The 72,089-nt window shown below is 36.0% G+C and overlaps 1 pseudogene; it reads right to left on the bottom strand.

The window, feature by feature from the left end:
* Positions 1–41,674: 41,674 nt before the first annotated feature.
* LOC123943637 lies at positions 41,675–57,906 on the bottom strand (annotated as a pseudogene).
* Between the last annotated feature and the right edge of the window lie 14,183 nt (positions 57,907–72,089).

Genomic DNA, 72,089 nt, shown 5'->3' with positions numbered 1-72,089 from the left:
TCTGCCTTCAGCTCAGGTCATGATCCCAGAGTTCTGGGATAAAGCCCATCAGGCTCCCTGCTCAGAGGGAAGCCTGCTTCTCCCTCTCCCATTCTCCCTGCTTGTGTTCCCTCTCTTGCTCGCTCTGTCTCTCTCTATCAAATAAATAAAAATCTTAAAAAAAAAAAAGGGCGTATCATTCTTCTGAGAGTTTCTGCAGAAAACTTTAGCAATTATTTCTTCTATGTCTCCCACTTATTCTTCAAAGAAGTCCTCTTCAAATTGTCTTTCTTTCCATGCAAGATAAAAGACATAGTATAATATATGTGGCTTTTGACTACAATCCTTATCTATAATTCTGAAATCTAAGAAGTTCTTTAAAAAATAAAGAAAAAAATGATGAACCTATCTATATCTCTTTTATACAGGTGTGTATGTCTTGCATATATATTTGGCAGCAATACTTGACTTAAATTAACATGATACTATTTATAATCTCTGTAACCTTTAAAAAATCCTACTTGGTGGGAATGTGCATACATCTTACTGTGAAATGTTGATAGGTAATAAGCATTGAGGGTGTTATATAATGTATACTATACAGTCTTTCTAAATTAAGAATTGAATTACGAAATATATAGGGTAGTTAATTTTATGTGGCAACTTGACTGGGCCATGGGGTGTCCAGATATTTGGCTAAATGTTATTTCCGGGTGTGTCTGTGAGGCTGTTTCTGGGTGAGATTAGCATTTGGCTCAGTAGACTGAGTAAAGCACAGAGCCCTTCCCAGTGTGAGTGGGCATCATGAAATCCTTTGAGGGTCTGAATAGAACAAAACAGTGGAGGAGGAGAGCATTGGTTGCCTTTGCCTGTCCATAAAACTGGGACCTCGGTCTTTTTCTGTGCTTGGACAGGAACTTAAGCCATTGGCTCCCCTGGTTCTCAGGCCTTCAGGCTTGAACTGGGACTATACCACCAGCTTTTCATAGCCTCCAGCTTGCTGATGACAGATGGTGGGATTTCTCAGCCTCCATAATTGTGTGAGCCAATTCTGTGTATTAAATATTTCCCTTTCTCTTTCTCTCTGTATAAATACATGTGATTTCCCATTTGTTCTGTTTCTTGGGAGAATCCTGACTAATACATCCTCTCTCCTCCAGACTTTCAGGAAAAAGGCTCTGCAGCTCCATAGTGGCCCTGTTTCTTCTTGGGATATTTGTTTTTTGCATCCTGATGGAATACTTCGTTTTGGTGTTGGATATCTATTATCTTACCATTTTGGCCAAAATGGCCACTTTAATATTTTGTTATCTATTGATGGACACCTTTCTTCAAGTTACTAGAATTGGATTCTATTTCTTTTAGTGGCGTTACCATGAGTAACAAAGGATGCAAAAGGACTAGTCTTTTTAAAAAGAATTTTATTTATTTATTTGACACAGAAAGAGAGATCACAAGTAGGCAGAGGCAGGCAGAGGGAGAGGGGGAAGCAGGCTCCCTGTTGAGCAGAGAGCCCAATGCAGGACTCAATCCCAGGACCCCGAGACCATGATCTGAGCTGAAGGCAGAGTCTTGACCCACTGAGCCACCCAGGTGCCCCTAAAAGGGCTAATCTTATTAGACATTGTGAAGATATGATTTATTTTCTCTCAGAAATTCTCTTAAGGGACCAATAAACTTCTTTGTAACTCCCTTACATCTTCACTTCTTTTTCCCTTGGACATGAAATATAAATTCTCTCGATTAGTTGGTCTTCCTAATTCCTAGTGGAAGTAAGTCATTGGGTTCACAGGACTCCTCAGACCTGCTTTGGGGGCCCAGGAAAGGGTGGTGGAAAAGGACCGAGCACTTTGTACAAGTCTCAGCATTCTTGAATGCACTGAATCTGGTGGATTTCTTCATCTAATCTGTTTCAGATAGTGGAATTGATGATTTTCCTCGAAGAAAGTACTGATACTGACCGTATGAAATACACAGATGTTTTGGACTTTTGTATATAACTTAAAGAATGCTTAAGCTTTTATCCCAACTTCTGTCTTCAGGTATCCACAGCCACTGTTTGTTTCATGAATTTAATTTTTATGCCTTTTCCCACTACCTAAAGCTAATGTTATATTTCAAATAGGAATAAAAGTAGATCCATACTTTTGTTGGAACTACTCACTGAACTTTGCAGACAGTTAACTTTTGCATTTTCATATCTTTTTTCAATAAAAAAATGGACCATATCTCCCATTATAACTTGAGTTATTTTGGAGTAGCTATTTGGATCTAAGTTTTCTTACTACCCTTCTTATATAACAGGTGTTTGCTATTTATTAGATGTAAATTTTATATATTTTGAGCTGTTCTAATTCATCTCACATAGAGAAAAGTGTCTTACTCCAAGGCACGTTCCCTTCTCTGCTGAGGCACACATCTGATGCTACGTTCTGCCTTATCTGTTCGGTTTAATTCTCTTTTTATTTTTAAAGAGGATTCTACAGCTTTCAGAGTACTTTGATGTAGGTCATTTCATTCAATCCTCATTTCTATAAGACCAGTTCACAGAGAAGAACAGGTACCAACCACTAAATAATTTGCATGAAGCCACAGAACTGCTCATTGTAAAGGCAAAACTAGAAGTCAGTGCTTTCCGTACCATTATGTAACTTTTCAAAGCATAATCTTTCATTATATCCCAAAGGATTCCTGTTCATTTTACTTTTTTGTCAGAGATCATGAAATTGATGATAAAGAAGTATGTTACTGTGATTTATTTTTATTTGATTTACAAATTTTTGTGTAGTTTTTTAAAATCAATACATTAGAGTACGTATTCTTTAAATATTTTCTCACTTGATTACTAATGGAGTTGAAATTTAAGTTTAATGCATATAGTAAACATGTAATTTCTTTTTAAACAAGTAGAATGGCTTTGTGAGAATCTTCAAATCATTCAGAGACTTATGTTTGAAAGTTAAGAGTCTAAATAAAAAGTTAAATAAGCTGTAACTTCCAAATTGGTCACAAGATGGCAGCAAATTCCTTTTTTTAATTTAAAAAATTGCCATCCTTTTTCCAGGTTGAAAAATTAAACTCATTGGTGTTTCCTGATGAGCTAGTTGAAGATTGAAAATACATATTTAACATCCCTTCCTCCGGCCAGAATTCTTCCTTTCACTGTCATTTGTAACAAAAACCTAACAGTTAAGTGTCGTGGAAACACTGGCAGCATTATTTATTTTGCTCCTCTCTTTTTGGGATGTATCTTCAACACTTACCATCAAGCAGATTCTTTATTTTTTATTTATTTAATGTCAAACAGATTACCCTCTCTCTCGCTCCTCTGTCCCTTTCATAAAAATTGTTTTTAATTGAGCTTTCCTGATTATTTGGTTAATACAGCAATTCCTGGTTTCTAGACTCCACAATGTATTCAAAATGTAACTAGTAAACATTACTACTCAAGGATTAAAAATTATTTATGATTATAGCACTGCCTTGATTCAACCCCTTATTGTCTCTAAAAATCAAGGGCTTTTGTCCTTTTGTTTTTCTGCAGCATTACTCCAAGCATTTTTCTCAACTCATTCTATCCATCTCAATTAAGGTAAGTCTTGTTGCTGGTACCAGCATGCAACTCATTTATTTCCATGTAATTTTTAGTGTACTCTGCTTTTCTACCACTTCTTTGCCATTTCCTCTCTTTCATACAAGTTTGTTGAAAACTTGCCTCCTTTTGAAAGTATTCCTTTTTCCAGACTAATTCAGTGTCATCTTACTGTCTTGTTTCCACCTTCCTAGAAGTAGCTACTTGCCAAATATACCTCTATCTGCATATAGCTTTGCATAGTATTTTACACTTTTTTGAAAACGTTAATTTTCAGATTTTATTTAATTTTTTTAAAGATTTTATTTATTTATTTGACAGAGAGAAATCACAAGCAGGCAGAGAGGCAAGCAGAGAGAGAGGAAGGGAAGCAGGCTCCCCGCTGAGCAGAGAGCCCGATGTGGGGCTCGATCCCAGGACCCTGAGATCATGACCTGAGCCGAAGGCAGAGGCTTAACCCACTGAGCCACCCAGGCGACCCTAATTTTCAGATTTTAAAGTTAGTATGATTTCATTCATCAGAGGCACCAGCCTGTTAGAGAATAAAGTGTAAAATGTCTATTGACTTCCACTTACTTTTTACTCTAATTTCATCTATAGTATACAGTGTAAGTTACTCGAGACTCCTTTTGATCTATTTATGTATATCAGAATAGGACACAGAAAGCTTGGCATAACATCACATTTTAATGATTAAATAGAGTTCTTAGTATCTGGGTTTTACTTTCCGCGTATGCAGGCATGAATATAATCCTGGTCACCAAATTTTGCCTTAAAAGTAAACTAACAGTATTTTGGGGGTGCCTGGGTGGCTCAGTGGTTTAAGCCGCTGCCTTCGGCTCAGGTCATGATCTCAGGGTCCTGGGATCGAGTCCCACATACAACTCTGTGCTCTGAAGGGAGCCTGCTTCCCTCTCACTCTCTCTGCCTGCCTCTCTGCCTACTTGTGATCTCTCTCTGTCAAATAAATAAATAAAATATTTAAAAAAAATAAAAAGTAAACTAACAGTATTTTATATTGTGACTTACTGACATTTGATATGAGTTAATGCATTAGTATCCTAGAGAGACATAGGAGTGTGAAAGATTAGCCTAATGATTCCACTACGGAAAACACATCCAAAGTTTCTACAAAAGGTACACTATGCTTGATCTAATCTCTGCAGAGAACATAGAGAAAATTCTCTAGCATTCCTCAATTAGTATGTCTGTTATAGCCCTCGACACATCACTGGCTAGATGTTCTTTGTTTTTGCCCAAGGCAGATGTTTCAGCTTATGTAATAGTGTGTTAGAATTTACCCAAGGCTAGATGTGGCTTTGCTTTATTACAATACCATATTTGATCCAATACCTTGACAACTGGCCTATTTTAATTCTAGGAACATTTAGAATTTTGTGATGGACAATGTTTCCCTCTTTGCTTCCTTTTTCCTTTTGCAATAGCAAACTTGGTTCACCCCTAGTAACTGAACAGCACAGTATGATATTGCTCTAGCATGTTAATTTTATCCTTAGACTTATTTTCTACCCAATTCTTCCTGTCTTTCTACCCCTAAACTTCCTCAATTATTTTTTTACTGTCTTCTCCCCCTTATATATGTTTTCTTTTCCTTTTTTTTTTTTTAAAGATTCTGTTTATTTGAGAGAGAGGGCACATGAGTGCACACATGGCGGGGGGGGGGGGCAAAAAGAGAGGGAGAAGCAAACTCCCCACTGAGCAGGGAGCCCAACTCAGATCTCCATCCCAGGACCCTGAGATCATGACCTGTACTGAAGGCAGACACTTAACCGACTAAGCCACCCATGCATCCTGTATGTTTTCTTTTCTTTACTGGAATATTGTGTTGTTGTTGTTTTTAATGATATAATTGATATATAACATACACTAGTTTCAGGTGTACAACATAATGATTCAGTATTTTTACATATTGCAAAATAATTACCACAGTAAGTTTAGTTGATATCCAACACCAAATGTAGTTATAATTTTGTTTTTCCTATGATGAGAACATCGAAGATCTACTCTTTTAGCAACTTTCAAATACACAATGCAGTAGTATTAACTATAGTTATCATGTTGTCCTGACATAATCATTGCTCTGATGTATTTTGTACGTATTTTATAACTGGAATTTTGTACTGTTTGATCACCTTCATCCCTTTCACCCACCCTATACCCTCTGGCTCTGGCACCCACCAATCTGTTCTCTGAATCTGTGAGCTCTGTTTTATTTGTCCACCTCCCCACCTTTTTTTCTTAGATTCCACATATAAGTGCAATAATGTGGTATTTGCTTTTTTTTTCCTATCTGACTTATTTTAGTTAGCTTAACTCACATTTACTTCACTCCAGTTCCATCCATATTGTTGCTAATGGCACAGTCTCATTATTTTTATGGATGAATAATATTCCATTGTGTGTGTGTGTGTGTGTGTGTATCACATTCTCTTTATGCATCAATCCATTACTAGACACTTAGGTTGTTTCCATGTCTTGGGATTGTAAATAATGCTGTAGTGAACATGGGGATGAAGCTATCTTTTCAAATTAGTGTTTTCATTTCCTTTAGGTAAATAAATACCCAGAGGGGGAACTGCTGAATCATATGGTAGTTTATTTTTAATTTTTTGAGAAACCTCCATAGGGTTTTCTATAGATGTCACCAATTTGTATTCCTACCAACAGAACACGAGGGTTCTCTTTTCTCCACATCCTCTCCAACTCTTGCTGTTTTTTGATGCTAGTCATTGTAGTAACAGGTGTCGAGGTGATATCTCATTGTGGTTTTGATTTACATTTTCCTTTGATTAGTGATGTGGAGCACCTTTTCATGTTTGACACCTGTTTGACATCTGTATATCTTCTCTGGGAAAATATCTACTCGGATTCCCTCTCCCTTTTTGAAATTGGATTTTTTTTTTTTATTTTTTGCTATTGAATTGTGTAAACTCTCTCTGTATTTCAGGTATTAATCTCTTATCAGATATATAATTTGCAAATATATTCTGCTATTTAATAGGTTTCCTTATTTCTGTTATTTTGATGATGCTTTCATTTGCTGTGCAGAAGCTTTTCAGTTGGATGTATTCCCATTTGTTTATTTTTGCTTTTGTTGCCCTTGCGTTCCATATCAAATCTAAAAATTCATCATCAAGACCAACATTAAGATTTCCCTTTATGTTTTCTTCTAGGAGTTTTATGGATTCAGGCCTTACATCCAAGTCCTTAATCTATTTTGACTTTATTTTTATGTGTGGTGTAAGACGGTGGTCCAGTATTGTCATACACAGACTCCATGATAAATTAATATTCCCCTGAGAATTGTATTTACTAAGTAAAAAGTGCCAGTTTGGGAAAAATTTCCTGCCTCTACAATCTCCCCAGACTACAGCATATAAATGAACACCCATCCTCAGACTTTTCTTCCTGGCAATGTGGCTGACTAGATAGTCTGAAAATTTCATGCTGAAAAACATAAAAAAAAAATTTATAATTTAGCTTGCAGGGTAGTTAGGGACCACAAGGGCTCAGAGCAAAAAAAAATGGAAAACCAAAATAATAAGCTGTTCTATGACAGAGATTGTCTTGTTGGTATTGCCCATCCCAAGGTGGTTTGGTTTTAGTAGCTTCACCAAAAGGGTCAAGGACTTCAGGTTAAATAAGGGGACACTTGGATCAAGCTTCTTAAATAAAACAATGCTAAATTCTTAACAAAAGAACTGATAAGAAAAAAAAATGACCTTATGGGAGAAGAAAACTTTTTTTATGTTTGAAAATAACACACTTCTATATGTCTCAAAGAAGAAATCATAATGGAAATTAGACATTGTAACTGGAATAAGGAAAACACAATATATGACAAGTTATGGGATATGGCTAAAACCATACTCAGGAAGTAATTTATTGCACAAAAAGGCTGAAAAATATGACCTCGGTGTCCAGCTTAAGAAGCTACGGAGAGAACAACAGAATAAATTCAAAGTAATATAAAGAAGTAAGACTGACAGAAAGAGAAGGCACAAATGAATAAATAACCAAGGTGACATAATCACACACAAAGCAGACATTAAAAAATATGGTGATCTTATTGACAATAATTTTGAAAAGTTGAGTGAAAGTCACAATTTATTAGGAAAATACAACTTGTCAAAGTCTGATTTAAACAATAGAAAACATGAAAAGATCTCTACTTACTTAACAAATTAAAATGGTATTTAAAACCTCGACCACTAATTAACCTATCTCCCATTCCTTTTCTCTCATATCAACAATGCAAGCTGGGTTCATAGGCAAGTTATATCAAGTATTCAAGTAGAAGATAACTTTTAACTCCATATTGTCATAAAAAGATTGTTTCAGAGACTGGAAGAAGAAAGAAGATTGCCCAACTTTTAAAATAGAACAGGTTGGGGTGCCTGGGTGGTGCAGCCAGTTAATCTTCTGACTCTCGATTTTGGTTCAAGTCATGATCTCAGGGTTGTCACATCGAGGCCGGCACTGAGCTCTGTGCTCAGTGTGGAGTCTGCTTCAGATTGGCTTTCTCTCCTCCAACCTTCATAATGTGCGTGTGCTCTCTATCTCAAATAAATTTTTGAAAAATAAAAAACAACAAAATAGAGCAGTTTAACTGAAGTATAATAAGCTGGTAAGTGAAAAATTACAAGCTAGACTGTTGGATCCACTTATAAGCAAAAAGCTCTTAAACCAATTAATGACCAAAACCCAAAATGTTTAAGAAATTGCATTATGCACATATGGGGTTTATTGCAGTAATGTGAGGGTGATATATTATCGGAAAAATCATTAATGCAATTCACTACATTAACAGATTAATGTAGAAAAATCACAGGGTTTTCTCAATAAAAACAAAAAAGTCAACAAAATCCAACTTTTTAAAAACGATTTATTTATTTAGAGAGAAAGCAAGAGAGCATGAGTGGGTGGGGCAGAGGGAGAGGGAGAGAGAATCTCAAGCAGATGAAACTGAGAGTGGAGTCTGACATGGGGCTCGGTCTCATGATTTGGAGATCATGACCTGAGCTGAAACAGACAGTTGGACCTCAACTGATGGCATCACCCAGGTGCCCCAAAATTCAGTGTTCTTTTATAATCAAACTACTTAGAAAAGTAGGAATAGAAGAAAACTTCCTTAATTGATGAAATCTTACTCAAAGCAGTGAAACATAAGAAACATTCAGGAAAATTCCCTTTAAAAACAGATATGAGAGAAGCATGTCTTATTTTGCATTGTGCTGACCAGCCCAGGAAGCCCAGAGATTAGAGTAAGAAAAGAGAAGATTGAAAAGGAAGAAACCACACTCTACATTTGAGCATAATAAGCAGCCCAAGAGCCTGTACAACTAAATTGTTAAAATAAGAAGAGATTTCCACAGGTTTATTACATATCAAATCCAGCAAAAAACATTTGAAAATGTAATTTTAAAAGAATAGCATTTAATAGCAACTAAAGTGTAAAGCAAAAGGAATAAATCTAACAAAAGATGTACAAGACTTTTATGGAGATAATTATAAAACTTTATTGAAAGTCATTAAAGAAGAACTAGATAAGTGGAGAGAGAGTGTGGTAGAAAGAGACAAAATACTAAAGATGTAAATTACCTCAATTTGTGTATAACTTCAAAGCATTATTCCAATAAAAATATCACTAATGTGGGGCGCCTGGGTGGCTCAATGGTTTAAGCCACTGCCTTCGGCTCAGGTCATGATCTCAGGGTCCTGGGATCGAGTCCCGCGTCGGGCTCTCTGCTCGGCAGGGAGCCTGCTTCCCTTTCACTCTCTCTGCCTGCCTCTCTGCCTACTTGTGATCTCTCTCTGTCAAATAAATAAATAAAATCTTTAAAAAAAATATCACTAATGTTTTCATGGAACTTGAGGTGATTCTAACATTGACTTAGAAGAACAAAGGGAAAAAAGCTAAGACAGCTATGGAAGAGAACATCTTGGGGGAAGTATCCACCAATATATGAAGACATTGTAAGGTGATTGCATTCAAGAAGAGGTGATGTTGGGGCACCTGGGTGGCTCAGTGGATTAAGCCTCTGCCTTCGGCTCAGGTCATGATCCCAGGGTCCTGGGATCGAGCCCCGCATCGGGCTCTCTGCTCCGCAGGGAGCCTGCTTCCTCCTCTCTCCCTGCCTGCCTCTCTGCCTACTTGTGATTTCTCTCTGTCAAATAAATAAAATATTTAAAAAAAAAAAAAAAGAAGAGGTGATGTTGACATGGGAATAGGATAATGGACCAATGGAGACAGATGGGAAGCCCAGATACAAAACTGTGTGTATAAAGTCGATATGTGAGAGACCAGGCTCTGCAAATCAGTGGGGAAGCATGAACTTTTTTTTATAAAAGACGCTTTGGGAAATAAATAGAATCTTATCTTTCATTACAAATAACAACAAAAAGAACAAATATTCTCTGTTGCATAAAGATCTAAATAGAACAAAACTTGAAGACTTCATGAGGCACATGAAGAAAGATGCCTCTTTATTTTATGATAATGAAGAATTTCTTTTAAAAAATTTTTCTGATTTTTTAAAATAGTTTAGTTAACATACACTATTATATTAGTTTCAGGTGTAAAGCATAGGGATTCAACAATTCTATACATGAGTCAGTGCTCATCAAGGTAAGTGTACTCTTAATCTCCTTCACCTATTTCACCCATCCACCTACCCACTTCCCCTCTGGCAACCATCTGTTCTTTATAATTAAGAGTCTGTTTTTTGGCTAGTCTCTTTTTTTCTTTGACCATATCTCTTGTTTCTTAAATTCCACGTATGACCAAAATCTTGATATTTGTCTTTCTCTGTTTTTTTTCCCCCACTTAGTGTTATACCCTCTACATCCATCCATGTTGTTGCAAATGGCAAGATTTCATTCTTTTTTTACAGCTGAGTAATACTCCATCATATATATGTACCACTTCTTTATCTGTTCATCTGTTGATGGACACTTGGGCTGCTTCCATAATTTGGCTGCTGTAAATAATGCTGAAATAAACATAGGGGTGAATTATCTTTTTGAATTCTTGCTTTCAGATTCTTCAGGTAAATACCCAGTAGTAAAATTACTGGATCATCCAGTCATTCTGTTTTTATTAAGGATCTTCCATACTGTTTTCTACAGTGAATGTACTAGTTTGTATTCCCACCAACCACGCCTGAGGGTTTCTTTTTCCCCACCTTCTCCCCAGCACTTGCTGTTTCTTGTGCTTTCAATTTTAGCCATTCTGACAGGTGTGAGGTGGTATCTCATTGTGGTTATGATTTGCATTTCCCTGATGATAAGTGATGCTGAGCATCTTTTCATGTCTGTTGGTCACTTGTATGTCTTCTTTGGAGGAATATTTGTTCATGTCTTCTGATCATTTTTTAATTGGATTGTCCATTTTTGGGATGTTGAGTTCTATAAGTTCTTTATATATTTTAGATACTAACCCTCCTTGGATATGTCCTTTGCGAATATCTTCTCTCATTCAATAGGTTGTATTTTAGTTCTCTTGATAGTTTCCTTTGCTGGCCAGAAGTTTTTTTATTTTGATATAATCCTAATAGTTTATTTTTGCTTTTGTTTTCCCTTGCCGCAAGAGGTGTATCTAGAAAAATGTCGCTATGGCCAATGTCAGAGATATTACTGCCTGTGCTCTCTTCTAGGATTTTTATGGTTTCAGGTCTCACATTTAGGTCCTTAATACATTTTGAGTTTATTTTTTGTGTATGGTATAAGAAAGTGGTCCACTTTCAATTCTTTTGCATGTAGCTGTCTATTTTTCTCCAGTTTTAACCTTTTGTTAAAGAGAATATATTTTTCCCATCGCATGTTCTTTCCTGCCGTGTGAAAGATTAAATAACCATACAATTGTGGGTTTATTTCTGCACTCTGTTCTGTTGATCCAAGTGTCTGTTTTGTGCCAGTACCATACTATTTTGATTACTACAGCTTTGTGGTATATTTTGAAATATGGGATTGTGATACTTCTAGTTTTTTTTTAAGATGTTAACTATTTTATCTCTTAAGAGTGTTGAAGTTTTTTTTTTTAAAGATTTTATTTATTTATTTCACAGAGAGAGATCACAAGTAGGCAGAGAGGTAGGCAGAGAGAGAGAGGAGGAAGCAGGCTCCCTGCTGAGCAGAGAGCCTGATGCGGGGCTCGATCCCAGGACCCCGAGATCATGACCTGAGCCGAAGGCAGAGGTTTAACCCACTGAGCCACCCAGGCGCCCCGAAGTTTTTTTTTTTTTTTAAAGATTTTATTATTTGACAGGAAGAATGAGAGAGAGAGAAAGAGAGAGATCTAGCAGGGGTAGTAGCAGGCAGAGAGAGAGGGAGAATGACAACCTTGATGTAGGGCTCAATCCCAGGACCCTGAGATCATGACCTGAGCTGAAGGCAGCTGCTTAACCATTTGAGCCACTGAGGTGTGCTATGATACCTCCAGATTGCTTTGGCTATTCAGGGTCTTTTATGGTTCCATACATGTTTTAGGATTATTTGCTCTAGTCCTGTGAAAATGCTGTTGGTATTTTGATAGGGATTGCATTAAATCTGCAGATTGCTTTGGGTGGAATGGACATTTTCACAATATTTGTTCTTCTAATCTATGAGCGTGGGGTATCTTTCCATTTGTTTGTGTCATCTTGAATTTCTTTCATCAGTATTTATAGTTTTCAGAGTACAGATTGTTCAACTCCTTAGAAGTTTATTCCTGTGTATTTTATTATTTTTGGTATATTTGTAAATGTGATTGCTTTGTTAATTTCTCTTTCTGCTGCTTCTTTATTAGTATAGAGATGCAACAGATTTCTGTATATTGATTCTGTATCTTGCACCATTACTGAATTCATTTATCAATTCTATGACGATTTTGGTGGAATCTTCAGGGTTTTCTATGTATAGTATTATGTCATCTGCAAATAATGAAAGTTTTATTTCTTCCTAACCCATTTGGATGCCCTTTATTTTTTTTTTCTTGTCTGATTGATGTGGTTAGGACTTCTAGTATATGTTGAATAAAAGTGGTGAGAATGGATTCATGATCTTTGAGGAGAAGCTCTCAGTTTTTCCTCATTGATGATAATGTCAGCTGTGTGTTTTTCTTATTCAGCCTTTATTATGTTGATATATGTTCCTCTAAACCTGCTTCATTGAGGGTTTTTTCGTGTGGATGTTGTTCTTTGTCAAATACGTTTTGACATAATTGTGTCAAATATGTGGTTTTTATCCTTTCTCTTGATGTGATGTATCCTGTTGACTAATTTGCAAATGTTGAATCACTCTTGCATCCCAAGAATAAATCCCACTTAATTGTAGTGAGTGTTTTTTTAAAATGTATTATTTGATTTGGTTTGACAATATTTTGGGGGGGGCATTTGCTTCTTTGGTCATCAGAGATACTGGGCTCTAATTTTTGTAGTGTCTTTATCTGGCTTTGATATGGTAATGCTGGCCTCATAAAATGAATTTGAAAGCTTTCCTTCTTCTATTTTTTGGATAGTTTGAAAAGAATACATATTAGTTCTTCTTTAAAAATTGGTAAAACTCATATGTGAAGCCATTTGGTCCTGGACATTGCTGGAAATCAGTCTGTTCAAATTTTCTATTTCTTCTTGATTCAGTTTTAAGATGTTAAATATTTCTAGGAATTTATCCATTTTTTTCTAGGTTCAATTTGTTGGCATGTGATTTTTCATAGTATCCTCTTATAATTGTATTTCTGTGGTTTTGGTTGTTATTTTTTCCTTCTTAATTTCTTTTTTTTTTTAAGGTTTTATTTATTTATTTGACAGAGAGAGAGAGATAGCAAGAAAGGGAATACACGCAGGGGGAGTAAGAGAGGGAAAAGCAGATCCCTGCTCAGCAGGGAGCCTGATGCCAGGCTCCATCCCAGGACCCTGGGATTAGGACCTGAGCCAAAGGCAGACTTAATGACTCGGCCACCCAGGTGCCCCTGCTTTTTAATTTCTGATTTTATTTATTTGAGTCCTCGTCTCTATCTCTCTTTTTGATGAATCTGGTTAAAAGTTTATCAATTTTGTCAATCTTTTCAAAGAACCAGCTGCTGGCTTCACTGATCTGTTTTATTTTTTTGTTTGTTTTTTATATGATTTATTTCTGCTCTAATTATTATTATTTCCTTCCTTCTGCTGGTTTGGGTTTTTGTTTGTTCTTTTTCTAACCTTTTTGGGTGTAAGGTTAGGTTTTTTATTTCAGATTTTTCTTTTAGAACTGCTTTTGCTGCATACCAAAGATTTTGGACCATGGTGTTTTCATTTTCATTTGTTCCTATGTAATTTTCAATTTCTTCTTTGATTTTTTGGTTTGACCTAGTCATTGTTTAGTCACATGTTATTTAACCTCCATATATTTGTGCTGTTTCCATATATTTTCTTTTGGTTGATGTCTAGTTTCATAGAGTTGTGTTCAGAAAAGATGCATGGTATGATTTTGATCTTTTTTTGAAGTTGTTGAGACTTGTTTTGGGCATAATAGGTGCTATTCTGAAGAACATTCCATGCATTTGAAAACAATGTGTGTTCTGCTGTTTTAGGGTGGAATGTTTTGCATGAGTGTTAGGCCCATCTAGTTCACTGTGTCTTTGAAAATCCCTGTTTCCTTATTGGTTTTCTATTTGGATCATCTATTCATTGATGTAAGTGGGTATTAAAGTTCTTAACTATTATTGTGTCACTATTTCTTTCTTTATGTTTATTATTTACTGTTTTATGTATTTGGGTGCTCCCATGTTGGGTATGTACATATTTATAATTGTTATATCTTCTTGTTGGATCATTGTTTTTATGATTATACAGTGTCTTTCTTTGTCTCTTGTTACATTCTATCTTTCAGTGTCTGTTTTGTCCGATAAAATATTGCTACCCTGACTCGCTTTTCACTTACATGCATGATAAATGCTTTTCCATCTCATCACTTTGAATCTTCATGTGCCTTTAGGTCTGAAATTAGTCTCTTGTAGACAGCATATAGATCAGTCTTGATTTTTTATGCATTCTCTCACCCTATCTTGTGATTGGAACGTTTGGTTCATTTACATTGAAAGTAATTATTGATAGGTATGTTTCTATTTCCATTGTATTACTTGTGTTATGGTTGTTCTTGTAGTTCATCTCTGTTCCTTTCTTCTTTAGGTTTGCTGTCTCCCTTTAATGATATACTTGGATTCCTTTCTCTTTTTTTTTTTTGTTTTGCATATCTATTGGTTTTTTTTTTAATTTTTTAAAGATTTTATTTATTTATTTGGCAGACAGAGATCACAAGTAGGCAGAGAGGCAGCAGAGAGAGAGGAGGAAGCAGGCTCCCGCTGAGCAGAGAGTCCGATGCGGGGCTCGATCCCAGGACCCTGGGATCATGACCTGAGCCAAAGGCAGAGGCTTTAACCCACTGAGCCACCCAGGTGCCCCTAAGATTTTATTTTTAATTAATCTCTATGCCCAACATGGGGCTTAAATTTACAGTCAAGAGCTGCATGCTCTACCAACCAAGTCAGCCAGGGGCCCCATGGTTTTTGATTTGTGGTTATCATTAGTTTTGTATATAACAGTTTCTGCATATAGCAGTCTATAGTAACTTGATGGTTACTTAAGTTTGACTCTATTCTTTCCCTCCCACAGTTTAGATATATGGTGTCAGATATTACACCCTTTTATTTTGTAATACCTTGACTGATTTTTAGAGATAAATGTAATTTTACTGATTTTGTGCTTCCTATTTTTCTTATTCCTGGTTATGGTTTTTCCTTTCCACTCAGAGTCCCCTTTAACTTTTCTTGTAGGATTGGTGTAGTGGTTTGAATTTCATTAATTTTTGTTTGGGAAACTCTTTATCTCTCCCTCTATTCTAAATGACAGGCTTGCTAGATAGCATATTCTTGGTCATCTTTTTTTTTTTTTTTTTCTTTTCAGTATTTTGAAAACATCATGCCACTCCCTCCTGGCCTACAAAGTTTCTGCCAAAAAATCAACTGATATGCATTATGGGATTTCCCTTGTATATAACTGTTTTATTTCTCTTGCTGCTTTTTAAAATTCTCTCTCTCTCACTACTTTCTGCCATTTTAATTACTGTGCATCTGGATGTGGACCTCCTTGGGTTGATTTTGTTGGGGGCTCTCTGTGCCTCCTGGATCTGGGTTCTATTTCTTTGTGCAGATTTGGGAAGTTTTCACCTATTATTTCTTCAAATAACTTTTCTGCACACTTTTCACTTTCTTCTTCTTCTGGGATGCTTATAATATGAATGTAATTATGCTTGATGGAGTGGCTGAGAGTTCCTTATTTTCATTTATTATTATTATTATTATTTTTCTCTTACCTGCTTAATGATTGCTTTCCATTATTATGTCCTTCAGGTCACTGATTTATTCTTTTTTGTCCTTTAGTCTACTGTTAATTCCATTTGGTGCATTTGTAATTCCAGTTATTGAGTTCTTCATCTCTGATTGGTTCTTTTTTTAATTTTTTACTTCTTTGTTAAGGGTCACACTTAGGTCTTCCACTCTTTCCTCAAGTCCAGTGAGTATCTTTATGACCATTACTTTAAGTTCTCTATCAGGAATATTACTTATCTCCATTTGATTAGCTCTCTTGCTGTGATTTTGTCTTGTGCTTTCATTTGGAACATACTACTTTATTTCCTCATTTTAGCTAATTCTCTGTGTCTGTTTCTACATGTTAGGAAGGTCAGCTACATTTGCTCTTAAAAGCGGTGGCCTTGTGAAGAAGAGGTCCTATAGTGCCCCAAAGTGCAATGTCCCCTGTTTACCAGAATCTGGCTCTTTAGGTGTGTCTCCTTTTTGTTTTGCATGTGCCCTACTATTATGACTGAGTCACTTTTCTTTTAGTCCATTGTCTGAAGTGGCTCTGTTTGCCTGTGTGGGCAGTGCTTTGTCCCTCTGTTGTTAGTGAACCAGTCTTCAGCTGCCTTGGCCTCGAGTTGAGTCAGACCAGGAGTCTGCCAGAGTTGCAGTAGCACAAATTTCTCGGTGCTTTTTTATGTGTTCCCTGAGAAGCTTTCATTGGTGTGAGGCCTGCATCCAGACCAGATGTTTCCCCCAGCCCACTGCTGAGGCCACAGTTGGACTGGTGTGTATGTGTGGTTATTTTCCCCTCTCTCCTGGGTAGGAGTCACTTTATGGGGGGGGGGGCTTGTCCCTAGTGGGACTGCTTGTGCCTCCCTAGGCTTATGGCACCACTTTGGACGGGCTCTGGCCAAGGGTGTATTGGAGGGAGTTTGTCTGCAGGAGGACATGGGGGCAAGATGCCTGTCAGCACATTTGGTAGCAAGTGTTGGTGCTGTGTTAGTTTCCACAGATATGTGCATGTCTAGGCAGAGGGCTGGGTGAGGAAATGGCACTCATCACTTACTTTGTTCCTGGAGAATCCTCATGAAGATCCCTGCCCCTCTAGCATAGGTTCTCAGATTAGTAAGCATGTCTCCTTCCTGTATGATCCAGGCATTTTTCAGACTGTTGCTTCTATGCTGTATCTCTTTGTGGCTGTTGGCTGTACTGTCTCTTTAAGGGTGGGCACTCTGTTTCCTCTGACTCTCTTGGCTCTCATAGAGCCCAGCCTGCTGATTTTTAAAGTTCCAGGTGTTAAGCCCCACTGATTGTGAGAACTTGTGAAATTAGGCCCGTCTGGTTTTCATGTGGGTTCCCTGTGCTTGGGGTGTTTGGTTTGATGGTCTGTCCCTGTCACCTCTCCGTGCCCACCACATCCCTCCCTCCTGAGGACAGTCCCAAGATCCATTTAGCTCCTGACTGTGTCTCTGCCCTTCCTATCTTCTGCAATGTGGCTTCTTCACATTTAACTTTGGAGAGACTGTTCTGCCAGTTGGTTCATTTTCTGGTTTATTTACATTGATGTCTGTGTTACCTAGTTGTATCCATGGGTTGAGGTGACTTATTATTCTCCTTCTCTGCCATCTTCCTCAGAAGTCTTGCAGTTAATGAAGAATTTTTTTGAACAAGAAACAAAAATCTAGAACATATAGGTCATAGTTCATAAGATAAAGCATGGCAAAGTTAAACACTTCTATATATTAAAAATTCATCAAAGGAAAGGCAAGTGAACTGATTAGATGAAGATACTTGCAGTGTATAAAGATGACAAGGATTACTACCAAGAATACCTCAGTGTTTTCTGTAAGTCAATAGTATTATAGTCAAACGTTCCAATGGGAAATGGAAAAAAAATTAGAAATAAGAAGATGACATCTTGCTGGTCAGTAAATATATGAAGTGATATGAATCATTAGTAAAGGGGCACTTAGTGACTCAGTTGGTGAAGTGTCTGCCTTCAACTCAGGTCAGGATCCCAGGGTCCTTAGACTGAGTTTGGCATCAGGCTCCCTGCTGAGCAGGGAGTCTGCTTCTCCCTTGGCCTCCCCCTCCTGCTCATGCTCTTTCTTACACTCTGACTCTTTCTCTCATAAATAAAATCTTTTAAAAAAGGAAACATTAGTAAACAAGAAAATGCTGATTATAACCACAATAAGATACCATATTATGGTTTGCTCTGAAGTTAAACATGTAATGTGTTGACAATGATATGCAGCAAAGGATACATGTACATAGTACTACAGTGATTTTAAATTGGTCAAGTCATTTTAAAGAGAGAGCAAGTGGTTATTACATAATCAACTTGGCAATGCACATACACTCATTCCAGAAATTTCTAGATATGTATCCTAGAGATAATATTGCGCCTTCAGAAAGAGATATGTACTAGAATGTTTATAGCTTATTGTTTGAAACAGGAAATATACCTTTATTGATACATGTATGGGTTTATATATGTAGTTGACATACAGTATCATATTAGTTTTAGCTGTATAACATAATGACTTAAGAATTATATACATTCTGTAATGTTCACCATGATAAGTGTAGTCACTGTCTGTCACCATATAAAGTTATTACAATATTATCAATTATATTTCCTATGCTGTATTTTTCATCTTCATGACTCATTTATTTTTTAATTGGAAGTTTGTACCTCTTAATCCTTTTTACCTATCTTGTCTTCCTCCGACTCTTTCACCCCTGGCAAGCATTAGCTTGTTCTCTGTATTTATGAGTCTGAAAACAAAATTGAGAAAATGTAGATTACCATCATCAGTAGCATGAATAAGTAAATTATGGAAAAGTCATATGGTGGACTATGTGAAAGCAATGGAAATGAATGAATTGTACTTGAATGATTTGTATCATTATGGGTCAATCTTCCAAACACAATGCTAAATGAAAAAAAGTCTTTTGGAAAAGAGTATACACAGTATTATCCCAAATATTTAATTTTAAGAATGTATGTAAGTAGTAACAATATAGATACATAGGTACACATACAAATGATAAACATTTAATTCTGAAGGATATTTACTTCTGAGGTAGAGGGCGGGAAATATAATTTGGAAGGGGGGACACAGGAATTCAGCTGTGTTTCTATTTCATTTCTTTAGCTTTATTTTGGATTCATAGATACTTATTTGCTATTTGTATATTTTTGGATATGTCTGAGTTATTTCATTTAAGAAAGTCCTCAAAACAAAAAACAATCAAATTGGCTCTAAATATATTTTTAAGTATATTCAGCCATTCTGAAGGGTGCTTATTTTTAATAACTATAAATCATATACCAAATTAAGATAAAACTATGCTTCTAAGGAAAGACAAATGTTCAGACCATGAATGCCAACTACCTTTGTAATGGGAAGTTCAGTACTAATAAGTCTCTTTGAAGCAAAGTACAAACTACAGATGTTGGGCCCCGTGTGTCTGTGTGTATGTGCGCATGTGTGTGTGTTTGTGTGTGTGTGGAGAGAGAGAGAGAGAAGGGGGGAGAGAGTCACACAGTAAGAAAGAGAATGACCAAGATGAGATCGGGAAAGAGACAAACCATAAGAGACTCTTAATCTCACAGAACACTGAGGGTTGTTGCGGGGTGTGGAGGTAGTGAGAGGGTGGTTAGGTTATGGACATTGGGGAGGGTATGTGCTATGGTGAGTGCTGTGAAGTGTGTAAACCTGATGATTCACAGACCTGTACCTCTGGGGCAAATAATACATTACATGTTAATAAAAGTAATTAAAAAATAAAATAAATAAAACTTAAAAAAATAAATAAAAAAGAAAGAGAATGAGCTGTGACTCGATGAATATTATGATTGCAGTCAGAACTTTTATTTATAAAAAATTCAACATTGTCCACAAACATCACATTTAGAATGCGTTTCCGTCTTTCTTTTTCTTTCTCTTTCTCCTCTGTCCCTACTCAGCTCAAGTAATGATTTTCAAATACCTATCAAGTGCTTTCACATGTCAAAAATTACTGCCAGAACTGGTAATGATCAGGGAAAATGCTACCAATCCTCCTTTCATAACTCTTTAAATTAAATGGTATATAAATATAAACATATATAATGGTATATAAATATAAACGACTATTCAATTTACAAATTTCTTCTACTTTTTTCTCAGTGCCTCCTCTAATATAGATTTTAAAAATTCATGTTTGGATAAAAAAGCCATATAGCAAAAACATATCTTTATTATTTTTTTAAATAGAATGATTATAATTCAGCTAGGACCCTTTCTGAAGATTAGCTCTATTCTTGAAGCTACAATTTTTGCTGCAAATGCTTTCTTATTCTTTAGAATAATTTATCTAGCTTCTATTAGAAATATGATATTTTTCTTATATGTGTACCAAGGGCTTAACAAAAGCTTTTATTATCAGTTATTTTATTTAGATTCAAAGCCTTTAAAGGAATGCTTGATACTAATTATTTTATGAGACTTCTGAGATATTAAGTTAGGTATCCTCTGTAAACATTTTTCATGTTAGTGAAAAATATCAGAAAGCTTAAATGATTACAACCCTGTGTCAATATTTTTGAGACTTGTTAGAATCTATTTATGAAGTGCTAATTTCATTGTATCATTTAAGTAATGATATTTTATAATGTATACATTAATGATGTTATGACCAAAAGTCCCTATTAGGTTTATTAAACACCAGGGAGAAGGTAAACAGTGTTTACCGAGGACACAAACTTGCCTCCACATGTTCACTTTCACAACGGTGCAGGACATTTCTCTGCACAATTTTCCGGTACATCTACTGGTGCAAGGTTTACAACTCCTGCATATCAAAATCCATTTGCTCATGGTGCTGGGGTGCTTTCTCACGGCTCTGAAAACAAACACATGGAAATTCTTCTCAAGCCTATGCTTGACACTGACAGAAAGTCAGTGTCCTAAGGTTGTCTCCAATGTTATCATTTAACTAAAGCACCTATATTTTGGTCCTAAGTCATTTTCTAGGCCCCTTTTCCAAATCCTGTTTCTGAGAGAAGTGTTCTGGTTCTTGCATTTGCTTTTCCTTAGATACTAAAGTATGGAAGGAATGGTAACATAACCACCTTTCCCTCACAACACAAGATTTAAGGGTTCATAATCATTTTTGATGAACACACTGTCTTAAATTGCAAATTAAACTCACTCATTCCATAATCTTGAATTGATTTCTATGGATTCATTTAATGGGGACAGCAACTAAAATTACTGATATGGTCTGTGAATATGAATTTTCTATACAAGCTTCCCATAAACGTTTCTCCTCATGTGTAGACTTTGGGCCATCATGATTCAGGGCTGCCATTCTACATCCTCTTCCTTTCAAACTGTTTTAGGAAGCAATGGATGCTCCCATTCTCCAATTTCATAATATCACTACAGATCTGAGACAACCCCAGTTAAAGTTGTCTTTAAACCACAGCCTGAAGTGGACATTTCCCTCCCAACCCTCTCAGGATTGCTTATAATTTTACTGCAGTCAATTGGTATAGCTTATGGATAGTTGAGAATTTAGATGGCTCCTTCTCTCTGCATGTAAACAATGAGTCCCTGTTGCCTTTGCAATAAACTTATTTCTTGACTCCTGTAGCTGGTAGTAAGTATACTGATGGTCTAGATTTCTGTCCAAGTTTGTTGCTTATATGCTTACTGAAGGAATTGTCTAAAATAGATAACTATAGAAACATATGCCTTGAACAGAATTCTTTTATGTTATTCTGTGGACTACAACCCAGAGTTATAGGTCATTTCAAGGCTTCTAGATTTGGCAGCTATTGTCAACAGGAAAAGCTGGAAGTCATCTTGCCAACCATGGTCATACAAAAAAGAATAAATAAGTACCCTAATTTAAATATATGTAAGAAGAAATCAGGATAATAATGAGAAATACACCCACACAAGAGATGGTAAGGCTGTGACTCAAGTATTCAATTAGTGATCCCAAAACTGGCATGAGACTTAATTTTTCTCTGACTTAATTTCCTCTTCATTAACTATGGGTTTTTTCTGGGAAAACATTATTTTTAATTCCTGCCAAATCTTAATTTTGTACCATACACATGTACTGACTACCAAAAGCATAACATAACCACCACATGGTTAATACATTATTCTTCCTAAGCACTAGAACCAGAAGACATGAGTTACGACTCTAGAAAGAATAAATTTTAGCCTACAAACTCAGGTTAGCAAGAACTGTATCATTTTCTTTAAACCAACTTAAGTATTTTCTGAGGGTAATTTAACCTCTATTGTTATTAAGATTGCCTCTCCCTTGAAAAATTGTATTTTCAATTTTTGAATTGAAATTCAATTCAAAACAGAATTTTTTGTTTCTGGTTTCTGTGAAATACTGGGACATGGTGGAAACTCTTCTAGTTTGTAGGTCCCCATTGATTACTTCTGGGACCCAGAAGTAGCAAGATTTCCCACTGTCAGTAGCAGGGGATCTTGTCCTGTGGACCACAGCTTTCCTGTCCTGAGAACTGTTACCTCCCTCAAGCACTGGCGTGGCTTTCCTGTGGGGGAAGGGACTATGCATTACTTACTATTTCCTAATTTCAGGGTCATCTTTTCTTCTTTCTTGTGCCCCTCAGAAGAATCCTTTTTCTCCCTTCCCTATCTAGCACACTTGGAGTAATCTCTTCAAGGAGTTTAAACTTTTACAAAAGGCAGTGAGAAGTGTTTATTCTCAAAAAAATCTCTTGCTCTCAGTTCAGCAAAAGTCCCTAAGCAAAAAAGAACCACCTCTTTGTAGAGGATGAAAAGAAATACATCAGGAATAGCAACTATGATTTAACACTTTAATTAACCTGCCATGCATATCTGGGATGTTTCATAATATTCAGTGAAATTCCCAAATCAACTTGCTTGTGAAACACAGCCAGATATTTACCGAAAGTGGTGATGACTGTGATGGGTTGGTGTGAGTCTTCTTGAGGAGGGTGCATAGACTAACATTTCTTGTAGCCCATAAAACCGCAGTCATGAGTTCAAGTTTCCACTGATCTTCAGGGTTAGAGCAAAAGGTCCTTGAGGGCAGGGTCAGGAAAGAGTCAGTACAGCTACTCACCGCAGGCACTAGCATAATGCCTGAGATAGAGCAGGCCTTCGAAAATCCTTTGTTGAGAGAATAAATGAGTTAATAGAGCTAAATATGATAACCTAATAAAATTAGTGTTCAGTTCACAGCCAACTATAATGGTATTCCTAAGGGCTTCAGGATGATGAGGCATCTTCTGAATCATCAAAGACAGCTTTAAATATGAGAGTTTGTCATAAATTGTATATGCATTCTATTTAATTTTCATTCCTTAATAGTGATAATTGACATTTGGTGAAGTTTTATCAAATTTTGCCAGAACATTCAGTTAATATTTCATTAAGCAGAAAGTTCCTGGTATCTAACTGTGCTCTCCTAATGAAACTTGAATCTACAAATGTTTGAGATTCACTCTCAGTAGGATTGAAAATACTAAAATGCAAGGGCAAAGAGACATTTGCATTTACAGCAGCTAGTTTGTGTTAACTTTTTAAAAGTTTAATTTAAATCCTGTGATTAACAATGAATTGGCTTCTATGTAATCACTAAACATCGTAATAGTTAACTTAAATTTCCCAGATCGTTCAAATCTAATCTTATTCCCAGAGCTCCTTGAATGAAGCCTGAGTCTAGTCTATACCCTTGTTCCCCAAATCATGAAGGGTCTTTTTAAATTATGAAATCTAGGGACGCCTGGGTGGCTTAGTGGGTTAAGCTTCTGCCTTCGGCTCAGGTCATGATCTCAGGGTCCTGGGATTGAGTTCTGCATCGGGCTCTCTGCTCAGCGGGGAGCTTGCTTCCCCCTCTGTCTCTGCCTGCCTCTCTGCCTACTTGTGATTTCTCTCTCTCTGTCGAATAAATAAATAAAATCTTAAAAAAATTAATTATGAAATCTACTCTTTTATAACAGAAAGCATCATTTGTTATATAATTATACATTTTATATGCCATTAGTAGCATTCTTATACTATTAATCATATAATGGATTGGATCCCATTGCTTCTACATTGTGTTAACATGCTTTTAAATTCATTTTCTGAACAGAACACATGTGCTTTATGTGTATCATTATTACTTTTTAGCTCTGTGTCTTGTTTCCCTTAATGTTATCTATGGAGCTTAAAAATGATGGGTTAATTGGACTTATTCAAGACGACAGGATGTCTTTTGGTCTCTTTGAAGGCATGGCTTATAAATCTGGGTTCTTTGTTTTTATTCCTGATTTCTTCATAAATTATTTAATTTTAATGTGATATATCTCTTCCACCAAACCTATGTATAAAGGTGTCTTTAATATTCTGGGCAAGCTTTTCCACTAGTGAATGTGAGAACATCCTGAGGGAAAGCTGGGTCGTCTGAATATAGTTAGATTGTTGGGAACATTAATATGCTCATGTTTCCAAATCATGTTTATATATTCAGTAAATATTTAGATTAAAAATATTTATCATACAAGTAAAACCTGGGTATTCCCAAGCTTCCAAAATTGTGATTCTCATCTTTCCCCCCTTGAGTATCTGTTAATCATTCTCCACGTTTAGAGGATGCTTTTTTCTTTCCCCAAAGAGGATTTGACGAAAACGATAGCTTGAGTGAGAATATAATTGAAAAACGGAGATTGAATTGCATGTTACTTTTTGTTTTGTGCTCTTATTAATCAGATCATAGTGCCTTTTTCCTTTTATCACCTATGCAGGACTGCAAAAGGAAGATGGTGACAGATCCCAAACCAAGGATTAGGCTGGGCCCTGATGAGTGACATGGGCACCACTGCTCCATGGAATGTGCTGCTTCCTACACATTAGGAGATGGAAAGTATTGCCATTCTGTAGCATCACTCAGCAGGTGCAAATGAAGTATGAAATGAAAAATCCCGACCCACACAACGCACAGAGAAAAATCAGATAGCACTATGTAGTCACTGCTGTGCCAAGCTATTTACTGTCAGAGACAACTCAGCTCCAGCTAGGCAAGCACCCCAAATCTCTGCGAGTCTGACACCTGCAAGAGAAATTACGGTTCACTCGGCGCTACTTTGGTTATGTTGATTCCCCTCCAGGAGTCCTGGTCCTTCCAGAAGAAAAACCAGGTAAAGTGTTCAGGAGCTGATCCCTTTCCTAACAGGGAAGAGTAGTGGGAGGGTGAGGACGGGGCAGGCGCTATTGGGAAATGCGGGTGATTCTCAAAGTGGGTAAGAAGGTGATTCGGAAATTGGGTTCTACATGGAATTATCATATATATATATATATATATATATTTAACTTGTGAGAGACTCTCTATGATACATATATAGCTAATATTTTTGTTTGTTCCATTGTTTGATGGTCTGTAGGGAACCTACCATCCACCACTGTTGACATTTGAAGTAAGGATGAATAAAAAGTTTGTGTAATAGCATTATTCTTACTAATTCAGATAAATTAATATCACCATGTTTTTAGAATATTTTTGTTGATCTTTCTACCTACCTAATTGTCTATCTAATTATACCACAGTTTATATTTCTGATATTATTCATCAGTGGTAATGATTAATTGATAATTTAAAAATATGCAAATATCAGTGCCTTCAACCCTGGATCTCGAGTAGAGTACATTGAGAGAGACAAAGTCTTTGTTTATTTGGTGGCTCTACTTTATGAAGTTTGAGTAGTGGATACCAAAAAAATGAGTAGGATGTTGATGTATACAGTAAAATTTGACTAACTTTAACAATGAGGAAGCTACAAAGGAGACAATTGGGAAGATAAAAACTGGTCTGTTTTAATCAAAATAGGAACTATAAATAGTTCAAGATCAATGATACTTTCTTGTACTCAAATGGAAATGCCAATATAAAATGGTTAGGTAAATTAAAATATCAAAATAGGGGTGAGCAATGCTGCAGAGGCTGAATTGTTAGAACTTCACATTGAATATATGTTGAGGAAAGGTCTAGCTTTCTCTCTTAAGTTTCCTCATCTTCATGAGATAATAGTAACAAAACAGTAGGTATTTGATGAGGTTTTGTTGGGATTAGGCAGAATGATCCACATAGATAGCAACATTTCTAGAACATAGTAAGTCCTAGGACAATGATAGTGGTGACTGGATTCACCTATTAGCTCTAAAAAAGTCTCAGAGGGAATATATGAGTTTAAGCTTTGTGGTTTATATTTTGCCACAAATATCACAGCATTTTAAATCTGAATAAGTTAACATTTGCAAATTTCTATATATACACATCTAATTGGAAAAATGGGTCCGCACTAAGATATTTAAAAATCTAAACAAGGATTAGATACTGATATTTACCTCATATAAGAAATGAAAGATAATCAAGTTTCCTCATTTTATATGACTTCATGGGCTACCAAATCCCCTTATTTAAAAAGACACACAGTGCCCCAGATGTATGGTTTATGCCTATTACATTCAGTATAATTTGGATTCTGATTCCATCAATCAGCTGAAGATTTTCTCTTGCTGACCCCTTTTTTGGCCTTACCCAATGGCTTCTCATCACACAATGTTTAATACTTTTAACCCATGGCTTTCTGGATACTAAGATGGTAGATCTTATATTTTGGGCAGGCAAGCAAAAATAGCCCATAGCCAGCATGGACAGTGTAAGAGATTCTAAGAAAGTCTAATCAATTAGATTTGTTACTTGTCAGAAGTATGTAGAGAGAAAGAAATAGGAGCTTTAGCTGACTCCTAGATTTTTAATTTTGCTTCTGGGGGCAGTGGTGGTCCATTTATTAAGAGCATATAGGAAGAGGAAAAGTTTTGGTAGAAAATATGATTTCAGTTTAGACGTACTGTTTTTGAAGCAACTAAGGTACATATATGTAATAGTCATTGGAACTATGGGTCTATGGTCAGATCTAGAGTGTATTAATAAAGTTTAGAATTATGAATGTGGGTTTATTTATTCTTACATGGTAATTGTATGTCATGTGGTTGGTAACGGTTAAGAACATACAGATAGAACATACAGATAGATTGTAGATTTATGTTCCGTTTCTAGACAGCAGCTCTAACGTCATTCCTTGTTTAAAAACTTCCATAATACACCTTTGTGTCTTGGACACCCCTGTGTAATTCAGAAAGAACCTTTTAAAGTGAGAAGAAGCAGAACGCTGATAATTACCAATATTAAAGAACAGGTATGTAGATAAAGATAAATCAGCAAAAGGAGCTTAGTAGGAACTGCCAGACATGTAGGAGGAGGACGGGGAGGGAGTGACATCACAGAAGCAGAGTGAAACAGTTTTAAGAAGAATGTGCTTTCAAATGTCACTGAAAGGTCAGGAAAATGAAATGAAAGATGTGTATTTTTGTTTGAATCAAAATTATCATGATTGTTGCCAAACCCGTTTCATTAATCTGTTGTGGGTGGAACCTCACGGTAGTGGATTGGGGAGCAATGGGCAGTCAGTCATCTGTGAGTGGGTTCAGTAATCCTGGAGGGCTCTCCGAGGAGTGGTGGTGTGCAAACAACCAGAGAAACACAGACACCTGCACAGAAGGAAGTTGAGAGGAGAAATTATGTTAAGATGAGAAAGACTTGGCATGTTTTTAATCTCTGTAGAAGGACCCAGAAGAAGAAAGGTTAAAAATGAGAGAAAGAGAGAGAGACACTATGAAGTCTTAGAGAACGTAAAGAGCCTATGTGAGGAATGTGAAGAATCAACCTTAATTAAAAGAAAAAGATACTTCCTTCTCTAGGAGGGAAGAAAGTGAAAATGTAATTAATAAAGTAGAAAGTTGAGAGGGTTTGTGTCTGATAGCACTGATCTCTAAAGTAATAAACATGATCATATTTTGAGAAGGAGGTGGGTGTCACAAAGGGTATGAATTTTATTCTTTACTGCCTAGTAGGAAAGACAGACATGACAGAAACACAATAAATACACGAAGATGGGTGCTGTGAAGGAAAAGAATGGGGTACTTTGAATAACAGATTACAAAATTCAGATTGAGGGTTAGGGAAGGCTTTCAATTCAACTGATAACCTACTGAACAGTCTGAAATGGGGGGGGGAATGAGAAAGGGGAACATGTCACATCAATATAAGGTATTGGTACACTTGTTAATCATTTTACTGGCATTCACTCTTTTCTGTGTTGAGGGCTTTTGAGGGGAGAGGTAGTTGGAACAGTCTTACTTGTTTTTTCACCTTCAGAATCTAAAACCACTATGCTAACAAAAATATCTGAGTATAGTCAACACACAATATTACATGAGCTTCAGGTGTACAACATAGTGATTCAACATCTCTATACATTATTCTCTGCTCACCACCAGTATAGCGGCCATCTGTCACCATACAACTCTATCACAATATCATTACAACACTATATTGCCTATGCTGTGCATTTTATTCCCATTACGTATTCATTCCATAACTGGAACGCTACATATCCCACTCCCCTCCTCCATTTTGCCCAACCTCTCATCCCCCTTCTCTCTGGCAATCATTAGTTTGTTCTCTGTATTTATAGGTCTGATTCTGCTCTTTGTTTGTTTATTCATTTGTAAAACCATTGTTCAATGAACAGGAAATACATGTCTAATCTTGACTGTTCAGTAGATGCTGGGGTGCATTTTACGCGGAGACTGAGGTTCAGTGAAGTCCCTTCTCCAGTGTGTCAGGACTGGATGGTGTCAGGATTTCACACGTGGTGTATCTGATGCCACAGCCAGTACCGGATCCTGTTTCCTGTGTGCCTCACGAATAACCCGTTTTAGGACACACTTATCTGAGCAGTGTCTTGGTTGAGGCAGCTGTAACAAAATACTATAGACCATGTAGTGTATAAACAACAGAAATACATTCCTCACAGTTTTGGAGGCTAGAAGTCCAAGCTCAGGGTGCCAGCATAGTCAGCTTCTGGAGAGAGACATTTTCTGGGTTACAGATGTGTCCATGTATGTGTCCTCACATGGGTGCAGGAAGTGAGGGAGGCAAGCTTTCTCATGACTCCTTTAAGAGTTCTAATCCCATTCTTGAGCACTGCACTCTGACAAATTTATCTAATCCTAATCACCTCTCAAAGGCCTCACTTCCTCATACCAGCACACTAGGGGGCAAGGGTTACAACATATGAATTGGCAGGGGGCTGGGGTGGGAGGGTGGGCATATTCAGTCCATAACAGGTCATTCCTTCCCTTTCTCATTTTTGTTATCTTTCTTTGTTTCCATTTCTAAGGCTGGATGTCACTGAGACCTCTGGGTTGATGCTTTTGTCCTTTTTACTTCTTTGATGGCATCCTCTATGCCCACAGCTTTAATGAACACATTCAGTTATCTGATTCCTGCCTTTACATATTCGGCCCTGGCCCATGCTTCAAATTCATTTCTCCAAAAGTTTTTAGAAAAAAAAATCTGAGTAAATGATCTGACATCTCAAATTCCTTGTGTTCCAAATTGAACTTGACATCTCTTTGTATGCCCAAATGGTTCTCTTAACTAGTCATTAGTGTATACATCTTGAAGCCATTTTTATTTCTTTCTTCCCTTTTTAAAAAAAACAAAACTGTCATGAAGTTTCCCAGTGAAATGGAAATTACATTTCTTCTCCTTTCTCTATAGCCTAGTTCAGGCTGAAGGAATTACATGCAGCAACGACTGTCTGCTCTTTGCGCTCCTGGGAGTTGTCATTATCAAATACAAAATTCTTGTGCTTTCATGGCAATTTGTCATGTTGGTGCCTTCCTGGCACTTGTTTTTATATTCTTTTTCCACAAAAGTCTTATAAAAACTGGGTATTCACATCATGATTTTATATAAAATCTATTGTGATAGATTTTCTATGTCGTCCCTTGTAGATAGTATCCTTTGTAATCACTGGGTGGAGCATCCTTCCTCACCCCATTGACTTTAAGTTCACCCATGTGACTTACTTTGTCCAATGAGAAATGGGGAAAAATTCAGTGTGCTTGTGCTCGGTGGACTTGAAGCATTGTTTATTTCTGTTCATCACTTCATGCTCCAGTCCTGCACCATGAGACGGTCAGTGTGGTTGTATTCCTTTGGCCAGGCTCCTGGGGTGAGGGACACTTGGAGTAGACATGAACGGGACCTATAGGAGCAGAGCTGCCCCAGGAAATCTGAAATGTATCAGCAAGGTGCGCATGCTTGCTGTTTGTAATCTGCTAAGCTTTTAATGTTGTTGTATATCATAGCTGATGGATAACTATTATGGAAACCAAGTCTTTAATAATAAACCCAATTATAATTCTGAGGTTAGGTTTCTTCCTCCCTGTTGGGCTCTGAGCAAAATGTTTTGAAGAAGAGTTTGATCATCATTATAATAGCTTTGTTTTGTGTGTTGAATAAATTGGAAATATTTAGTTAAATATCAAGATAGTTTCAAGTTTTTGGGGGGAGGCATAAATTACATTTATTAGTAGAATTTAAATTAGTAGAAATACACTATTAGAAATGAAGTGTTTTAGGAGCACCTGGGTGGCTCAGTGGTTAAACCTCTGCATTTACCTCAGGTCATGATCGCAGGGTCCTGAGATCCAGGCCTGCATCTGGCTCTCTGCTCAGCGGGGAGCCTGCTTCCTTCTCTATCTCTGCCTGCCTCTGCCTACTTCTGATCTCTCTCTGTCAAATAAATAAATAAATAATATCTAAAAAAAAAGAAATTAAGTCTTTTAGTAGTAGAAATTAAGCCAGAATTAGTAGAAATTAATTTTATACAAATTAAGTATTTTCTGAAGATTTTCTGATCTTTTTAAAAAGACTTTGGGAGACCCATCTTGAGATACATAAAAATTTCCTTACTCTTAAAATTGATTCTTGAATGTTGACTTTTTAAATATGAGGAATAGATTATCCTGGGGTCTTTAATCAACACTTTTCTGTCATTGAAAGCCGTATTTATGTTTTCACAAAATTCCTATTCTGTGTGAGATAACCTTAATTAGTACCTTGAGCAATTTTCCAAAACACCTATTTTTTAAAGACTTTCCAGAAGGAACCATTTCTCATTTTTTTTCCCTCCCCTGTGGTCTTTCTCAGATCTTTTCTAAGGCCTGGTGACCAATAGGACATTGACAGTTTCCTGTAACTCTTCCAAGATCCATGAAATTGTGTCACTTATTATCCTTGATGTGTGACTATAATTTTCTAGAGAATCTTGCTACTTATTGGCCTTATAAGTAATTTTCTTGAGCCGGTTGAATTTCCTCACACAGGAAGCTCTCAACTACCAAGATCTCCAGGGAAACAGAGACCGAGAAAAACTAGGGTTACATGTTTGTGGATTTATTTTAGTATTATTTATTTTCACAGTGTGTTTAGGGGCCCCAAAGTTATATGCTATATACCAGAGAAGGGATAAAGTCTAATAAATAAAGCTGGGAAGCACTGAGGGCCCAGTTGAGGTAATATTATTAGTTGTGAAATGCTGATGAATATCCTTTGGAGAGGAAAGAAGGCAGGCATATCAGACTTCTGAAAAGCATACGAAGTAGAGGCGCCTGGGCATCTGACTCTTGATTTTGACTCAGGTCATGATCTCAGGGTCATAGAAACGAGCATGGATGGAGTCAGGCTCTCAGAGTCTCCTTGAGATTCTCTCTCTCCCTCTACTCCTCCGCCTGGTCACTCTCTGTTTCTGTCTAAAATAAATAAATAAATAAATAAATAAATAAGAAAGAATGAATAAATTCATATGAAGTAGATGGAAGGATTGAGTTGGAAATCAGTAATTTCAGGGTTTTCAGTAGGGAAAAGTAGGAATTATTTTAGAAAAACTTTGGACACTGGTGTAGAACATTGTGTCAGAAAAGGTAAAATGGAAGATAAGAGGTAGAGAGTGTATTAGGACACTGTTGAAAGTGTCTCATTCGGTCCCTGTTGTTTCAAATATGAATTACTTTATGACAGAGCAGTTTTTTTGGTGTCAGTATCTTTTTTTTTTTTTTTCCATCTCTTTTGTGGAGAGTCTGTGTGGAAAGAGCCTCATTTCTTTTGATCTTCTAGCCTGTGGGCCAAATCCACTGACTGCCTGTTTTTGTAAAAAATGTTTTATTGGAACACAGCTACACCTGTTTGTTTATGTATTGTCTATGGCTGTTTTCATGCTAGAGAAGCAGAGATGAGTTGTTGCAACACAGATGGTAGGGCTCACAAAATGTAACATTTTTTACTATCTGGATTTTTACAGGAAAAGTTTGCTGACCCTTGCTTAAGCCCCATGGCTTTCATGCTTTTTTTGATTGGTTCCTAAGGGAATAACTCTATTTTACATCTTGCCAATGTACAAGAGCACACACAGACAAAAATATATCTGGCAAAATATATCATGCAATAATTTTTATGTGATATACTTCCTCCTATTAAATCCTGTTCTCTTTCAGCTTTAAAGAAAATGCTGTTTCAAACTTAATTGCTTACCACTACCCTACCCTCGTATTTAGGACTATGAAAGCAATATTTTCTGCAAATATCAGTGTCACTCATCTGTTTAGAGCATTGAGTTGAGTTTAGCAAATGTTTAACATAAAATAGTAATGTCATTATTTTGGTTAATATTAGCAAGGAAAAGAAAAAAAAATTAAGTCAGCCACTTGACATGCCAGGGTAGGGGAAAGATTGAAAGGGACAACACGCAATCTGTGGCAACATTAGGAGGCTACTAACTTAATGACCTAAGATTGTTTACAAGGCTTCCTCAGGAACTTAATTAATTTCAAATGGGTATCTTACATTCCTGAGAATTTGGCTCAATTCCATTTGTTATTGTTACATTTTTTCATTTATAGTTTGGGGATAAGAACTGAGCATAGAATACATAAAGATAAGAATCCCAATAAGATATAAACGTGAATCCATGTCAAACAAATACTTTACTTTTTAAATCACTGATTCTTTAATTCACTCACTCATTAAACACCTGTCCTTTGAGATTATTTTTTTTTTAAATTTCTAGATACAGTGTTGCATTCTAGCAGGGTAGAATGCTATCTTTATGATGCCTACAACTGTTCAATATGAGAGACAGAAATTCATCAGGTAAGCCCATAAACCTGCATTTATGATAAAAGCTCTGAAGTTGAGGTACATGTGCTGTGAAGCATATAATAGGACAGTTTGACCTGTTCAGGCAGGTCAGTCAAGACTTCCAGGAGGAAGTAAAGATTGAGCTGGTATGAGAAGGAGTTCATGACTGAAGAGGGCAGGGGTGAGTAGACCCTCACAGTATGAGTGTGTCTTCCCAGAAATAGACTCTGGTTCTCTCCTTGAGCAGTGCTATTGTCCCGTTTCTTCTATCTTTACTTCTGGTAGTATTTGAAGTTTGTTGTTTATCTTCCTCTCCACTGCCTTTTGTCCACATACTGGGGAGAACATAGCTTAAAAACTCCATTATGTGCCCTTCTATTTATTCAAAATTTTCCGTGTAAGGTACCTTCACATTTGTGGAAATTGTTTTTGTTCATTGGGATTAAGTCTTAGACAGTTTCCTTAAATAGCTCTATAAATCCTCATGAAGACCTGGCCTTGGCTTTCAGTCAGCCTATATTTATGATTGGAAATGCTTGCTCGTGAAGCTGATAGATTCAGTCACTGGCCGTGGATTTATGCTTGCATTCATTATGACAGGTTTGGACTCTAAAATGCTAGCAAGATAAAGCCACTGCAAGAATGATTTTTCTTGTTGAGATCTAAAGTTTTCTGGCTTCTCCCACCCCGTCTGTAAAAGGTTCCTTTGAAAAAGCAATTGAAAAACAAATTATAACCTTAATTTTTAAACACTTATTTAAAAATTCCCTTATCTGCCTAGTTTCTATTCCTTAATATATTGATGTATCTAGGTATCTTTCTATCTGTCTATCTTTTGGCTTATACAAAAAATGAAACAATGAATACAATTCAATTTATAGAGTTTGTTTTAACCATGCTCCTATGTGAGGATTAAACTGTTTTGCTTCTATAGTTGTACAATTGTTTTGCTAAAGATGAAGAGAAGAATCTCATGGTATGAAAAATAATGAAAATGCAAATTCACTGTAAAGACAATAGGAAAAAATACCAAAATTTAAAAAATGATGTAATAGTACCAGTAGGATAGCATTTTGCATTTTTTTCTGCATAAAGTGGTGACATTCTAATATGTAAGTAGTTAAACAGATTAAAGAATTTGTGAAAAATGGACTTCTAGTGTGAGGGTTATTATTGTCTACTTACATAGGGAGGAGGTCCGGTAAAATGTTTACTCTTTCATTCTGCACCTTTACTGCTTACTCTTCAAAGGAAATGCAGAGAACCGTAGTTGAACAATGCAACTTCAAACAGCTGAGCAGGATAAGAATAAATTCAGTGATGTAGAAATGTGTTTTTCTGGGGATCATTGCCCTTAGTGTATTATCGTACTCAGATATGAAGTTAGTGCTCATTAGGTTTTCTTACATAAGTCCAGACTGGTTTTTACTCTTAAAAACAACGTGAGAACGATTACAATCCTTTAATTCCTCTCTGAGTTACATGATGCTCAGACTGTCATGGAGACCTGAAACCAGCAGATGGCGCTCGGCTTCTGTCTAAAAAAAGAAGAAGTGAGTTGCTTGTTCTACGGCCTCTACTTATTACCATTCATTTTAAGGGGTGAAAAGCAGTGTTCAGAGAAAAATCTTTGTTAGCACAAAGCCTCTATATTTGTGAGAGACAAAATTACATTCCTAGTTCATTCAAAAGAGTAGTTGATAATCTCTGAATTTTGCAAGTGAATTTTGCAAGTTAACTCACGGGAACATGACCCCCCCCCCCCCAATATTAATTGGTTAACTAGGTACACTTATTTGCTTTGTATCAGGGCATTGATGTTGCGTGTGAAAGCATGGAAAAGGCAGCTGATATTTTCATGCATTTTGAAGGAAGAATAAAATGGCTGATTTTCTCTGCCTTGCTTGATTGCAGAATTTGTAAGCCGAGGAAATGGATACTACGGTTGTTTATACAACCGGATCCAAACAAAGGAAAAGAGCCAGGATGCTTTCCTCTAACACTGACACATGTACCACACTCTAGAAGAAGGATGAGGCTGCAAAAGAAGGTTTTAGCTTAGCATTTCAATTCTAAAATGGATGGTCCTATTTAATTTTCCACACACAATATCTTTCCTCACTAAAGAATACATTAATATTACTAATCTCACTTATGTAGCAGCTTTAAAAGGCCGCAGCAACAAGGATATTTCTAAAGCAGATTGTAGTCATTTCTGCTGGTATAGAAAATTCCCTACCCGCACTGAAAGTAATTGTGTTGGTAATCTCACGCTATTGCTTTAGTGCGAGTTTGCATCATTCTTTGCTCCACGTGAGCTATATAGACAAGCATAATGGATGGAGTGATGAGAGGGTAGATGATGAATTAATATCCCAGAGGTCCTGGAACTAATAACAATGAAGGCTTTTCTGTGACCACTGGGTTCCTGGATTTGTATTATGAAATGTGAGTCTGGAGTTGTCTGCTGACTGGTCGCCTTGTAGAAGGTTAGAAGGAAGAGTTCCCTCAATTGCAGGATTGAAGAAAAGAAAAAAAAAAAAGGAAAAGCAAGATAAACATTTGCTGGTATTATAATGAAATGAAGTCGCACACTAAATACATACTAGATGTCTCTAAAGATAAATGTAAGGTTTTTCCCCTTAGACATTGCACTTCGTAAAATATCTGCACCAGTTTTAGTGTTTGCTTTTGCTTTGCATTTTGTTATAGAATGTCATATTCATGGTGTATTAAGCTGCTTCTTCAAACATGTGTGGAGTAAGCATCAGAGATGGCTTGAAAAAGTGCTTTTCTATTTGTAATCCTTGGAGGTGTTACTGGGCAAAATAGACCCAAAGTTGATGTGAGCAAATGTAAATCTTGATTATTCATTATTCTACTTGTTTTTTTTAATTCATTTTCCAATTCTCCCCAGTGCCACCTTACACTGGGTACAATGTAGCACCAGTGAGCATAAGAGGGAATAAATGGGGTTCCTTCTCACAGAGAAGTAGACATGAATATTACTAAAAACAGTGCAAGATGATAGGTACTGTAATAGAACTGGGGCAGTGGTCCATCCTTCAATTACAGTTATTAGCCTAGAGGATTTGGATTAAAGATAAACTTACTACCAAAAATACATAACAGCCATTTCCTTTACAAGAAAGGTATCAGCCAGGAAAAGGGCAAACTTAGAAAGAAGGAGGATGACTGCCTTTTGTTCAGGAGATGATTGCACTTCTGGGCAGCCTGGGGCAGAGGCAGGAACTGCAGTCAGAACTCTTGCAGAGAAGCTGGCCAGTGTGCTGCTCTTCTCACATTGTGTCTCTACAGAAGGTTTTACAATTCAGTTTGACTAATTATATCTTTCCAGGATGCAAATACAGGGACATCCAAACACCAAAATGTATTCAAAGACTTTAAGGGAAATATTGATACTTAAAACATTTGTAGGTTTAGACAACCTATGTACTTTCTTCTTCCATTCAGACGAATATTGAGAATTCACTATATTGTACATCTGCTTTTTATGATCCATATTTCTGAAATAGACTCCTATGCATTTTAATGAAATGTTAAATAAAAATTGAATAATGTGTGTGTGTGTGTGTATTTGTATGTATATATTTGTGGTCTTTACAATGGATGAGTAACTACATGCTATAAATTTATAATACTTACTAATATAAATAGGCCCTAATTGAAAAAAATGAAGAAGTGGCCGTCATGATTTGACCATTAAAATAAATATGTAAACATAGATATGAAAAATATGTAGAGAGAGACCAAAAGACAGAGATAGAGAGTTTAGTTCATGAGTTGGTTTGAAATTTGCTCCATGATTTTGATAAGTCACTTGTATTTGCTCTTGTGTGAAACACTTTCAATAATCCTTATTGGTAAAGCACTTGGAGATCATTGGTTGAAAAGTGCAATTGACTATGAGTGCTGGCTTTGGAGCCTTACAATTGAGAGTCATAAATTTTATCTTTGCTGGCATAACTACAGAGATTATTTTTATACAGAGAGGTGGATCTTTCATTTTGTAAACACTCTAAGCTAGGTACTTCAGTAATGAACCTTAGATCGGTAGAAAAATAGGTTGCAATAATAACATATATACCAATCACTAACTGAATACTCTTAGAGCTTCCTATACTTACCCTGGAATAAGAAAACACTAATATTTTGAAATAATTCTTTGTGTGTCATCTTCTGTATTTATGGCAGATTACAGGGGATAAAATCATGCAGGTTTATTTTGGAAAAGAAAGAGTGTATATTGGAGAGATCTTCCTTGATAGCACAGATTGCTATCTACTCTTTAATATTAAACAGATATTCTGGGATGATACTGCATTTATTAATCACAGAAAGGGGAGCTTTATGGTTGTCGGGAATGTTGTCTCATCACCTCAGAGCCAGAAAGAGAAGAAATCTTAAAGGGTAAAAGTGGAAGTAAATTAAACTTTCTTCACTATCACCTTAACTTTTCCAATCACAGGCAGTTCTCTGAGCAGGTGGAGAAAAGACACTGAAAGAATTGGAAGCTGAAATAAGAGCACTGATGAAAAATACATCACAAATGACTAACAAATTGTAAATGAAAATTGGGTGACTTTCAGGTGGGAGCTGCTAACAGGCTGTGAGGCAGCGTTTGACCTCTTTTAATGGAAGTTTTAAGAGAGGACTGGAGGTGATGAAGGGTCATTCAGCTGATGTCAGTGACTCCTAAGTAGTGCTCCTAGTGGGCTACTAGGATTGTGCCGAAGGATGGTGGAGAAGGTGTATCAGTTAGTAGGGCAGAAGTCAACTCCCTAGCTGATCTGTTTCTGTAGCAGCTGAGAAACTGCACACAATACAGGTCAGCTCATTTATTTGACTCGTGCTTTTATTAAGATATAATTTCTTACTTTTGTATAGTGCATTATGTTTTAAAGCTCATTTGCCACATTAATCACCAGAAATATCAAAATAAAGTATATTTTCATCTTAAAATCCATTTCTATGCTTAATGTGATTAAAAAAAATTCACTTACAAGTCACCTGGGATAAGAGCAATAATAGAAACCAAACTTTTGCAAATACAGTTTGCTCTTATGTATAGGAAAGGTTGGAGAGAATAAAAGCCATTAAAGCTGTGTATGAAAGATACATTAGAGTTACATTTATATCATTGATTACACTGTTTCTCAATTATACAGAGTGGGAAAAAAACACAAGCAATTAATCATGGTAGATTACACTCATTTTGTATTTGGCCAGCAGTAGCAAGTAGTTATTAAGAAGTCTGAGTTCCAATTGTTTCTCTAATAATACTTTGTAATATCTTTTGCTTATGTGATTTCTGTAATACCCTTTGGTAAATGTGATTATTTATACCTAGAAAAGAGTTTAAAATAGCTCTCATTCCCTTTTTATAATTATACTTTTAAATAGATTTTTTAATATATCTATATTCTTAATATGATGCCATTACCAGCTCTGCCATTTGTCTTGTTTAATCTGGATATGCATAATTACAAACCACACCAATTACAACCACTATACATGCATTATCGGCTAGGTAAACATTTAGTAGTAAAAACAGGATTAAAATATTCAGATAAAATAATTATACCCCTGGTTTACGTAAAGCAGTAATCAATAAGAACAAGAAATTACAAAAATTCTTATTTTATAAAAAAGTATTAGTTATATATAGATGGTACAATTTAGTATTGATAAAGAGAAAATCTATAAGCAACTTAATTCCTTAGATGGAATTTTCTTTAGCAGTTGGAAATAGGAAAAATAACTTATTTGAGATATTGATGGGAGCTAGCATATTTATATTGCCTACTTACAAGTTTTTAAATAGCCACTGATGGCAAAAGGAGATACTGTATTGTGCTTTTTATAAGAACTGAGTATACTAAGGCCTTATTTTCCTTTATTTGCATTCAACAGAAAGTAAGAAATGTTCTTCCCAAGGGAAGAAATGTTTCAAATTGCGTTAATATAAAATTAACTATTTTTGTCTTAGAAACTGTAAACCATTGACATATGGCTTAAAAAGAGTGGATTCATAATGAAATGTTTCCCTTCCTGTCCATCACATTTAGAGATACATGTTTGTGCTATGAAGTTTACCCAACTGTAGTCCTTCAGATGGTATCCTGATTTTTCTAGTCTTCTTTATCTGTTGCTTGTCTATTCACATAACTGTATCTATCTGATAACTTAAACAGTATCCGAAAAAAATGGTATATCTTGCAATAGACTGAGCTCCTCCTAATAACTGGTTTTTCTATAACCAGTATAGTGCCTATCATTGGTAGTGAATTCTGAATACACATTCATTGAATGATTGTATTTAAATTGATTAAAATGATTTTACTCCAATAGTCAAAGGATCCGATCGAAAAGTGGTGGTAAATGTTACTAACAAGTACTCTCACCTGAGGAGAGACTTGCATTGATAAAGGGATGGGGTGAGCAAGGAGAAAGGGAGTACAAAAGAAGAGAGAGAAGAGAAAGAAACATGGCAGGTTAGCAGGGCAGGGCAGACTGGGAGAGGTTGAACCTTTCAGGAATAGGTAAAAATCCAGTGTATTCATGTGATGACTGGGGATCAGTCTAAGATAGGTGAGCTGGGTGTTTGAACTTTTTAGAGTGAGTTCACAGTGTATTTAGTGTGTACTCACAGAAGGAGAATCTTCCTCAATTAATGAAGGGTGCTCAGTAATTTCTGTTTAATTTTAATTTGGGAGGAACAAGCAATCACATGCCTTAGAAAGTGCTTGGCTTATAGTCATCCATAGATCATGTCCTTAGACTTAAAGAAAAACCTAAACAATGAAATAAGATACATATCCTGAGTGCTAGAACTACCGAAAATTAGGCCAAGAAAAACAGACAACTGGTAACTGAATATTTTAGAGAAAATAAACAATTTTGTTTTCATTTGGTTTTCCGATTTTCATCTGCTCATATCTATTTTTCCCAGTCTTGGAAATACAAATCAGTGCAACTGACAGTGAGAATTGAGGATTCCTTTACTCTGTTCCTCTCCTTCTCCTTTTCCTCCTCTAACACCTCAGCCTTTCTTCTTTTCCTTCTTTTTCCATTTTTTAAAAAGTAATCCCCACACCCAACATAGGACTCAAACTCACAACTCTGAGGTCATGAGTCACATGCTCTACTGACTGAGCTAGCCAGGAGCCCCACCTTTCCTTTCTTCTAGATTCATTCTTTCTGCTCTTGCTGTTGGGGGTTTGTATTCTTTGAACTTTAGCCCAAGCACCTTTGTTCTCCTCCCTCCTTGAACTTTCCCTTCTCAGAGCTTCTGTTACCGTGTCCATGCAGGTGACTTCTAACTCTGCATTTAGAGTCCAGTCTTCCTAGACTTGTTCTACATTTATAGGTGTATATTTTAAGGATATGAAATTAAACATTTATCAGTAGAAATTATTTTGTAACCAAAATCTCTTATTTCTAATTTTTCTAATTTCACAATTCTAACCACTGAGACTCAAACCTCTGATTCATATTTGACTCAGTTAATTCTTTTGACATCTACTTCTTTTATCCTCTTACTCATTACCTTGTTCCTGGTTAGTAAAAACAATCTTAATTTGTATCCTTACAAGAAGCATTCTGTATGTTATAGACAATTAGTTTTCCTAAAACTTTTATTAAGTCATTCAAAGTCATCTTAACTTTGACTCCAGTTTATTTTTCTGGTCCTAAAATACATTTTTAACTCTTCCCTCCTGAGAGAGCAACCCTTGTACTTTATCAGTGCGTTTTGCATCCGTATCTCTGTCTTTATGTTCACTATTCCTTCTGCATAATTATCCTGACTCCTTTTCTCTGTTTTTATTAACTTACTCATCTTTAAAAGTCTATCTCATTTTTAAGGTCTTTCTTGAGTTTTTTTTTTATGTTCTGCATAGACTTAGGCATTTTCTATATTTTGACAATTTTGACCTTAGGCAGGTTGGTCTACTTGTTATTCTCCAACTATTATTGTGTAAAGGAGTCTATAAAATTTCCCCAGCTCTTCTCCTTTCTGTCTTCATACTTCCTCCGATCTACCAAAATTTTAAGGTCCTATATACAGCATGGTCTAGTCTTCAGTTACTTGATGTCAGTTGAAGGGGTATGAACAGGCTTGGGTCTCTTCCATTTTCCAGGTTGTCAATACTGTTTCATTAAAAAAAAGGGGGGGGTGAATTTTTTAACCCAAAAACCCCACCCCCCAAACCAAAAAAACCTTCTTTAGGCTTAGTTAAGATTTATTCCATATTATCTCCTTAGACTGTTTCTCACCTTGTTAATTTGGATGAGAGTCTTTGTAATTTCTGACTTTTCATAGGCTCTTTGGTGGGAAGTTCATAGACTCTTTGGTGGGAAGGCTGCTTTAGGTACTACTGACCAGATGCTGTTATGGATTCCATGGTTCTGCTAAATAATTTTATTTGATTATAGATGCTTCTTCCTATAATGTATCCAAAATAGGTCATAGAGGAAATCTAACTCCAAGTTCACGTCCTGCAATCTTGCCAAATATGTTGAAAACATAAAGTCTTTAAGTTCCAGACTGTATTTTCCTTATTTGTGAGTTGACCCTATCCTCACCTTAACACTCACTCCGTTTGGCATCTCTCCCAGACCTATTTCCCTTTTGCCAGTTTGGCTTGCTATAGATCTTTACTTCTATAATCTACTCCAGGAACGATTTCATCAGTCTTTGAAATTTGCTCAGTCTGCACTTTTTCCCAAGCCTGTTCCATCACATATTCCCACCAGGCTATGATTTCAGTCCATCTTATGGGAAAAGCCTTTTGAATTAAATAGGAAATGTCATTTGCAAGGATTTAGGCCTCTCTGAGGTATATGTAAGTTCCCTTCTCCATGCTATTTGCTACAGTGCTAGGAAGAGAAAATTAGTGAAAATTCACTGATGTATTACAATAATGGCAATCTTTTTTTTTTTATATCTGAAAAAATTACTCTGACAACTAATTTCAAGGGCATTCTACTTTCTTGGTTCTAACTTACTTCTTTAACACTACACTAAAAGAAAACTAAAATATGGTATTTTTTTAATTTTTGGAAATCATTTTAGGAAGTCTCAGGTCTACAGCTTCTTGCTGGAGAACCCTTAAATTTTTTTTTCCTCTGAATATTTGAAAATATAAATATTAGAGAAAAAATTATTTCAAACTACAACTAACCACAATATATTCTGCCTTTAAGGAAGAAAATTGAATTCTGTAGCAAAATACCTTGACGGTTTGTGTTTGTTGCTAAAGATAAGGTCTCATGCAATTATCTGTAAGGTCACTGCAGACAGTGACAAAGCTAAATAGACTGCCTAAAAAACAAAGTGGATATTTCAGGACTGTGAGGTTTATAAGAGAAGGACACATGTGAGAACTCTCTTGAAGGATTGAGAGGCCACAGAAGATTGGAGAACATCATGGGGAAGCAGATTCATGAGAAGATGTCCACATGAACTGCAGCTGAGGGGATTTTATTTTGAGACTGAGACTGTAACATTTCATCCTATGTTACTCTCTGTGCTATGCAGCTTCTACTAACTGAAGCTGAAGGAGAGACATACTAAATCTAATGCTTTGAGTGTCTGGGGAATGTCGAGTAAAAGGTGACTCTCATAATTTAAGCCCACAGAAATGTTCAGAAATACTGTGGAAAATGTGAAAACATTTTATTAATATTTTACAGGACAGAAGTGAAACTTGGAAGACCCCTCCAAAGGCCAAAGCTGGAATAATTTACAACAAAATAAACACTGGTTATATTCCATTATAACTCAAAGAATATAAAAGATATCCAGGAGTTCATATATACGAAAAAAGTAAATAAATAAATAAATGAATAAATAAGACAGAATTCATATTCCTTAGAGAGGCATTCCAAATAATATATGTAGATACTCTTATATCTGGGAGATGGAGCTTAATTTCCTTCCCTTTCAGTGTGGGCTAGACCTAAAATTGCTTATACAGCATAGAGTATGGAAAGGGAAGAACAGTAACTTGACAGTATAGAAGCAAGGCAGACATCGTGTTAACCAAGTGATCAAAGTTAACATCACTGATGAAGATCATGTTAATGTGTAATAAGGATAGCTTGCCTCTGTGTTCTTCTTCTCTCCAAACCAAAGCCCAGTCTAATCATAAGAAAACCTCAGACACACTCAAAATGATCATGAGAGCACAAAATGGCCAGTACTCTTCCAAACTATGAAGGTTGTGAAAGATAAGGAAAGGCTGAGAAACTGTCACAGACTGAAGGAGACAATTTGACATGATGACTAAGTGCAATATGGTATTCTGACTTACATTGTGGAAGAGAAAAGAGACATTAATGAAAAAAATGGTGAAATCTGAATAAAGTCTATATAGTTTAATGGCATTGAACCAGTGTTAATTTCTTAACTTTGACAGATTACTGTGGTTATGTAAATTGTTAACCGTAAAGAAAACAGGGTAAAGTATATATGGGGGTTCTTGACATTATATAAAATAATAAACTAAAATTATTTACAATTCAAAAGTTTGTTTAAAAAGTTAAAGGTTTATGTTACTTAGCATAAACTGCTTCATATTCACTTTAGTAAAACAATTTACATTCAAAAATTCAAACATATTAATCAACTACAGGTCAGTGAAAAAAAGACAAAATTTCTGCCTTCCAGGAAGCAACTTCTTTGACCTCAGCCATAGCAACTTCTTACCAGATAAGTCTCCTGAGTCAAGGGAAACAAAAGCAAAAATAAACTATTGAGGCTTCATCAAAATAAAAAGCTCCCTCACAGTGAAAGAACAATCAATAGAACAAAAAGGCAACCTACAGAATAGAAGATCTTTGTAAATGATGTATCTGGTAAAGAGTTAGTATCCAAAATCTATAAAGAATTTATACAATTCAACATCTAAAAAACAAATGATAGAGTTAAAAAATGGACAGAAGACATGACTGGACATTTTTCCAAAGAAGACATCCAGGTGGCAAACAGACACATGAAAAGAGACTCAGCGTCACTCATCATCAGGGAAATACAAATCAAAACCACAATGACATACCCCATCACACCAGTCAGAATGTCCAAAATTAACAAGACAGGAAACAGCAAACGTTGCCAAAGACGCAGAGAAACAGGAACTCTCTTACACTGTTGAGGGGAATGCAAACTGGCGCAGGCACTCTGGAAAACAGTAAGGAGGTTCCTCAAAAAAGTTAAAAATAGAACTACCCTATGAGCAAGCAATCATACTACTAGGTTTTTACCCAAAGGATACAAAAATATTGATTCAAAAGGATACATGCACCCTGATGATTATTATCAACAATAGCCGAACTATGGAAAGAACTCAAATGTCCACTGACTGATGAATGGATGAAGAAGTTGTGGTATACATCCATAATGAAGTATTACTCAGCCATCAAAAGAATGAAATCTTGGCATTTGTAGTGATGTGGTTGGAGTTAGAGTATTAAGCAAAATAAGTCAGAGAAAGACAAATATCATATGATTTCACTTGTGAAATTTAAGAAACAAACATAGGGGGAAAAAGAGGCATACCAAGAAATAGACTCACCTACAGAAAACAAACTGGTGGTTACTGGAGGGGAGGTTGGTGTGGGGTGATGGGTATTAAGGAGGGCACTTTTTGTGATGAGCACTGGGTAAAATAATGTAAGTAATGAATCACCAAATTCTATATCTGAAACTAGTATTGCTGTTTATGTTAACAGGGTGGCATTTAAATAAAACTTGGAGGAAAAAATTACTGCCTTCATGGTGCTAATAGTGCAGTGGAGAGAGGCAGATAATGAACAAAAATAGCAAATACAGAAATTTTGTAATACATTAGAAGATGATGAACACTATCAAAAATGATTAGGCAGGATAAAGGGGGCTTTGCCGTAAGAAAGGTGGAATTTAACTTTATAAAGTCCATTCTGATTGAAAGGTGATATTTAAAAGCAAAGCCTTGAAGAACGTGAGTCAATAACTATAACAATACCTGGGAGAAGAGAATTCCAGGTAGAGAGAACAGGCAGTGTGAAGGCCCAAGATTAGAGACATCCTAGGCATGTGTTTAAGGAACAGAAAAGTGGCCAGTTTCTCTATAGCCACTGAGGGGAGAAGAGTGTGTTAGATGAATGTGGGGTGGGGGGAATGACAGAGAGCACAGGAGGCCATCATTGTAAGAAGTTCGGCTTTTACTGTGAGAGAGATGAGGGGCGATTTCAGGGTTCTATGTGGTCTGTCGTGATATGATTTTGGTCTGAAAGGGATGAATCTATCTGCTCTCTTGAGGGTAGGTAGTGGATGAGTGAGGGTAAAAGCAAGACATGCCCATTAAAAATTGTTTTTTGACATTTTGAGGAACCTCCATGCTGTTTTCCAGAGTGGTTGGACCAGCTTGCATTCCCACCAACAGTGGAGGAGGGTTCCCCTTTCTCCACATCCTCTCCAGCATCTGTCATTTCCTGACTTGTTAATTTTAGCCATTCTGACTGGTGTGAGGTGATATCTCATTGTGGTTTTGATTTGTATTTCCCTGATGCCGAGTGACGTGGAGCACTTTTTCATGTGTCTGTTGGCCATCTGGATGTCTTCTTTGCAGAAATGTCTGTTCATGTCCTCTGCCCATTTCTTGATTGGATTGTTTGTTCTTTGGATGTTGAGTTTGCTAAGTTCCTTATAGATTTTGGATACTAGCCCTTTATCTGATATGTCGTTTGCAAATATCTTCTCCCATTCTGTCAGCTGTCTTTTGGTTTTGTTAACTGTTTCCTTTGCTGTGCAAAAGCTTTTGATCTTGATGAAATCCCAATAGTTCATTTTTGCCCTTGCTTCCCTTGCCTTTGCCGTTGTTCCTAGGAAGATGTTGCTGCGGCTGAGGTCGAAGAGGTTGCTGCCTGCGTTCTCCTCAAGGATTTTGATGGATTCCTCTACCCTATGACCCAGCAATTGCACTACTGGGTATTTACCCTAAAGATACAAACATAGTGATCCGAAGGGGCACGTGTACCCGAATGTTTATAGCAGCAATGTCTACAATAGCCAGACTATGGAAAGAACCTAGATGTCCATCAACAGATGAATGGATCAAGAAGATGTGGTATATATACACAATGGAATACTATGCAGCCATCAAAAGAAATGAAATCTTGCCATTTGCGACGACGTGGATGGAACTAGAGCGTATCATGCTTAGTGAAATAAGTCAATCGGAGAAAGACAACTATCATATGATCTCCCTGATATGAGGACATGGAGAAGCAACATGGGGGGGGAGGGGGATAGGAGAAGAATAAATGAAACAAGATGGGATTGGGAGGGAGACAAACCATAAATGACTCTTAATCTCACAAAACAAACTGGGGGTTGCTGGGGGGAGGTGGGATTGGGAGAGGGGGAGCGGGCTATGGACATTGGGGAGGGGAGGCGAACCATAAGAGACTATGGACTCTGAAAAACAACCTGAGGGTTTTGAAGGGTCAGGGGTGGGAGGTTGGGGGAACAGGTGGTGGGTGATGGGGAGGGCACGTTTTGCATGGAGCACTGGGTGTTGTGCAAAAAGAATGAATACTGTTACGCTGAAAAAATTAATAAAAGGGGGAAAAAAAAAAAAAAAAAAAAAAAAAAAAAAAAATTGTTTTTTGTTTTTTTTTTTAGAAAGTCATTTTCTGTCAACCTCGAGCTTAAGTTTTCTTTTTTTTTTTTTTAAATGGGACTAACTGCCTGTGCTATATTTATCTATTGTGTTATTGCCACTTTTTTTTTTTCCTTTCGAGGGTCTAGGAAATAAAAAAATAATTTTTGCTAAAGCAGCGGTCATCATCAACGAATCAGTTTTTTCCCCCAGTTTTATTGAGGTATAATTGACCAATTAAATTGTAAAATAAGGTGTACAACTTGATAATTTGGCATACATATACATGGTGAAAAGATTCCCCACATTGAGTTAATAACACATTTTCTTTATAAAAAAGTTTTTAAAAGATTTATTAGAGATAGAGAGAGGAGAGTGAAAGAGCACATCACTGCGGGGAGGGGCTCAGGGAGAGGAAGAAAGAGAACCTTAGCAGACTCCATGCTGAGTGTGGAGCCCCACATGGGCTCAGTCTTATGACCATGAGATCATGACCTGAGCTGAAACCAAGAGTTGGCCACTTAACAATGACTGAGCCACCCAGGTGCCCCTCTTTATAAAATATTTAAAAGTCAAGAGAAACTGTCTAAAACTGATCTAAAATTTTGCATTCGATCCAGATAAGATACTCTAAAACCACTAATCCAGTATATGGAGAGATTTAATATCTTTTATCTGTTCAATTTGCAGTGTGTCAGATACAAGTATATAAATACTATAATTTACTAGACATTTCTGGGTAATGCCATGATTCTTGTTGAAATTAGCTATTGAGATCAGACTTTAAAAATAACCTCATTTCTTTTTAGCCTGAAACTTCAAAATAAATACTGAGGCATTATATTAAATATTAAATACAATCTACCCACTTGACAATCTATTTCCTAGATTCAGAAATTAGCAAGAAGAAACAAATTTCTTATTATTTATTTTTAGTAAATTTGAGTTCAGCAAAATTTGAGTTCTATTACAGTGTGATAAAACAAAAAACAATTTGACCTTACAAATTCCAGTAGTAACTTGGTTGACGTGTAAGTAAAATTTAGAATGAAATCTCGGGTTATGCTCTGTTTCCCTTTCAACAATATTATTCTCTCATTTTCCTTATGTATCAAATTCATTGCCTAGATATTAAAGATAATATTAACATTTCAGTGACTAAATTTTTCTCCCAAATGATATTATATATAAAATAATTTAATTCAGTTATGCCTTAAATGTTGAATTGTGTGCATAAATAGGATATGAATGAACTGAAACTTATTTTTGAATATTCAATGTTAAGAAATAGCTGTGCTTATCATTGACTTTTTGATAAGCATTTTTATGTTAAAATATATTTGGCTTGCTATTCAACTGATTTTGAGTTAATATGATTTTTATTTATAGAATGAATTGGGAAAGCAAATACTTTTGTGTTCTATTTTCAAGTGTGATATATCAAAATAAGAGGTGTTTTGACAGAAAAAAAGAGATCTTGTTCAACTCATGTCAGCATCAGTCAATGCCTTCATTTGTAGGAGAACTTGAGGAATGTTTAGTGAAATGCTGACAAATGGACTTGAGAGCATATCTAATTAGTAATTTTCTCTTTCTTCGTAGGCATGTAGAGAGGGAAAGTAATTATAGAAACCCAAAGTTTAGTCTTCAATTGAAGTCCAACTTAAATGCAGTTTAAAGCCTTTATCCCTTTAAGCTCACCTCTCTTACTGCCTTTTGATTTTGTGGTGGTTCATCCATATTAATGTACCTAATGACAGACACCCTGAAAAGGTGAGAATGAATGCTTTTCCTCTGACATATCAGCAGAGGATGATGGTACAAAGCATGTCTTTCAATGTGTATCTGCATGGACTCTGGGTCTGTGAGAATGATATATACTTCTACTTTATGCCTGCAAGATTCAAAAGGCCTTTTCAAATATTCATGTCCTTTTTTCCTTCTTTTTATTCGCTACCGGTATGTGTTATAGGATGAGAAGAATGTCAGTGTCTCTGGAGTTTTATTTTTAAGTTTTAGTCTTGCCTGAGGGGGAAGATATATTGAAATTTTGCTGGTCAAGCTGTTCATACTTTCTCATAACATATCTAATAATTGCAAAGCAGTTTGTTCAAATAATTTGGGCAGGCCTTCCGAGGTTACCATGACAGATTATGAGGCAGGTTATTGGGCAGAGTCTGGCATTCTATTGGTAACACCTGCGGATAACTGTCCCTTTATGTTGCCTGTTATAACCAAGGAGAAATCAAAGGAGGCACAGAAATGAGACCTTTCCTTTTTTCCTTCCTTCCTTCCTTCCTTCCTTCTTTCCTTCCTTCCTTCCTTCCTTCCTTCCTCTCTCTCTTTCTCCCCTTTGGTACCTCCCTCTTTCCTCCCTCCCTCTTTCCTCTCTCTCTTCCTTTGGTGGAATTCTGATCATCCTTTTCCAATCTTGTTTATTTTATTTTTTAATTTTAATATATTTTTAAAAGATTTTATTTATTTATTTGTCAGAGGGACAGAGAGAGAGAGAGAGAGAGAGAGAGAGTGAGTACAAGCAGGGTGAGTGGCAGACAGAAGGAGAAATGGGCTCCCGGCCGAGCAGGGAGCTGGATACGGGACTTGATCCCAGGACTCTGGGATCATGACCTGAGCTGAAGGCAGATGCTTAACCAACTGAGCCACCCAGGCATCCGCTGATCTTGTTTAAACTTGGGTTATAACTTCCTCATGTATGATGCATCCAGTCAATGGGATTTGTACTGACATAGGCACTATTGCCATTTCATATCCTATGGTAGGCAGGTGGAGGTGCTGATTAGAAACATGGTAATATAATCACCTCTACCTACTTAGTCTGACCTTGGACAGGAAGGGCAGAGCATTTGTCTTTGTTCGTTTGTTTTTAAATCGCATACACTAGTTGTTGCTATTGTTTTTTTTATTTCATTTTCCTTTGGAAACTTAAACTTTGGAAACTTAAACCATACGCTAATATTTTAGTGTATCATTTAGTCTTTTTCTTCCATCAGATTTCTGACCCATTTATTTTTTAAGATTTTGCTTTTAATTTTCATCACCTTCTGAGACTTACCTTTCTCCATTATCCACCAGGAGAGAAAAAAAAAAATAGAATAAAATAACCAGCTGGTAGGAAAGTCATTTGGAGGGTGCTGGCCAGATTAACCTTTACATAGTAATTACGAATTAATAACTTTTTTCCCTCTTCAATAAAATCCATGTTTTTAGTTAGCTTCAGGGAAAACAGATGAGGAAATGAAAATAAAATCATAGTGAAATGATTCATCACATTATAATAAAACAGAGCTGTGGCTTCAAGGACTCCTGGTCTTCAAAAACTACCCAACACAAAGGGAAAAGGGAATTAAAACTATAATTTCTCAAGTATTAAAAATATAAGCTACATTCTGTGTGAAGAAAATAACTTGTCAACTCCCTCTCCATTATGTGAATATCCACACTGGGATACAACATGTGTTGGAAGAAGTGATTAAAAATGATCCAAACCAGCACACTAAAATTTTAAATAGTTTTCACTATTGACACAGAAAGAGCATTCATTGGGAATTGCAATAACATCCACTTATGCAAAAATATCTTTTGACATGCAATGAAAACATAACCTCTGGATACACATTTTCTCTTTTAGGTTTTCAGTGGGAATTGTGCCTAAGTGATTAGGGCAGGATTTGGTCCAATAAATAAACTGAAAATTTTGTAACAAGCGGTGGAGTAATACATATTAATTCTGAACAGATTGACACTGTAATTTGGGATAAAAACCATTATGATTACAGAACGCAGTCAGTGTAAGTCAAGTCTGATGGACTGGAACAGATGTGTCCACCTGTTTAGAGCCCAGCTCTGCATCACTTGGGATGCATAATGTGACTGAGGTCTGTAACATTAGCTATTTGGAAAGGTATACAGGTTAGGAAAAAGGAGAAATGTCAAATTTTGGATCATTCGTTATTTTGCTATGTAGCTGTTGAGGTAAAAAATATATGACAGCATGGCAAGGACTAAAATAAAAGAGAAAGTTCAGAGGAGATGTAAACATCACTATATGCCTTTCATTGGAAATGATTTGGAAAACTTCGTAACGGACATTTCAAGGACAGGCAGATAGAATAGACTCAATTTTCATTTACCTAAAATTGGTAAATTTTGTGTAAATTAACTCATATAAGTTTTTTAACAAATGCTAAAGCAGATGAAGAAAGATGGAAAGAGACTCCAACATTACAATGTTCATGCCCAGGGGGCATTCCATATAACTAGTACCAAGTAAGATTAGGCTTTTGTGAATATTTATCATTTGAAATCATAGGGAAATTTTTTTTGACATAATATACCTCAGGTCTAAAGATTAAATTGTATGTCATTGGGGGTAATTTTATTTTTTCTTAAGGTAGAAGGAGCATCTCTACTATGATCATAAATATGTCTTTTTATTATAAGAAAATGTCAATGTGTGGTCATAAACATCATTCATTTTAAAGATTGAATCTTATAGATGTTACTATTAAAAATACCTTTCTGTCTGTGCTTTCAATTTTTTTTCTTTAAATTCATTAGCAAAATTGAGTACATTTGTGTTATTCCTTTTCTCTGTCACCTTCTGGGTATTTAACCGGTTCTTAACCTATGGAGTCTCTATTATTATAAGAATAAAATATCATTTTGTTGTATTTTAATATATAGGATATATAGAAATCACTCTATTCCCTCCCTTAAAATCTTCAACTGTATTTGTCAGAGATGTTTTAAGAGATATGACTTTTAGTATCAAAGTTTATCTTGGTATTCAAATTTCATAATGTGAAACGTACAAGTTAGTCTAGAAAACTGAAGATAAATTCTTGGCAAAAAGTTATCAGCTGGGTAAAAACTATCAGAAACATCCAAGAAGCTGTTAAAATTTTGCGTTCCTTGCTTGTCCCTTTCTAAACATGGAAGAACTAGGGAAAGATCTTTTCAATGCAGACTGTATTCATTATCATACCTGACAGAAATTTTAACAATCCAAAGATACCACTTACGGGGTGCCTGGCTGGCTCAGTCAGTAAAGCATGAGACTCTTGATCTCAGGGTTGTGAATTCAAGCCCCATGTTGGGCTCAGAACTTTCTTAAAAAATAAAAAATAAAGTATTCAAGGAAAAAAAAAGCCCAAAGATACCATTGATTAATGGCATTATGGACTTTTAAAGAATACAGTTTGACTGACTTCTCGCACTCAAGTAGGTGTATAAACTTTAATGGGTGTACAAAAAGAAGATACAACTAATATTAATAGTTGAAATATATGCAAGTGATCTATTTTGAGGGGCAACAGAATCATTGATTTGTGGGTATTTACCTATTTGCTAGAGATTTCTGCTTTAAAGTGAAAAAACTAAAAGTATCCAGAAAAATGGATGTGTTTTATACAATTCTGCAAAAAGTTATATTTGCTATCTTATAAAAAGTTTTTGTTTTAAAGTCATCATAGAGAAATAAGTGCTATAAGTCATGATCTAATTAGTACAGTACCACTAATTTATACATACAACATATTGAAGAGTGACTAAGGCTTTTCTATGTCTAAATTAGTAATTTTTGATCCTGGCTGTGGATCAGCTGGGAAAATTAAAACAATACTGAGGTCTCAATTCACAGACCTCCTTCTGGAGATTGTGATGTAATTGACCTGAGTTGGGGCACAGGTATTGAATTTTTAAAAAAAAAAATTTACTTATTTATTTGACAGAAAAAACAAGAGAGCACAAGCAGAGGAAACAGTAGAGGGAGAGGGAGAAGCAGGCTCCCCGCTAAGCAGAGAGCCCGATGCAGGACTCTATCCTAGAACCCTGAGCCAAAGGCAGATGCTTAACCATCTGAGCCACCCAGGTACCCACAGGTATTGAATTTTTTAGATCTCTCTAGGTCATTTTACTATGAAGTCAGTATTGAGAAACACTAATCTTGATTTGTTTGTTTTTAAATTAATGAATTCTTGTAGGGAAGGGCAGAAAAAAAGTGGATAAAATAGTATGTTCACATAGATTTGTATAAGATTTTATAGTTGTCAAAAAATATTCAAGTCTAGTTGGGACACCTGGCTAATTAAGGATTAAAATAGTGGTAAGTAGGATTTGGGGGAGGAAGTCATTTGGAGCTGTCAAGGAATGCTTTTTAGGGAAAGAAACTTCAAATCTTTTGAATGAAATATAAGTAGGCTTCAAGGTTCATCCTTGTTGTAGTATGTATCAATACTTAATTCCTTTTTATGGCTAAATATTCCATGGTATGGATGTACCCCAGGAAGCCAGTACCAAAGACATACCTTACATGATTGCACTGATATGAAATATCCAGAATAGGCAAATCTGTAGAGCCAGAAAATTGATTAGTGGTTGCCTAGAACTGGGATTCTGAGACTGGAGAGTGATAACTGGAGGGTAAAAGGTTTCACTTTGGGGTGATGGAAATGTTCTAAAATTGACTATGGTGATAGTTACACTTACCTGTGATTATACTAAAGCCCATTGAATTATACAGTTTAAATGGGTGAATTGTAGGGCATGTGAAAGTTGTTGATGGATGTAATAGGTGATGGGGATTAAGGAGTACATTTGTCATGATAAGCACTGAGTGATGTATGGAATTGTTGAATCAGTATATTGAACACCTGAAAGTAAGATAACACTGTACGTTAACTATACTGGAACTAAAATTTTAAAAAAATTAAAAAAAGAAATCAGTTTCTAAAACAGATTAAACAAAAAGTAGGCTTGCCAAGTCAAAGTTACCTTTCGGGAGTTAGGGCAGAGAGCAAGGAGAGTTTGCTAAATGGCATGTAACTGATCAGTTCTGGCATATAGGGTACAGGGAATGGTCCCAGAGAAGGCTAGAATTGAAGTCGGAGAGAGAAACGGTAAGATCATGAAGGATGTAGTAAGTCTTCAGAATTTTTTTAGTTGTGGTAAAATACGCATACAATAAACTTACCATCTTAACCATTTTAGTATATAATTCAGCATTGTTAAATATGTCCACAATGTACAACAACTTCCCAAACTTCTTCATCATGAAAAACTGAAACTGTACTTATTTTTTTTTAAGATTTTATTTATTTATTTGACAGACAGAGATCTCAAGTACGCAGAGAGGCAGGCAGAGAGAGAGGAGGAAGCAGGCTCCCCGCTGAGCAGAGAGCCTGATGCCAGGCTCGATCCCAGGACCCTGGGATCATGACCTGAGCTGAAGTCAGAGGCTTTAACCCACAGAGCCACCCAGGTGCCCCCTGAAACTGTACTTATTAAACAATAACCCATTACTCACCCATCCCAAGCCCCTGAAAATCAACATTCTACTTTCTGTTTTTCTCAGTTTGTCTAGATACCTCCTATGAGTTGAATCATGCAGTATTTATTTTTTTGTGACTGAATTATTTCACTTCGCCTAGTGTCCTCGAGCCTCATACATGTTGTGACATGTCTCAGAATTCTCTTCCTTTTTAAGGCTGAGCTAAGGGTATCATGCTAAGCAAAATGAGTCAGGCAGAGAAAGACAGATACCATATGATTTCACTCATATGTGGAATTTAAGAACCAAAACTGATGACAAGGCAATGGAAGAAAAAATAAAATAAGAGGAAAATAGAGAGGGAGGCAAACCGTAAGAGACTCTTAACTAAAGGGAACAAACTGAGGGTTGCTGGAGGGGAGGTAGGTATGGGGATGGGGTAATTGGCTGACAAGCATTAAGGAAGGCAGTTGAAGTAATGAGCACTGAGTGTTGTATGCAACTGACAAATCACTGAATTCTACCTCTGTATAGTAATAATACAGTATATGTTAATTGATTTAGATAAAAAAATTAAAAATACTATCTTTTTAAAGAGGGAATTGTGTAGGTAATTTTATTTTAATTTTAAAAAAGATTTTATTTATTTATTTGTCAGAGAGAGATCACAAGTAGGCAGAGAGACAGGTAGAGAGAGAGGGGGAAGCAGGCTCCCTGCTGAGCAGAGAGCCTGATGTGGCATTTGATTGCAGGACCCCGAGATCATGACCTGAGCCAAAGGCAGAGGCTTAACCCACTGAGCCACCCAGGCACCCTGTGTAGGTAATTTTAAAAGACCATGTAATTGAATATTTATTCCCCATTCTTCCCTTGATTAAAAATATGAAGAGACCTGGAATGCCTGGGTGGCTCAGTCAGTTAAGTGTCTGCCTTTGGCTCAGGTCATGATCCCAGGGTCCTGTGATCAAGTCCCACATCAGGCTCCCTGCTCAGTGGGGAACCTGCTTCTCCCTCTGTCTACTGCTCCCCCCACCTCTCTCTCTCTAACAAATAAATAAATACATAAAATCTTAAAAAAAAGCGAAGAGACCTAAAATAGGTGAATAGATCAGCATAGTAAGTTAGAAGCTTCCCACAAATAAAGTCCAGGCCCTTGCAGCACCTGGGTGGCTCAGTTGGTTAAGCGTCTGCCTTTGACTCAGGCCATGATCTCAGGGTCCTGGAATAGAGCCCCACGTTGGGCTCTCTGCTCAGTGGGGAAGCTGCTTCTTCCTCACTCTTTACTGTTCCCTCTGCTTGTGCTCTCTTGCTCTTTCTGTTAAATTATATAAATATATAAATATAAATTACATTTATATGAAATGTAATGTGGTGACTCCATAGAGACAGAAAATGACTTGCTTAGGGCTCAGAATAGGGATAGGGCAGCTAACAGGTATGAGTTTCCTTTGGAGGGAACTAAAGTGTTTTAAAGCTCTATTGTAATGATAGTGAGCAATCCTGTGAATACACTAAATATATTGAATTGGACATTTTAAAGGAGTGAATCTTATAAAATCTGCATTATAGTCAGTAAAGCTGTTAAAAAGTTAATTGTTTACACACAAAATAATGTATTAGTATAAAATGTGTATAAGTATAATGCATGAAAACAATAGCGAAAAAGACTAAGAAGAAGTATATTGGAAGGCTTTTATATTATTAACCAACAAAGGAGAAAAATTGGATCATTAAAAAGTACTCAGACAACAGTAAGTAATGTATATAATCATTGAATCACTACCTTGTATATCTGAGACTAATATAACAGTTTACATTAATTTTACTGGAATTAAAAATATTCAGACAATATAAAAATTGCCAGAAAAATAAGAAAAATGGACAAAAACAACAAATGCTTCAAAAAGATAACAATAAGATGTACTACTTGATTTCAAGGCTTATGATAAAGCTCAGTAATCAAGAGAGTATGGTAATATAGAGGAATGCATCAATGGAACAGAATAGAGAGTTCAGAAAGAGGCCTCTGCATACATGTACAGTTTATTTTTGCCAAAGGTGAAAAACAATTCTGGGGGGAGATGACAGTTTAAAAAATTAACAGTGTGCAAAAATTGCATATAAATATGCAAAAAATCTTACCTTTGATGTGTAATCATGTGCATCATGTCTTAAAAAGTAGCTCAAAAGAGATGATGGGCATAAATATAAAACCTTATGTTATAAAAGTTCTAGAGGAAGTCATAAGAGAAAATCTTTGTAATCTTGTGTAAGGTAAAGATTTCTGAGATACCACAATCAAAGCCATAATCAATAAAAATCATCAAAATTTTAACATGTTTCTATTTGAAAGGTACTATGAAGAGAATGAAAAGCTATAGACAAAGAAATATTGGCAAAGTATATAATTGTTTGGTTTTTCCACTGGAAAATCTGCTCCTGACATTAAGCAATTTGGTCTTTCTTTTTTTTTTTTCTTTAAAGATTTTTTTAAAAAAAATTTTATTATTTATTTGACAGACAGAGATCACATGTAGGCAGAGAGGCAGGCAGAGAGAGAGAAAGGGAAGCAGGGTCACTGCTGAGCAGAGAGCCGATGTGGGGCTTGATCCCAAGAACCCAGGATCATGACCCGAGCCGAAGGCAGAGGCTTTAACCCACTGAGTTCCAGCAATTTGGTCTTTCTTAAGTGGTTCTATGAGTTCTTTCTTTTTTTCCGCAGTCTGGAATCAGCCATATGCAAACTTGGAAGTGGTGTTGATGAACTTGAGGTCAGCTTTCTCCAGAGCCTACCATTTGGTCTGTACCAGCAAGGACTTGCAGAATGTAAGCTATTGCTTCTTGGTTCCCACCATATAACCTTTTAGCATGACAAAGGTATTGTTCACTTCACCACAGTGGACAAAGCCACCCAGAGGGTTGATGCTCTCACCAGGCAGATCATAATCAATGGAAGAATTGTTCTTGCTTACTTTGCCATCCTTGATGAGATATCCCTGGCCAATCTTGCAGATCTTGTTGATCTCAGTGTGACCATGGTAGTCTTTCTGTCCAGCCTGAGCCACAGAGAAAGCCATGGAGTAGAATGCCATGCCCCAATACAGATAATCTTATGCAGCCCCCAGAAAATCTTGTGGGCTGTTTCTTGGTGTGCCAGGAGCTGGTTACCCCTTTGAAGACTTTTCCCTTGATGACAATGATGACACTGATGATAACGATCACCTCATTCTGTCCAGACACTTGGTTCATACGCACATGCTTCTCCAGGCTCTTGTGGGCCCAGTCTATCTTCTCAGCCACTATGCCTCCATTCACCTGGATCTCCATGAGGTAGGCCTTCTTCTTCTTCTTTTTTGGGGGGGAGTGAACAAGAACAGTTTAATTTTTAGAGATAAACAAAAGGCAATAAACATGGTTGCAATGATATATGACGACTTTGGTTCATATTCTGGGTTAGGATAACAAACTAGAGGGCCATCTTCTGAATTGCTGAGTCAATGTATCAATGATGTTACAAACATATGTAACAATGACCTATTTTTCAAGATCATGTTGAAGTATGGGCTAACACTCCCACCTGAGGATTATTTAATTCTCTAGGGATGTGTAATTTTCCATTAACTATTTATTAGGTACAGACTGTGAATATGCGCGTTAAGTTGTATATATGTTGTCCAAAAGAGATGCAAGTGATTTTTGTCCTATAGAAAAAGTAACTCCAAAATAATTTTTTATTAACCACTTTTGTATTTAACTTAACCAACTTATATCTGCCTCTCCCAAATTATGTAAATCAACAACAAATGACTGAGGGGAAGCCAGCCCCCTCAAACACACATGCATATGCACTCTATTTTTTTTTTTACTTTCTGTGACATTGGCTAGCTCACAATGATCTTACTAACAGTTCCTCTCCCAGGTGAGCCCCAGTAGCTAGTTTTTGCTTCATGGCACTAACTCTTTGAAATAAGCCTAGTTAAAACATGATAAATCTGCTGCTTTTATCAGGAAATGTCAGATTCCAAAAGCCTGGCTGTACTTTTACCCTTGATTTCTGTAAGTTATCCTATAAAACTTTTGATTCACTCTAGAGCAATCTTAACTGTGATTTCTTGAGGGAACTAAGTCCCAGTTAATGCACTCAAGCCTCCATTTTTATGTATGAGTTAACTTTATTTTCCTATACATCTAGCATGGATTATGATGTGTATTACCCTTGGGAGGACTGAGAAAATAATCACACAAATCACTTTCTGTTTGTAATTCAGACAGAAAGACCCTCACTGAGACTGCATAACACCAAAGAAGCATAATTTAAATGTCAAAGGGTAAATTCAAAATAACTCACTTCTCTATTTCAAGTTCTCATATGCTTTGCCATGAGATATAGAGACCATATATGTTTTTGAAATATGTTCTTCTGCCTTTGTTTTTTGTTTCACACCATAGTTGGGTCAATTTTTTTAACCTCAAAACTATTGTGAAAAATTTTCCTTCTTTTCCTCATAGTTCACTCTTGTCTCTCAACCTCCATGTAGCTGGTGGACATTTCTTTCACTATAGCTCTGTACTTTAAGATTATCAAAGGGGTATCTCTAAGTGCACAGAATCTGCAGGAATTCTAGTAATTCTATTACTCTAAATTAATCATGAGAATTTCCTTAGTGTTATGTTTAGGTTCCCTTCTAATTTTTGGTGTGAATTTACTGTAAGTTTTTGCTTTGTGATTACTGTGGAGTTCATATATAATTTCTTATGTAAATATCAGTCTGTTTTGAGTGATAGAAATTTAATTTTGAACACATGGCAAAACTTTACATTTTTCTCCACTTACTATGTTTTATGTTTTGATGTCACATTTTCACCTTTTTATTTTATGCACCCCTTAACTAATTACTGTAGTTTTAGTTAATATTACTATTTTGCCTTTTTACTTTACTACTTGCTTATTTATTGATCAATTACTTTACTATATATTTCCCTTTTCCAGTGAGATTTTTTTACTTGTGTATGTTTTCTTATTCTTAGTACTATTTATTTTCAGTTTAGAGAAGTCTCTTTAACATTTCTTGAAGAGACAGTTTAGTGGTGAAGAGCTACTTTAGTTTTTGCTTATCTGGAAAACTCAGTGTGTTCTTCAATTTTAAATGATAACCTTGTCAGAGAATTCCTGGTTGGAAGTTTGGCTTTCAGCAATTTGAATATGTCATGCCACTCTCTTCTGTCTTGCAAAGGTTCTATTGAGAAACCTGCCTGTAGCCTTATGGGTTTTCCCTTGTATGTAATGTCATTTTTCTCTTGCTACTCTTAAATTTTATCACTTTAATTATATTGTCTTTTGGTGTGAATCTCTTTGGGTTATCTTATTGGAACTCACTGGGATTCCTGGACCTGTATGTCTGTTTCCTTCTCCACATTAAGAACATTTTCATCCATTATTTCTTAGGATGAACACAGATCCATTATTTCTTCAAATAAGCTTTCTGGCCTTTTTCTCTTTTCTTCTGGGACTCCCATTATGCAAATGTTGCATATGCTCGATGTTTTCCCAAAAGTCCTTCAGGGGTTTTTGGTGTTTTATTTTAAATTCTCTTTTCTTTCTGTTGCTCTGTCTGAGGGAGTTCTATTGCTTTGTCTTCCAGCTTGCTGATCCAACCTATAACTTTATAGTCTGCTGTTGAATTCCTCTAGTATATTTTTTAGTTTGATTATTGTGCTCTTTAGCTCTGTTACTGCTCTTTGAAACTTTCACACATTTCCTATCTCTTTGTTGAGGATTTCACTGTATTAATCTTTTTTCAAGTCCAGTGTGCACCTTTATGACCATTACTTTGACTCTTTTTTTTTTTTTTGAAGGTCAAGCAGATCTTTATTTCCTACTTTGACTCTTTATCAGGTAGATGATTATTTCCATTTCATTAATGTCTTTTTCTGATGTTTTTTGTTCTTTTATTTGAGTTGTATTCCTGTTTTCTCATTTTGCCTCTCCCTGTTTGTTTCTATGTATTAAGCAAATCAACTGCCTCTCCTAGTCTTGAAACAGTGGCCTTGTGTAGATGTCACATGGAGCCCAGAAGTCCAATCCCATCTGACTACCAAAGTTAGATGTTCAAGAGGCATCTCCTGTGTGGCTACTGTGGTGGGGCCATGTCTGTGACACAAGGATAGGCAGGGCTGGTATTGGTGATCCTATACCATGCAGCTACACTGTAGTACAGGAGTGGGTGGGTCTGCACTAGGCTAGCTGTGATGTGCTACAGTGTGGGGTGGGCAGGACTTATGCCCAGCCCAGTTGTTACGCATTGCTGAAGGTGGGCTGGACAGTTGCCAGTCTCAGCTATAAGGGATTGTTGCACTCTGGGTGTGGGTGGATTTCTCAGCTGGCATGCTCACCTGCTTTAAGCAGTTTAGAATGATTCCAAAATGGTGCTTGCCAGAATCAATCTTAGTAAGGTAGACTGAGGTTGAAAATATGGTACATGCCAGGGTGTCTGTCACTTAGAGAAAATCCCAACAGTTTGCTACCTTTCCCCCCCTCCACCCACCAGTAGAGGCTTTAAGATTAGTAAGTGAGTCTCTTCCCCATATAGTCTAAGGCATTTCACATTGGTGTTATTGCTTTTGTTTTTGTTTTGCACTGGGTTTCCAAGTGAGTGAGCTTTTTTTGTGAGCCATTTAAGAGCAGGTTTTCCATCCCATACAGTTCCATAGTGCTTGGATATAAGTTCTATTGGTTTTCAAAACCCAGTGTTTAGGGGCTCATCTCTCTTGTGCAGTATCTAAAGGGTTCCTGATATGGATCACAAACTTCTCACCTCTTAGGGAAAAGTTCTCTATTTTTAGATTCCCTCTTGCTGGTGGATTGTCATGCCTGAGGTTGAGAATTTTGATGAGATAGTGTCTCTGTCTCTCCAACCCATCCTGACGCTCACCTTTTTGTCCTTTGTTGTAGAGACTGTGTTCATCCAGTTTTCTGTTCTTTTTCAGAGGAAGTAATTCCATATGTAGTTGTATACTTGTATCCATGTGAGGCAATGAGCTCAGGATCTTCCTATGTAGCCATCTTGTACCCAGTATCTCCCTTTTACTAAGTTAAACATTTGCTACTTATCCTTTTTACGTCCCATATTCATTTTTATTCCATGTGACTATGGACATAGATGACACTTTCTCTTTCAAAGACTTTATTTTTCAAATTGCTTATGCACCCTCAGAAAAATTGTTGTTGTTTTTAATGGTACTTGGCAAACTGAGACTTTCCTTCAAAATGCTGATTTTCCTTAGAATCCAAAGGATGATTTTCTTCTCTCTTATAGTCCTATAATCTTCTAATTTGAGTCTTTGGTCCCATTTCTGTAGTTCTTTCACTAAAGAGAAGACCACATTTATTTGCTTCCTAATTTAAATTTATTTTGGAGTAAATAATTTGTGGACATGGATAAAATTTAAAAAGTTGTAAAAAAAAATTTCATGGAATTTAAGTGTCTCTCTCACTCCTGTGCCCCAGCTACTGACTAATCCTTCTGAGAAATGATCAGCATTATTAATTTCTTATTATATCTTCAGATATGTTATGTATGTGGAGGTAAATTTTTCTACATACAATCCTCCTTATATCTGTTTTCTTTAAAAAATGTTAGCTACTGGGGCACCTGGGTGGCTCAGTGGGTTAAGCCACTGCCTTCGGCTCAGGTCATGATCTCAGGGTCCTGGGATCGAGTCCCGCATCAGGCTCTCTGCTCAGCAGGGAGCCTGCTTCCCTCTCTCTCTCTTTCTCTCTCTGCCTACCTCTCTGCCTACTTGTGATCTCTCTCTGTCAAGTGAATGAGTGGAATCTTTGAAAAAAAAAAGTTAGCTACTATAAATGATACTTTATACACTGCTTTTTTTGTATCATGGTACAGAGCATTTTATCTTAAATTTGGCCATAAAATTAATCTCCTGAATGAAATGTAAAGTCAAAAATGAGAAGAACCTGATTTCTCTGACACTAAATATCTTATTTGGTTGACATATATTTTGACTTAACCAACAAAGGAAATATGTTCATATGTAGGTAGCATCATAAGTTATTACATTAACTAAATGCACTGGCTAGAGAAAATAATTCATTATATAACCTGAAGTAAGTTGTTGAAAACATGTTTAAATGTAACTCTTTGATTTAAATTTTGTCATGTAAATAAGACTAGAGTGGTGGTAAAGATTACAAAGGGACCGGATATATTTAGTAAGAAATCAGTTTAAGTACACTTTATTTACACTGAGTTTGTATGATTAATAACTCGTTTTTTTTGGCCAACTAATGGTTTCAGCAGTTTGGGGGGAAAATGATTATTTGTAAGCTGTCTTAAAGTTTTAGTTGGTGCTTTTGGTTTCTAAGAGGTCCTTATTTATGCCACAGCAATGCAAGAATATAAAACCACTCATTTACTAATTTCAAGATAAACTGTTCTTATCTTACAGTATGACTCTTAGAATTTGCAAAGAAGGCTTTTATATTATTTGGGAAAGGTGTTACAATTCCTATCTGTGCCTCTTGGAATCTAACATATTCATTTGTTAGTAAGGAATAACTTGGAAAAGATGGCTTTATAGTACTGGCACTTGCAAAATAGAATATATGAATAGCTTGACATGTAGTAAATGACTTTTTTCCCTCCACAAAGCCAACATTATACCAAATAACAATAACTTTTAGAGACATTTCTAAGTCATTCCATTTTATTTTTAGTTTTATAATATTTACGTGTAAATTAAATTTTACTTCCTAAATGAAATAGTTTTCTAAATGAGAAGAAAACACCTCCTGTGGTTGTTTCTAATTTCATTTTCTGCTAACATAGCTGTTGGCAGTAGAAATGCAGAACAATTTTCAAAGAGTACTGTCAACCATGTAATTTCTTGGCAAATATATGACAATTACTTTCCATGTAATTATAGTGTCATTCCATGGGATCTTACAGCTTAGTCTAGGAAGAGGTTTACCAGGTCATCCTTTCCATCATTTTACTTGTTTTTTCCTTATGTCAATATCTTGCTTATACCGTAAATTGTGACTTCACTTAATACTGCAGTCAGATTGTAGGATGCGTGGGTGGCTCAGTTGGTTAAGTGATGGCCTTTGGCTCAGGCCATGATCCCAGGGTCCTGGAATTAAGTTTTGCATTGGGCTCCCTGCTCAGTGGGGAGTCTGCTGCTCCCTCTGCCTGCTGCTCCCCCTGCTTGTGCTCTATCTCTATGACAAATAAATAAAATAAAATAAAAAAATTTTAAAAATACTGCATTCAGATCAAGCCATACAATTCAGTAAAGGCAACTAATTTCCTTGTGCTACTAGATTATTCCCTTGGATTAAGACAAAGGCATATTTTTGGGTTTGCATTTATTGTCATTAATACCTTAGGATTTGTACTAAAGGGTGTTGAGGAATTCTTCAAAGAATCAAAATATACATGATGGAGTATTATGCCTCCATCAGAAAGGATGAATACCCAACTTTTGTAGCAACATGGACGGGACTAGAAGAGATTATGCTGAGTGAAATAAGTCAAGCAGAGAGACTCAAGTATCATATGGTTTCACTTATTTGTGGAGCATAAGAAATGACATGGAGGACATTGGGAGATGGAAAGGAGAAGGAAGTTGAGGGAAATTGGAAGGGGAGGTGAACCATGAGAGACTATGGACTCTGAAAAAGAACCTGAGGGTTTTGAAGGGGCGGGGGGTGGGAGGTTGGGGGAACCAGGTGGTGGGTAATATAGGGAGGGCACGTATTGCATGGAGCACTGGGTGTTGTGCAAAAACAATAAATACTGTTATGCTGAAAAAAATAAATAAATAAATTAAAAAAAAGAAGAATCAAAATATAAATTTTAGACCAAAGAATTAAAATTAAAGGAAAATAAAGAATAAAAGACAAAGGAATTAAAAAGGATAATAATCCAAGAAATATATTTATATTCTTATAATCAAAGAAATATATTTGACATTGAAAATTCTCCCATGTTTAGATGACTGGGTTAACCAGAAAATTCAAGAAAAAAAATACATGAAAACAAATGAAAATGAAAGCATAGCAGTTCAAAATCTTTGGGATGCAGCAAAGGCAGTCATAAGAAGGAATTGTGTAGCAATGCAGGCCTTCTTCAAGAAGCAAGAAAAGTCTCAAACAACCTAAACTTACACCTAAAGAAGGTTTCAAATAAATAACCTAACTTTACACCTAAAGGAGGTCGGACAAAAAGGTAGCAAGTAAAGCCTAAAAACAGCAGAATAAGGGAAATAATTAAGATTAGAGCAGAAATCTATGATGTAGAAGTAAAACAAAATAAAACAAAAAAATGAAAAAAACAAAAAACCAGTAGAACAGATCAATGAAACTATGAGTTGGTTCTTTGCAAGAATTAACAAAATTGATAAATCCCTAACCAGACTTATCAAAAAGCAAAGAGAAAGGACCCAAATAAATAAGATAACAATAAAAGAGGAGAGATCACAATCAAGACCACAGAAATACAAACTATAACAGAATATTATGAGCAATGATACACAAACAAATTGGGCAATCTGTAAGAAATAAATTCCTAGAAACATATAAACTACCAAAATTGAAACAGGAAGAAATAGAATACCTGAACAGACTCATGACCAGAAAAGAAGTTGAATCAGTAATCAAAAGACCCCCAACAAACAAGAGTCTGGGACTGGATGGCTTTCCAGGTGAATTCTACCACACATTTGAAAAAAGAATTAATACCCATTCTTTTGAAGCTGTTGCAAAAAATCGAAATGGAGGAATACTTCCAAACTCATTCAGTGAGACCAGCATTACCTTAATCCCAAAACCAGACAAAGACCCCACTGAAAAGGAGAATAACAGACTAATATCCCTGATGAACATGGATGCAAAAATTCTCAACAAGAAACTAGCTAATTGAATCCAGCAGAACATTAAAAGGATTATTCACCATGATTAAGTGGGATTTATTCCTAGGATGCAAGGGTGGTTCAATATCTACAAATCAATCAGCTTGATACACCATATTAATAAAAGAAAGGATAAAAACCATATGATCCTTTAAATATATGTAGAAAAAAAAACATTTGACAAAATACAGCAAACTTTCTTGATAAAAACCCCCAAGAAAGTAGGGATAGAAGGAGCGTACCTCAATATCATAAAAGCTGTATATGAAAGACCCACAGTGAATGCCAATCTCAGTGGGGAAAAACTGAGACCTTTTCCCCTAAGGTTAGGAACATGACAGAGATGTCCACTCTCACCACCATTGTTCAATATAGTACTGGAAGTACCAGTCTCAGCAATCAGAAAACAAAAACAAAAACAAAAAATGAATAAATAAAAGCATCTAAATTGTCAAAGAAGAAATCAAACTTTGCTCTTCACAGGTGACATGATACTTTATATGAAAAAACCCAGAAGACTCCACCAGAAAATTGCTAGAATTGATACAGAAATTCAGCAAAACTGGAGGATAAAAAAATCAATGTACAGAAATCTGTAGCATTTCTATAAATCAATAATGAAGCAACAGAAAGAGAAATCAAGGGTTTGATTCCATTTACGATTGCACCAAAAACCACAAGATAGCTAAGAATAAACCTAACCAAAGAGGTAAAAGATCTGTACACTGAAAACTATAAAACACTTACGAAAGAAAGACACAAAGAAATGAAAAAGCATTCCATGCTCTTGGATTGAAAAAACAAATACTGTTAAAATGTCTATACTACCCAAAGCAATCTACACATTCAGTGCAATCCCAATCAAAATATTTTTCACAGAACTAGAACAAACAATCCTAAAATTTGTATGGAACAACAAAATACCCAGAATAGCCAAAGTAATGTTGAAAAAGAAAAGCAAAGGTGAAGAAATCACAATTCCAGCCTTCAAGCTGTTTTGCAAAGTATGATCATCAAGACAGATAGTACTGGCACAGAAACAGACACATAGATCCCTGAAACAAAATAGAGAACCCAGAAATGGACCCACAACTGTATGGCCGACTAATCTTTGACAAAGCAGGAAAGAATATCCATTGGAAAAAAGACAGTCTCTTCAACAGATGGTAATGGGAAGATTGGACAGTGACATGTGGAAGAATGAAACTGGAACACTTTCTCACACCATACACAAAAATAAATTCAAAATGGATGAAGAACCTAAATTTAAGATAGGAAATCATGAAAATCTTAGAGGAGAAAGCAAGCATAGATGTCTTTGACCTCAGCCAAGGCAATTTCTTACTTGACTCTGGAGTCAATAGAAACAAAACAAAAAGGAACTATTTGGACTTCATCAAGAAAACTTCTGCACAGCAAAGGAAACAGTTAATAAAACTAAAAGGCAACTAACTGATGGAATGGGAGAAGATATTTGCAAATAGCTTACCAATAAAAGGCTATTCAAAATCTATAAAGAACTTATCAAACTCAACACCTCAAAACCACATGATCCAGTTAAGAAATGGGGAGAAATGAATAGAGACTTTTCCAAAGAAGACATCCAGATGCTAACAGACACATGGAAAAATTCTCAATATCATTCAGCACCAGGGAAATACAAATCAAAACCACAATGAGATGATACCTCACACCAGTCAGAATGACTAAAATTAACAACTCAGGAAACAGATGTTGGTGAGGATGTGGAGAAAGGGGAACACTTTTGCACTGTTGGTAGGAATGTAAGTTGATGCATTTACTCTGAAAAATAGTATAGAGGTCCCTTAGAAGGTTAAAAATGGAACTACTCTATGACCCAGCAAATGCATTACTAGATATTTATCCCAAATTTGTCAAAAATGCTGATTTGAAGGGGCATGTGCACCTCAATGTTTATAGCAGCATTATTAACAATAACCAAATTTTGGAAAGAGCCCCAATGTCCATGGACTGATGAATGGAAAAAGAAGTGTTACATATATACAATGGAATATTACTCAGCAATAAAACAGAATGAAATCTTGGGGTCCCTGGGTGGCTCAGTTGGTTAAGTGTCTGACTCTCGATTTTAGCTCAAGTTATAATCTCAGGGTCATGAGATCGAGCTCTATATTGGGCTCCACATTGGGCATGGAGACTGCTTAGAATTCTCTTTCTCCCTCTCCTTCTGCCTCTTTCCCTGTGTGCTCTCTCTATCTCAGAAAACAAACAAACAAAACAGAACAAAAAACTTGCCATTTGCAATGACATGGATGGAACAAGAGTGTATTATGCTAAGTGAAATAAGTTAGTCAGAGAAAGAAAATATCATATGCTTTTATTCATATGTGGAATTTAAGAAACAAAACAGATGAAGATAGGGGAAGGGAAGGAAAAATAAAATAAGAGGAAAACAGAGAGGCAAACCATAAGAGACTCTTAATTATAGGGAACAAACTGAGGGTTTCTGAAGGTAAGGTGGGTGGGGGGATGGGATAAATAGGTGATAATCATTAAGGAAGGCACTTGCTGGGATGAGCACTGGGGGTTATATGTAAATGATGAATCACTAAATTCTACTCTTAAATGAGTACTACACTACATGGTAACTAATTTGAATTAAAAAAAATTCTCGCACACTTCAAATTTTTTTTTGAACACTTTCCTTTTAAAATTTGTCTCAAAACTCATCATCCAATTTTTCAAAGGAAAATACAAAAGGAAATATGTAGTTCTTCACACTCCTAAGGTAGAATTAATTTTTTATAGGAGAGTGGAGAAGCAGAAAAGTATGCTGATATTTTCAGTTTAATGAAAAACTATTGTTTGGCATAGTTATGGATAAATTAATTGTTAAAATACCTGAGTAGCAAAGACAGTTTTTAAAAATGTCACAAGTTTAAATAGAATTTCATATAAATTTCTAATGCTTTTACCTATAATTATAGAAGTTACACTGATGTTAAAAATGTATTTGTTCCTAAGAGTAGGGACTTGGTCTGTATAACTCACTCTTTATAGACATACAGATTTACTTAAATGGCTTAGGTATTATGGAAAACATTTTAATTATGATGAAAGTAATACAGACATTTGATGGATTTACTGTATTTGGATATATTGGCAAAACTTCCATAATATGAAGAAAGATGAAGAACAGGAAAGTTTGAACCAATATGTGAACACTGTTAGTCAGCATTTATTGAACTATCTGATTAATTATGAAAGTATTCATTTAATTTCACCAGAATGCACAGACCAAAAGGAAAAAAGTCTTTAATTTTTTAAAATAATCACAACTTAGAATATATATTACTCTATTTTATTTTAAGATGTTATTTGTTTATACTATTAAATGATGAACTATCAACAACCCCTTTTCAGAGATTAAAAAGGTAAAACAATCAGAAAATTATTTTACCAAGATGTGTGTATACTTACCACATTCTAGTTAATTTATAAGTATAATGGATTTTTTTTCACAAGTATTTTTGTGAAAATACCTGTTTGATTCTGGGAATAGTACAAATCTTGAGGAGAAAGAGTACAAATATGAACAAGGAAAAACATAGCAATGAGGTTGTGGTATGCTGAAGCGAGTTTGTACTGGCTCATGATAGCCAACTCTGAGCATCTCTTCTGAAAGCCATGTATACACAGTGAAATCTTATTGGTATCTTAAAATTGGTGGTAGTGGAAACCTGGTGAAAATATGCAAATGTTACAGAAGAGGGTTTTCTCTCCCTCTTTTTCCTTTTTTGCTTCTCAGTGGTGGTAGGAGCTAGTTGTTAGTTTTGTAGGACACCATTGGGTAAAGCATATAATCTCTGCAGTCAGCCCTGTTTTGCATTGTGTAAAGTTAGATAATTTATTTAACCTTGCTTAGATTGTCACCTTATTGATTAAGGTGCTTTTTTATATTTATATCATTATTTATATTTTTATTTATATTATTATATTTATTTTTTATATCATTTTTTATCATTTATATCATTTTATATTTATTTATATCATTTATATCATTATTTCATTATATCATTTATATCTTTTTTTATCATTTTATACTACTTTTTTATAGTATTTATCATTTTATGATAATTATATTATCATATATATGATAATTATATTATCATTTTATGATACTACTTTTTATAGTATTTATATTTAATATATTTAATATATATTAATAATAAAATATAATCATTTATAATGATATTTATATCATTAACATCATACATTTGTTGTGAGGGTTAAATGAAGTAATAACTGTAAAATGTTTAGGTTGGCTTGGTTTATAGAAAACGGATTTTTTTTTCTGTCACAGATCATGCTGTCACAACATACAAATGTATGTTTATAATACAACAGATATTACAGTAAGGTAGACTAAATTGATGATAAGTATTGAAGTGTTTTAAATGGTATTTCAGAAAGTATTGAGTTAGTATATAGAAGAGGATGTTTAAATGGAATATTACTCAGCCATCAGAAAGGATGAGTACCCAACTTTTGCATCGACTTGGAAGGGACTGGAGGAGATTATGCTAAGTGGAATAAGTCAAGCAGAGAAAGTCAATTATCATATGGTTTCACTTATTTGTGGAACATAAGGAACATAAGGAATAGCATGGAGGACTTTAGGAGAAGGAAGGGAAAAATGAAAGGGGTGGAAATTGGAGGGGGAGATGAACCATGAGAGACTATGGACTCTGGGAAACAAACTGGGGGTTTTAGAGGGGAGGGGGTGTGGGGAGTATGGGTTAGCCCTGTGATGTGCATTAAGGAGGGCACGTATTGCATGGAGCACTGGGTGTTATACACAATCAATGAATCATGGAACACTACATCAAAAACTAATGATGTACTGTGTGGTGACAAACATAACACAATTAAAAAAAAGAGAAGAGGATTTTTAACTCTGTGAAGGAAGCTCAGAGGAACATACCGAAGTAATTGTGACAGATGTATCAGAGTTTGCTAAGTAAAGAAAGTGTGTGGTATAAGGAGAACCCTAAATCATGGAAACTGTGAATGGCACAGATATAGTATAGGGGGACATTTGATAAAATAGATAGTGCCTTCAGAGATAAATGTGTGTGGTTTGTTTCTAAGTCAACTTCAGGCAAAGTGAACATCTTTTGAGAAATCTGCTGACTGTAAATGTCATCTCCCCCAATAATTTTGTCTGAAACATGATATCTTTTCGTTTTCTCTCTGCTCTGTAGTTCCTAGAAAGACTTCCTATTGGACACTGACCACCAAACTCATATGTGCAATTATAAACTGAAGTACTAACCAAATTAGGTCTTCAGAGTGATTTATAAACAGGAGGTAATCCACTAACGTAAGTGTCATGCTAAATTGTTAAGCATTTACATTAACTTTTATAGTTGAGGACTTTGGAAAAAAGAGTAACACATGGTCATTTAAATTTAAACAGCCAGTATATTTCAAACTTGTATTTAGCAAAAACATCCTACTTATAAATTAAGGGTTTTATTAAATGGCCTGACGGAATAATATTAATTAAATATAATATTTATTGGGGTCACCTGTGTGGTTCAGTCAGTTAAGTGTCTGAATTTATTTCAGCTCAGTTCTTGATTTCAGGGTTTAAGATTGAGCCCTGAGCTGGGCTCCATGCTAGGCATGGAATCTCTTAAGTTTCTCTGTCTCCCTCCCCGCTGACCCTCCCCCCACCCTCTCTCACTCTCTTTCCCACCTCACTAAGCTATACATACATATATAACTAAATAGCTAAATATTTATTGTATTTTAATCTGTATTTATTTTTTATTTTTAATATTAAAAATTTTGAGATTGCAGTGTTATTTTATCTTGGTTATAATAAAAATCATAATACATGAATGCTTTCATTAGGCATTGTTTAGAATCCCCTAGTATTTTCTTTCTTTTTTTTAATTAATTAATTTTTTTCAGCGTAACAGTATTCATTGTTTTTGCACAACACCCAGTGCTCCATGCAATACGTGCCCTCCCTATTACCCACCACCTGTTCCCCCAACCACCCACCCCCGACCCTTCAAAACCCTCAGGGTGGGGCGCCTGGGTGGCTCAGTGGGTTAAGCCGCTGCCTTCAGCTCAGGTCATGATCTCGGGGTCCGGGATCGAGTCCCACGTCGGGCTCTCTGCTCAGCAGGGAGCCTGCTTCCCTCTCTCTCTCTCTCTCTCTGCCTGCCTATCTACTTGTGATCTCTCTCTGTCAAATAAATAAATAAAATCTTTAAAAAACAAAACAAAACAAAACAAAACAAAACCCTCAGGGTGTTTTTCAGGGTCCATAGTCTGTTATGGTTCGCCTCCCCTTCCATTTTTTTTTTTTTTATAAACATATAATGTATTTTTATCCCCAGGAATACAGGTCTGTGAATCGCCAGGTTTACATACTTCACAACACTCACGATAGCACATACCCTCCCCAATGTCCATAACCCCCTCCCCCTCTCCCAACCCCACCTCCCCCCAGCAACCCCCAGTTTGTTTTGTGAGATTAAGAGTCATTTATGGTTTGTCTCCCTCCCAATCCCATCTTGTTTCATTTATTCTTCTCCTATCCCCCTAACCCCCATGTTGCATCTCCATGTCCTCATATCAGGGAGATCATATGATAGTTGTCTTTCTCCGATTGACTTATTTCACTAAGCATGATACCCTCTAGTTCCATCCACGTCGTCGCAAATGGCAAGATTTCATTTCTTTTGATGGCTGCATAGTAGTCCATTAACCCAGCAGGAGAAGAGAAATCATAAAGATCAGAGCAGAAATCAATGAAATAGAAACCAAAAAAACAATAGAAAAAATCAATGAAACTAGGAGCTGGTTTTTTGAAAGAATCAATAAGATTGATAAACCCCTGGCCAGACTCATCAAAAAGAAAAGAGAAAGGACCCAAATAAATAAAATCATGAATGAAAGAGGGGAGATCACAACTAACATCAAAGAAATACAGACAATTATAAGAACATACTATGAGCAACTCTACGCCAACCAATTTGACAATCTGGAAGAAATGGATGCATTCCTAGAGACATATAAACTACCACAACTGAACCAGGAAGAAATAGAAAACCTGAACAGGCCCATAACCAGTAAGGAGATTGAAACAGTCATCAAAAATCTCCAAACAAACAAAAGCCCAGGGCCAGACGGCTTCCCAAGGGA

The sequence above is a fragment of the Meles meles genome, chromosome 6, assembly GCF_922984935.1.
Source record: "Meles meles chromosome 6, mMelMel3.1 paternal haplotype, whole genome shotgun sequence".
NCBI classification, from domain to species: domain Eukaryota; kingdom Metazoa; phylum Chordata; class Mammalia; order Carnivora; family Mustelidae; genus Meles; species Meles meles.
Note: the sequence above shows the minus strand (reverse complement) of the source record. Positions and strands in the feature narration are given on the sequence as shown.